This window comes from Mirounga angustirostris, unplaced genomic scaffold, assembly GCF_029215605.1.
Source record: "Mirounga angustirostris isolate CCGP_5_RB_7025 unplaced genomic scaffold, mMirAng1.0.hap1 SCAF_16, whole genome shotgun sequence".
NCBI classification, from domain to species: Eukaryota; Metazoa; Chordata; class Mammalia; order Carnivora; family Phocidae; genus Mirounga; species Mirounga angustirostris.
Window position 1 is genome coordinate 46,517,938 of NW_026991724.1, and position 69,071 is coordinate 46,587,008.

The window sequence follows — 69,071 nt, forward strand, 5'->3', positions numbered from 1 at the left end:
TTTTCTGGAAGAGCAAGGTAGCTGGGGCCCAGCGAGTGAAATCATAGGAGAGGATGTCCGGGTTTCGTTTATGGATTTCGTTATTGTTGTTTTCGGGTATTTTCCTTTTTTTTTTTTTTTATAAATTAATTACTTTTTAAAAACTTACAGAAAAGATTAAGATCAAATAGTGTCTTGGTTGCAGGTCAAGTTCCTGGACTCAGACAGACTCAAAACTCATTATCTACTTCCTGTAATTCTGAGGCAGCTAGTTCACCCCTTTGAGCCTCAGTTTCTTTGTCTGTAAAATGCGTATTAATAATACGATGAGGTTTTAGTATTTAGTGAGACAATGCAAGGAAAGCATTTGGCCAGGTGTGTGGCACGTAACCGTGATTTGGTGTAAGGTGGGACCTTTACACGAGTATAGTCCTTTCCCCTTTAAGAACCCGATTGGGCGGGGAGCCAGCTTCTCCGCACGCTTTCCAAATTTTCCAATCCCCGCTTGGCATTTTCTGCCCGAAGGTCTCCAATTGGGCAATCTGCACCAATCAGAGGCTGGAGCGGGCTCTGCCCGTGGCCCAGCTCCGCCCCTGAGCGGGCCCTGCCCCCTGCCCGGTCAGCCCCGTTGCTATGGGGACTGGTGGGCGGTGAAGGGGGAAAGCCCCGGATGTTCGTTGGGGATTTAACATGGCGGCGGCAGTGGCCGCGGTGGCGGCGGCGCAAGAGAGTTGAGGGCGGTGTGAGGGTTCAGAATTCCGGGTCGAGCAGCTAGGCCGCGAGCGACCGCAGCGCCGAGCCGGTAGGATCAGCGGTCAGGCCAGGGGATTGGGGTGGGCCGGGCGATGGCGGTGGGAGAGCTTTTACGCAAGTAGGGGGCGGGGCCGTTGGGGTCAAAGTTCACTCGAGGAGGGAAGGGTCGCCTCGGAGAGGTCGGGAGTCAGTGCTGCTGGGGAGGGTGGTGTAGAGGAGGTCAGAGGTCAAACTAGCGAAGGAGGCGTGGCGAAGGGGACCACAAAGTTCGAAATTTGAAGTGGGGGCCCGTTCGAGGGGGTCGGGGCGAGTGTCAGAAAATGGGGGTCAAAATTAATCATTTGAAGGGAGGGTGCGCTTACCAGAGTCGGAGATCACAACCATGGGGGCGGTAGTTTGGAGGTTTACGGCAGCAACCAGCGGATCAGAGGCATGAGCTTTAGGTTGGGGGGCACCTTTTTAAGGGGTCAAATGTGGGGCGGGGGCAAAGGTCAGAATCCGACAGATGATGTACCTGAGGGTCAATAGTTAAAACCTTAGTGGGAGACATTGCTGGGGAGGACGGGAGGGATGCCAGAGAGAGAGAGAGAGAGAGAGAGAGAGATCAGAGGTGCTTCCTGGCCGGGTAAAGGGGAGCCTCCTCCCACAAATAGTGAAAATAATAGCAAACACTCATAAATCACTATGTGCCAGGTCATTTAGATGCTTTCCATATATTTAATCCTCACTACAACCTTATGGGGTTGGCACTGTTATTAAGAGCCCAGGTGATCTGCCCAGGATCATCTAATGACTAAGTTGTGGGGTTGGGATTCAGACTCGAGTTCTGCGCCCAGAGATGTACTATGCTCTCTTGCCTCTCAAATAATCACAGTTTTGACTAATATTTAATGAGGGCTAACACTGTGCTCAGCGGTCTTGTTTCATTATACCATAAGTTTGTGAAGTGGGTACTGAGTAGACCCACTTTACAGACAGGAAAACTGAGGCTCGGGTAGCATCTGCTGAGTAACAGAGGCAGTTACCAAGCTGGGTCTGACTGATTCCAGAGCTCCTGCCCCCAGTTGTTACATTGTAGATTGTTGAAGATTGTTCCTGGAAGCAGGGGGCTGGGCAAGGCCAAGCCACTCCTTGGACTGGAATGGATGGTCTCTGGGCTCCCTGGAAGGGTGTGATCTGGGAAGAGAAGTTCTCATGGATCTATGGGAGTGGGGTGTTTGTGGGTGGCCCAGAGTCCAAGTGAGTCTGATGGGTTTCTGACTGGGGAGGATGTCCCTGAGTGGGATCCAGTACAAAGCCTAGTGTTCTCTTAAAACCCGGAGCTCTCATGGTGGTCCCAGATCGCTCCCACCTCATTTCCTACGGCTCTCCCGGTCCCTTCTCAAGCTCCAACCCCCCGGCCTGTTTGCTGTTCTTCAACTCTGTAGGCATATGCCACCCTCCAGGTCTTTGACCTTCCTGTTCCCTCTGCCTGGAATCCTTTCCCTGCCCCTCCCCCCCTTACTCACGGTCACCCACGTGCAGCTCTACCAGCACCACCTGCCTCTCACTGTCCCTCACACGCTCTTTATCTCCCTATCTGGTTTTCTCCCCAGGCCTTTGCTCTGTGCTTATCTTGTTTGTCAGGGCACCCTGTGTTGTCTGCCCCCCCCCCCCCCGAAGAATGTGGGCCCCACACAGCATAGAATTTCTCCATGTTGTTCCTTCCCTGAATCCTCCCTGAAGCACTGCGTGGCCGGTGGAGGGTGCTTGGTGGTTGGTGGCTGAACGTTGGACGCTGTGCTCGGTGCTGGGACTGCCCCAGCGGACAAGACGCAGAACCCCTGGGCTTCCAGGGGCTCTCGGTGTCCCTTGGTGGGAGCAGACTGGAACCAGACCCCCAGCCAGCGATACACGGCTGCATCTGGACCCCTAGGGTGCCCGGCCTGGGGGTGGGGGAGCAGTGGATCAGGGGCTGTGGAGCAGCGCTGGGGACTGGTGCAGACCCAGCTCCATCACCCACGGGCTGTGAGACCGTGGGTGAGTCGCTTAACCTCCGGGGCCTCCGCTTCTTCCTCTGCAAAACGGAAATGATAGTGACCACCTCATGGCATGGCTGGGGGGACGCAGAGCAGAAAGCGCGTGGCCCCGGCCCTGGCTCCGTGCTGTGTTGCCATTAGTCCTGCTGCCGCCGCCACCCGGGGAAGACCTCAGAGGTGGAGGAGGGCCCCTCTCCACCTGCCTCCTGGTTCTCAGGCAGCCACGCCACCCCCTTCCGGCTCTGGCAGGGTCACCAGGTGGGCACACTGCCAGCCAGTCCTGTGAGGCCGGCCCAACCTCCTGCCCCCGTGGTTCCAGCTTGCTCAGCATCCCCGGCTTGGCGCAGATAAGGAGGGTTAGGGCTTTGGCATCGGAGACCCGAATTCAGGTCCCTACCCTGTCCCCAGCTGTGGGACCTTAGGCAAGTGATTTCTTAACTCTCCAGTTTTGTTCCTTAGGATACATTTTAGATTAGGGGGAAAAGTAAAGCCTTCAATTAAGAGAACCCCCACGCCTCCAGCATCCGGCCTGGGACGGGACTCGCAGGGTGGATGGCGTTCAGTGCCCCCCCCCCCCCAGCCTCTCTGCCAGCTCCTTGCCCCAGCACCGGATCAGATGCAACCCAGCCAAAAGCTCATGCATCTGATCCGCTGGTTAGCGTCTCTCTGCAGGTCTTCCTGCTGTTATTACCCTTGAATGTATCACAGATTATAGAGCCGCAGCTCTGGATCCCGGCTCCCCGCTGCAGTCACCCGGAGAGCTTTCAAAACTGCCGAGGCCCAAGCCAGCCTGGGAGAGTCTGACTTGGATTCACTCGGTTGGGGGTGGGGCGGGCCTCAGTATGTGGTTCCAGTGGCCAGCCAGGCTGGACCACCACTGTTTTACAGTTTGACGGCTGATGTAACTGACGTCCCGGTGAACAACCTGCTCTTTTCTGCTCAACATTCGAGTGTGCGTTTCTCTCTGCAAGGACGTGTGTGTGACTCTAGGATTCATTGTCTCTGTTGTGAGTGTTTCTTCTTGTGATTGTGCCACATAGGAGTCACCTGTTCACCTGTTGGTGGACATTGGGATGGTTTCCCACTGGGACAGTGACAACGCCGAATCGAACATTCTAGAACACGTTTCCTTGTCTACTCTGGCCAGAGTCTCTCTTGAGCTTGTGGCTCACCGTGGACATGCTGGGCTTTCCAAATTGTTCTCCTAAGCAGTTGTACCAGTCTGCTTTCCCACAGGGCTTGAGGGTTCCCTTCACTCCATGTCCTGCTTTGGGGCAAGTTTGTGGCCCTTGCTGAAGTGCTTTACTCAGCCATGAGATGGTGGGTTTATGGCCCCCTGGGCTGGCTGGGAACAGCTGGGGAGATGGTTCACATGATGGGCCTAGCAGGGGCCTGACACCCACCGAGCCCCCACACCTAGCCTTTCGCCCTCTAGGACATCCAGGACAGTGACCACAGCTTTGATCCAGCTCTCCTTGGGAGGCATCTCTCAGGGCTGACGGTGGGAAAGGAGACTGTACTGACTTGAACCTCCTCAGGAAGGGGGCAGGAAGGAGGTGAAGTGTGGAAAGGGAGGGACAGAGCCTTGTTACACTCTTTGTGTGTGACCACTGGTCCCACTGGCGACCCACACAGCCCTAGCCCTGCCTGCATGGATTTTAGTATACAAAGGAAGACAGACCCATCCTGAGACAGTGACAGCCCAGAGTGTCAGCGCTGGGATGAGGAAGCACAAAGAGAAGCATCAGGGCTAGGATACGGGAGGCACAGGGATTGTAGGAATCCAAAGGAGGCCCCTGACCAGCCTGGGAAGTCAGTGAGGGCTTTCTGGAGAAGGAGACATCTGACCGATGAGAAAGAGTGAGCCAGGCCTAAGAAAGGAGGTGGAAAGAATAGAGCGGGTAGTGGGTACGGGAAGTGCAAAGGTCCTGAGGTCCGAATGAGCTTGGGATGATCAGGTACCATCAAGGAGGCCCAAGTGGCAGAGGAGGCAGCAAGATCAGGAAGGTGGGGACGATGTGGCAGATGTACCAGAGGCTGACAGGCGGAGGTAAGGAGTGTGGATTGCATTCAGTGTGTAATGGGGACTCATTGGAAGGCTTTAAGCAATATCTATTTCCCTTTATTTTTTTTATTTTTTTATTTTTAAAGATTTTATTTATTTATTTGAGACAGAGAGAATGAGAGAGAGCACATGAGAGGGGGGAGGGCCAGAGGGAGAAGCAGACTCCCTGCCGAGCGGGGAGCCCGATGCGGGACTCGATCCCAGGACTCCGGGATCATGACCTGAGCCGAAGGCAGTCGCTTAACCAACTGAGCCACCCAGGCGCCCCTCTATTTCCCTTTAATAAGGATTACTCATGTTGCCCTGTGGGGAGTGGATCCTGGGGTGCAGCAGCAGGGAGACCACAGGGAGGCTGCTGTAAGGGTCCAAGCAGGAGATGAGGGTGGATAGGATGAGGGGGCCCACGATGGAGGAGGGATCTGTGTGCTGCCAAGATTGTGAGGACTTCACCCATATACATTTTTTAAAGATTTTATTTTTATTTGAGAGAGCATGTGCGTACGTGGGGGTGAGGGCCAGAGGGAGAGGGAGAGAGAGAATCTTAAGCAGGCCCCACGCCCAATATGAGACTCAATCTCACGACCCCAAGATCTTGACCTGAGCCGAAATCGAGACTGGGACGCTTAACCGACTGCACCACCCAGGTGCCCTTACTTTACCCGTATTAACCCATTTGAGCTCCACAACAACCTACAAGGTAGGTACTGTTGTTATCCCCATTTCAGAGATGAGAAAACTGAGTCCCACAGAGGTACGTGACGTGCCTAAGGTTACACAGCAGGTGAGTGGCAGAGGTAGGACTTGAACTCCAGGCCTTCGGACTATAGAGTCACCACCTGTGGTGGCTGCCCTCCAGTGATTTGGAAGTTGTTTGAATAAGACAAGGCCACTTCCTGGCCAGTTGGTTCTTACCCAGGCTCCTCTTTAGATGGAAGCTCCTTGGAGGTCAGTTCAACCTGGGGTATTTCTGGGCACTGGGTCCCTACCTCCCTCAGGGCCCCCCACAACCCTTTCTCTTTCTTCTCCACGGCCTCACCCCTCCTTGTCCTGCTGGCCTGCAGTAAACCAGACTTCCTGGCCAGACGCCGGTCGGGGTGTCCCCAGCAGCTGTTTATCCCATCACCCGAGCCAGGCGGCCACAGTTGCTGCCAGCAGGAAGCAGCCTCCTTCCAAGTCACGGCCAGGGAAATGGGACCCTTCCCGCCCCCGCCACCCTTTCCGGGGCTGGGGCTTGTTTTCTGCCAGATGCCTGGGCCCACAGGAAGGTGTCGGGGGCGGGGGGAGCAAGGAGGGTCAGAGGGGAGCTTTCCCAGGTCCCAGGGGAGCCAGTGACAGCAGATGTGACAGAAGCTACCACTCACGGCAGCCTGTGTCCCGGGGCCCTCTGGTCCTGCCCTGCCTTTCCCCGGGTGCTGCCGCCATCCTCAGGGGCAATGGTGACTTCTCTGCGGGGGCCACGCAGTCCACACTGGTCCCTGACCCCCTAGCTGGGGCGCCTGGGGAGGAACCGGAGCCTCCATGGTCCTCACATTCCTCACCTGTTAAATGGGCTGTTGGGAGGATCGTAGATCGTGTGGTGAAGAGCTCCCCGAGTGGCTTGGCACAAAGTAAGCTTGTAACAATTTATAATTCAACAATTTTAACAATTTCCGTTTCCTTCCTCGCGCCCTGTCCCCTCTGGGCTCCAGCCTCCCCTTCGCGGGCTCCCAGCCTCTAGTGATACTGGACTCACCTGCAGCTTGCGGCCCGCCAGGCGCCAGATGTGTGCTGGATGCGCATCGGCACAGTGGCTCTGTCCAGAGACCCTGAGCAGGAGGTGCCATTAACCTCATTTCTCTTTTCCAGCATTTTCATTTCAGGAAGGCACATTTTTTGCTCCGTGCGCACGCATTACCTATTCCCCTAAATAATAATCACGCACAGCACAGAAGGGTATACGGCCACGAGGAAATCCTTTTCCCAGCCTGGCCGCCCGTCCCCTTCCCCGAGACAGCCATTGTTCCCGGCGTCTCTTCTGTCTTAGGATATGTGTCCCTGCATGTGTTCTGCCCCCTTTTGTTTCTACCCAGATGGAGCCGACGTCCCACGTTTGCGTTCTCAGCCTTGCGTTCCCACTCCCACACAACGGGACGCAGCCTTGCAGGTTTCACTCTTCAGTTCTGTGTCTGGACCCGGAAATGCTTCCTTGGGCTTTCTGTGGCCGTGTGCCATCCCTGACCCACGTGTGTTCTCGCTGATGGCTCTTCAGGCCCTTCGGGTCTGTCCCTCCTCGGAACAGGGCCGCACGCGCATGGGAGCGCAGCTCTGGGCGCAGCTCTGGACGTGGGCTCGGGGGTCTGAGATGTGCGCCCCGGTAGCTCGGCCAGTAATGTGCAGGCCTGCCCGAGAGCGTGAGCCTGTTTGCGCCCCAGCCCAGTGTCTGATGGCCCCCGGGGCTTTCTCACGTGCTGGCCCTGTGCTTGGGCTGGTAGCTGATGCCTTGGCCTTTGCCAGTCAGCTAAGGTTCTCGCCGTGGTTCTGATTTTAAAGTGAGTAAAGTGGAGCATCTTTGTGTTTGTTGAAAGCCACCTGGGCTTCCTTTCCCGGGAGCTGTCTATCTGTGGTACTTTTTACTTTCCCTGAGAAGGAGAAACCGAGACACGGGCTGGAAATCCCTCAGCAAATAAGGGGCAGCTCCAGGCCTGGAACCCAGGCCTGCGTGGCTCCAGTCTGGAGTTCCTAACTTGTGTGACACCGTGGAGGCGGAGGGCTTGGGCTCTGGAGCCGGCCTCACCACTACCTGCTGTGTGGTCCCAGAAGAGTCCCTTAACTGCTCTGTGCTTTGGTGTCTTTATCTACATAGTGGAGATGATAATGGTGCCTCCTCAGGGTTGTTCTGAGGCTATAAATTCATCATCATCAAGCAAAATGCATAGTAAATGCTCAAAGACTGTTAGCTGCTCGGGCCAATACTCTTAGCCTTGTGCTGTATCATTACTATTAACAGGCCTCGTTCTAGTGCTTCCTGTGAGCTAACTTATTGGACGCCCCCAGCACCCCAAGATGTAGGTGTTAACTATGATTCCCCTTTCATAGGGGAGGAGATTGTGAACCTGGGAGACTTGCCTGGGGTCACTCCCTCTGCCACCACCCCCAGACTAAGCCTGAGGGATTAGAAGGCCCCCCCTCCATTGTGTCTTCCTTCCGGGCTTTGGAGGGGAGCAGCCTGACAGGTGGGGGCGCCGGCGGGGTCCCCAGACAGCGCGCTCCCTCCCAGGCCCTCCCCGCTTCCACTCCCAGGTGCCCGGCCTGGCCCTGGAAACTCCCGATAAAGCAGCATTGATAAAGCAGCATTGTGCTGCGTTTGGGCCTGGCTTCCCCAGGCTGGTTCCAGCCACTCCCACACGACGGGAAGCAGCCTGCTATCCTGGGCCTCCTCCCGCCCTCCTCCTGCTCCCCTCCTGCCCTCCCCTTCCTTCCCCTCCACGGTCCATGCGAGGAATGGGGACAAAGTAGGACATGGCCAGAAGGCAGGGCTCTTCAGCATATCTCCCTCAGGTGAGGACCCCCCCAGGCACTTCTGCCTCCTCCCTCCCTGGGGACCCCTCCTCTGCTGCCCACGGGGGCCTTCCCCTAAATCTTCCACAGCAGCCTGGCCCCAGATGATCTGACTCTGAGATGCTGTGCTGTGTATATATAGTTACGTACATTTATGATTCTTCTACTTTTAAACCTTTAGTAATTGCAAAGCGTAACGTGCCTCTGGAAATGGGCCTAAGTGCACATGTCAGTTTAACATCATTATGAGATGAAAAAACACCTCTCCACACTTGGGGGAAGACCGAACTCTGCACCCTAGGAGCGCCCCCGTCACCATCACAACCCCGGTAGCGATCACTCCCCTGACCTTGGGGGTTCACTGTGTCCCTGCCTTTCTGGAGAGTCCCTGCCAGGCGTGCATCCCTGAATTACAGAATGCCACCTTGCGTGCTTTTGAACTTCACAGAAATGGGTCCCCCCGCACGTCTTGTTAGCGGCCGGCTTCTTTCATCCCTGGTCTGTGGGGTCCAGCCATGTGGTTGAGCATGTCCATAGTTCGTTCCCCCTCGTTGCTGTGTACTCTTCTAGTGTGAGAACAACCCAGAGCTGATCTCTCTGTCTCCTGCTGTCTGGGTGTCAATGCCCTTGAACACGTCTGCCCCCGGCATGCGGGCGGGCGTGCACACATTTCTCCAGGGAATTCTCCAGGGAAGCTAGCCCCGGCCCCACGGGAGGCCCTTTGTGAGCTCCGTCAGGCAGGAGACCCAGACCCTGGTCCCAGATCCACACGCAGACAGGTAAAATAAGTCGGACTCCCAAGCCCCCATCTCCCCCCCCCCCGGCCCCCCTCCATGACCCTGTCTCATTAACAGGCGCCCCATCCATCCTCTCGATCGATTGATCGATTGGGCCAGGAGTCTGGTGGCATCCTGACTCCTCTCGTCTCCTTCCTTCACAGTCACGATGGCAGGAAAGCCACCTGCTCTACCTGCAGAGCAGAACCTGGCACCTTTCACTCTTCCTCCTTGGCAGCCCCTACTTAAGCCACCCTCGTCTCCCACCTGGACTGCCTCCCCACTTCCCCGTTGCGCCCCCTGCCCCCGCAGTCTGTCCTCACATGAAGCTAGAGGGAGCTGGGGTCAGATCGCATCACCGCCCTGCTGGGGACCCTCCTGTGGCTTCATCTCTGGGGGGGGGGGGGGGCGTCATGAGATCCTGGCCCAGCTTTCCTGCGAGCTTCCACTCCTCTCCTGCCATGCTGTTCCTGGAATATTCCAGGCCGGGTCCTGCCTCAGGGCCTTTGGTTCACGCGCTTCGTCTGGGACCTGCCACTCTTTCCCTCTTCCACCTTCCCGGGCTTGAGTTTCTTTGTGGCACTCATCATTACTACTTACATTACACTATGATTTGTGGGTCAGTTGGCTTCTTGTCCTCCCTGCGTCTCATAACTTGGCTTCATGGGTTGGGGGGTGGTGGCGGGGGACCCTTACTGTGTTCCTTGCTTGTGGGGACCCCTACTGTGTCCCCAGCTTGATGTGTATGTGCCGGGGTGGCTCAGTAAACGCTGGCGGACCGAATGTGAGGGTTCTGGAAGGAATGATAAGCTCTGAGTACACCCTGCCGCAGTGCATGGTGGGGGATCTGCCCCGAGTGAGGAGGGAATGCCACTGGAAGGGTGAGCAGGAGTTGGCTGAGGGAGGGGAGGGGAGGGGAGGGGAGAGCGCGGGGACCTCTGAGGAACCAAAGGGTGGCTCACATCCCTATCGGCTCTGTGGTCGGTCTGGATTTGAACGCAGACGGCCACTCGGGGCCTCTCCACGTCTCGCTTGTTCTTCTCTAGAATTGAGGCCATTCAGGTGTTCTAGGGCATCTCTGAAGCTCTGCTCCTAACATACTTAAGGCCAGTGCCTGGGGTATAAATATGAACGTGATTATTTTTGTTTTTCTCCTACATATGCTCTGGAGTGCCTGGCCCTTTGTGGCCTCCAGGGACCCAACGGTTGGTGGATAAACAGCTCTAGTTGCTACCCATTTAGCGTCTGTCTCTTGGACTCTCAGCCTTCTGGGGCATCCCTGCTCCGAGGCAGGGCAAGGCCTGACATGACCTCGGGTCTGGGGACTGAGTATTCCTTAGGCTGATTAATAGGGAAAACTAATTGAAGGTTTGCTCTGTGCCAGGCCCAGTGCCCCGCGTAGCACTCCCCTGCGTCTGCTCAGTCCTTCCAGGGACCCCAGAAGGTGGCTATGACCATTCGGCCCATTTCACAGACGGGGAGAAGGGTGGCACTCGTGGTGAGTGCTAGCCCATCCTGCAAACTGGTGCTGAGCAGATCTGGCCTTAGCTCCTCCAGGTGCGGATTTGCATTTCCCTCGTGGCCTGTCAGGTGGAGCAGCTTTTCACCTGTCCCCTGGAATGTCTGGAGCTCCTCTCTTGTGAAGAGCCCATTCATGTCACTTGCCTGTTTCCCATCTGGCTGTCTGCATTTTTATTTGTTACTTCTTCGAGGTAAATCCTCGGTTCTGGATGAGAGCCTTTGTTTCGAAGATGCTATAATTCTCCCGGCCTGCTGTTCATCTTTTTGCTTTCTTTATGGTATCTTTTGATGAACAGAAGCACTTAATTTTAATATGGTCAAATATATCACTCATATCCTTTAGAGTTTTAGAATTCTGCTTCTCACCTTTCTTCGTCCTGGAATTTGTGTGTGTGTGTGTGTGTGTGTGTGTGTGTGGTGTGTGAGGTAGGCATCCAGTTTCATATTTTTTGCCTGGATCCCCCATCATCCAAGGACCATTTACTAAAAACAGACTGACTTTTCTCCACGGTCACTCTTACCATAAATCATGTGTCTGTGTAAGTGAGTCTGTTGCCGGATGCCCTGTCCCTTTCTCTTGCTCTTCTGGCCTGTTCCTGCATACTACCACCCAGCCCTCATTTCTGTCGTTGATAAGAAGTTTTGATCTTGGGGAGAGCAAGCACTCCTACTTGTTCTCCTTCAAGAGTGTCTTGGCTATTCTTGGCTCTTTGAATTCTATTTAAATATTAGACATGCATCTTGTCACAGACACAGACACGACATTGAGTCTCCCAGTCCATGAATGTGGTCTGTCTCTCCATTTGTCTTCTCTGATGTGTGTCAGGAGAGTGCCACACTTTTCCAGCACCGTCCTTGCCCACTTTTTGGTGGATTTATTCTGAGGTAGTTTGTGATGTCGCCGGGGGAGTCTGTGCCTGCCCTTCCCATGAGGCACCTTGCATCCTAGGTTTGGCCTTTGCTGGGTAAGGGTCACATTAGGGCCAGGAGCCCCCTACCTCCCCCAACCCTGCTTCCTCCCTGGCACCACTCCTAGTCCCTGGCAGAGGGTGGGCAGGGTGCCCGGAGAGGAGGTTGTAATTTTCCTGAATGATTTCAAGGGCTAATTAAAGGTTTTCCTTGACTAATCAGCTTACGGTTTAATTATCGGGGAACAGGCTCAGGGCTGCGGGAAGCAGCTCTGGTAGGGTCTCCTCACAGCGTGGCAGGAAGGAGCCAGGGCCCGGCCCTACCCCGCGGGGGTGGCAGGACCGGGGGATCCCCTGGCACTGTCTGGGGGCCAGCTGGTCTTCTCCATCCCCATAAAAGAAGACAGGGGGGCGGGGAACCAGCAGGTGTGGCTGAAGTCAGCACATGGGGGTAGGCGGGGCGGCGGGCAGGGGGGGTGGCGCTTCTCTGCTTGAAATCCATCCACGTCCCCTACTGCCTGAGAGAGGGCCCAACTTGGTCCCTCCCCTGCTGGACCAGGCCCTGCCCCTGTCTGCTTGCACTTTAGCCTTCCTGACCTTTGTTAAGTGCTCTCCTCTCGTGTGTTCTTTGTGTCTTGACCTAAAGGTCACCCCTTCTGGGAAGCCTTCTCAGGTCACCCCTGCCCACCCAAGCAGGTGATAAGCTCTGTGGGCTCCTTGTCGGCTGTCAGGGTCACTCACTCCACCACTGATAAGCACTCAGTGATGGGGACCCCTGGGCCGGGCCCTGTGGTCCAGCATTTGAATTGGAGGGGACCCAAGAAGAGAAGGGGTTCAGGCCTGGCACGCCAAGGAGAAGGCTGGGAGCGGGGATTCAGGGCTGGGAGATCTCGTGCTAGCTGATGCCTTCCCAGGGGAGGCTTCTGCCTGGACCAGACACAGAATGGGCTCCTGGGAGTTCTGGAAGGGGGAGGGGACCCGGAGATGGCTGTGCCAGGCCCAGCTTCATTCCTTGCATTCCTCAGCAGGCCCCAGACTCCCCGAGGCCCAAGGTGGGGGAGGGTGGGCGGGCAGAGGGGTAGAGGGGGCCTCCTGGGCACTGCCCCTGCCCCTGCCCGTGGTGGGGGCAACCATACAGTACCCCAAGCCTAGACCATTTGAATCCCAGTCTCTGGCTATGGGGTTTGAGCATTATTTGGGGTTTTTTTGGTTTTTTTCTTTAAGCTCCCAGTGTGACTAGCTGGGATGAGAGCCACTGGCCTCCAGAAATGATAGCAAATATGTTCACTTTTGCAGTGTTTGGGGTACTTTCCTAGGCTCCTGACATAGCGTGATTGAGCCACGTCATCCCCACAAGCACATAGTCGAGTTACAGACGAGGCCGCAGAGGTCCAGAGGCTTCCATGGGCGCTGCAGCCTCTGCCGCTGTCCTGCCTTCCATGCCTCGGTCCTCCAGGCTCCTGGCAGGCCGCCTTGTCTGTCTCCGTCCTCTCCTCCTCTTTCTCTCCATGTCTCTGCTTTCTGTCTCGCTCCCTCTTTCCCGCCCTTAATTTCTGCTTCCCTCCTCCGCCGGTCAAAGCTTCCCTGGCTTCCCCTGTTAGCCAGGATCCCGCTGAAGCCACGGAGGGAGATGGTTCCCACAGGCCCAGGACGGGGATGGGAAGAATGCGATGTCACCTTGCCAGCCTCCCTCGCTTCTGCTGGCACCTGGAGTGGGGGACGGGTGGGGGGGCACGCGTCCCACTGACATTCAGGGATACTGGGACCGGCTTTGCGACCTTGAGGGAGGACTGCCCAGGCAGGCGGACCCTGACATGACGGAGCCTGTGACCCAAGATCCTTCTGTGGGCCCACAGTGTCATCTGTGGCCGGTTACCATTTCGGGCTCCCGTGGGGTGGCCGAAGGTTTAATTTTGGCAGAGGCTCATGCTAAGATGTGACTGTTGCAGGAGGCTTTACTATTCGAGGGGAAGGAGGGGGAATGAGTCCTGGGCTCACTGGCCACCTCTCCCGCATCGCCTCGGGGCAAAGCTCCCCATTGGGCCTCTCCAGCTCTGACAGAGCCTCTCTGTGGCCTCAGGCCAGGCCTGGAGCCCCAGATTTCTCAGCCTTGGTTTCCACATCTGGAGCAGGAGGAGACGGGGGTCCTCCCGCCTCCCTGGTAGCTGGGAGGAGTGAGTGAGTCAGTGGCATGTGTGACGCTCAGCACAGCGCTGCCATCGTTATGTCATTATGGTCGCCTTGACCGTGACCACTGTTACAGTTATTAGAGGCAGGACACGTGTTTGGGATTCAGTAACAAAGATTCACCCAGTGAGCGATCTGTAATTCTTCGCTGTTATGATCAGTTCACATTTCCTTTTGCAGAATGTTTAAAACCTTTGTATAATGGAAGTGGTCACTCATGCTCGGGAGAATGGTCTCATGCCTTCCCCACGTCCCCTGTCCCCATCACTGTCCCCGATGTCCCGCAATTACCAATGATGACCAGGCTTTTTCATCTGTAACCCAAGCCCCACCTCCCTGGTTATTTCAAAGCAGTTCCCATACATCATATACTTGAGCCATCAATTTTTCAGATTTTTCTCCTCTAAGAGATTAAACAGTCCAAGAAAACAAACCCCACAATACTATTGTCACAGGAAAAAAAGAACTGGTGATTCCTTAAGATCCTCACATTTCCCCCCAATTGTCTTATCATCCTTTTTCAATGTGTTTGTTTGATTTGGAATCCAGACAAAGTCTGCGCTTTGCGTTTGGTTGACAGGTCCCTTAAATCTTCCATAGTCTATAGGATTTCTCGCATCGGCGCTTTTGTGTGCTTGCTGTTTGCCTTGTGTATCTGCCAAAGACCCTCATCCTTTGTCCCCTTGAGTTTTCCAGAGTCTGGATCCAGCCGATGAATCCTTGTGGTGTCATTCGACTTGTTTCTCTGTCCCCTGCGCTTCCTGTAAATTGGGACTTAGGTCTAGGGGCTTGATTATATTCGGGTTCTGTTTCTTTCACTGGTGGTGCTCTATGTGTGAACTTCAGGTCAACATTAGTGCCTGGGTCACTTTTAAAATAAATTTAGGGGGCGCCTGGCCGGCTCCATCAGTGGAGCATGCTACTCTTGCTCTTGGGGTTGTGAGTTCGAGCCCCACGTGGGGTGTCAAAATTACTGAAAAAAATAAAACTTAAAGTAAGATAAAATAAAATAAATTACATTAAGTTAAGAAAATTGAGTAGATGGGAAAAAAAAATTCTTCCCTTGCTTATGGTCAGACTGGTACCAGATCGAGCAGAGGGGCCTGAGGACCGAGGGTCAGGAACTGCGGGGGCCTGGGAGCCAGGGGCTGGGTGTTAGCCTCCAGCTTCCACAAACCGTCTTTCGTAGGCGTGCACAGCTTTGGGCTCCTGCTTTGCTGGGCTCCTGGGCTCCCGGCCGAGAGCCCTCTCTGCCCCCCAGCTGCCCCATCCTTGACTGTGCCCGCTTCAGCTGGCCTGGTGGTTATCTTGAGGCACGGAGCCACCCTCCTACCCTGGCTGTGTCCTTGGCCTCGCTTCCCCCTCTGGAACGCGATGGGGGCGACAGCTCCCCCGGAGGGCTGTGGTCAGGACTCGGGCGGACGGAGACCCTACAGAAAAGGGCGTGATGCCTGGTGCCTGCTCTACAAGCCACTCATCCTCTGCATTTAGCGCAGGCCTCTTTGACCTCAGCTTCACCACTTTTCCCTTCTGGCCACGCTGGCCTCCGTGCACATTCTGGCACGTGTCAGGCCGGCTTCGGTCCTTGGGCCTTTGCGGTGGCCCTTCCCTCTACCCTGAACATGCTTCCCTGGCTCGCCACGTGGCTTCCTCACGGCCCGGCTCCGGCGCCAGCCCCCTCGGGGCCCTTCCCTGTCCTCTCCCTCTTGTTGCATAGTTGCATACTCGTTTCTTGACTTGGGTTTTGTCTCCTCTCCCCCACGGGAATGTCAGCTCGGGGAAGGGGGGGGCTCTCTCATTTCCTGCTCTGTCCCCAGTGCCTGAAACTGTGCCTGGCACGCAGTGAGCACACAATACAGTCGTGGAGCGCATGAACGAGCGAGAGAAGAGCATGGTTTAGTGAGTGGATTGGGCCCGGGTCAGACCTACGGCGGACTCCTGGCTCTGATAGACACTGTGACCTTGGGCTGGCACCTCCCCGCTCTGAGCCTTACTCTCCTCCTCTGCAGCCTGGGGGTGTCCACAGCACCCTGCTTGCTGCCTTGTTTGGCCCTAGCGTGGTGCCCAAACAGAACGCTCTGTAGCTGCGTCTCTAGCATCTGACCCAGATGAGCCAGCCAGGGGCTGCCCCTGCCTTGGGGGTGCTTTAAATCTTAAAGAACTCCTCCCCCTCTGTGTGAACGGGCTGCTGGTGCCCCAGGGCGGGTTGGGGCAGGGACACCGTGGATAGGTATGTTCCCATGGCCAGACAGGCTCCCTGAAGAGTGTGATTCCCACAGGACACAAGAGTGCCCGGGATGTGGAGAGACGTGGAGTTGTGGCCGCCTCGGAGGGCTCCAGGGCCGGCTGCTTCCAGGCCTGTCTCCCTGGCAGGAAACAGGCCAAGAGCTGCAAGGGGCCAGGGAGGACTGCTGTTCTGATTATGGTAGCAGTTTACAGCTTTCGGGTGTGTGTGCGTGTGTATGTTGTGCATTTGTGTGTTGAGAGAGAAAGAGAGAGGGCTCAAAAGAGAGAGATTGAAGGTACACGTGCGTAGAGACTAAGCTCCCAGCTGTCAATCACTGCCCCTGGTGTTTGCTGCACGCGAGTCTCAAATAGGACATGCGTGGAGAATGTACGTAACTCCCTGTTCGGTTTCATGAATAATTATCACGATCAAACATATGCCATCTTACGACCACTCAGATCAAGAAGACAGGCATCACCAGCACCCCAAAAGCCCCCTCCTTCGTGTGCTCTTTCTAGCCTTGGCAAATAAATTCAACCCCCCTTTTCTTCCTTTTAATTGTCGCCTCTATTTTTGTGCGAGATATCCGATGCCCCCAGGGGGACACAGTCACCCGACGGACCCCCCCCCCCCTTAGACACTCCTGCCCTGGTTCGAGCCCTCAGTGCCCACATGCATGTATGCGTGCCTCGCTCCCTCTTACTGCCCCCCACCCCCCACAGTTCCCGGCTCCCACGTTGCTCTGCAGCTTTTAAAACCGAGCGTGATGGTGCCGGACCGCCAGCACTTGGCTGTCACTTGCTCTCAATATTTTGAAGTTTCTCCAGGTGGATAAACAAAGTCCCGTGCCCCTAGGAATGTTCCCCAGTGTGGGTCAGAGCTGCCCCCACCCAGTAGCCAGATGAAAGCAGCCCTGCCCTGGTGGGGTGTCAGGAGAGCACTCTGGGGGGGTCGAAACCACTGCCTCATGTGACAGTGGGCATTTTCTGTCCGTGGAGGGCACTGCTGGCTTCTCTGGTCGCCAGATGGGATTCAGTCACAGGCCCTTGACATGTACGGGGTCTTCCCCGAGCACCTGTAAGGGATAAAGGGGCCTCTGGTATCATCCTGGGTCCGCCTGTCCCTCCGTGTGGGAACGGATAGGGGCCGGGGGCCGGATGATCTCTTCTCTGGCCTGCCCCCTGGACCCCTCTGCTTCCCCTGTTAGCCAGGCTCATCCGGCCTTTTGCGGAGAGGCCCTCGGGATGGAGAGTACTAGCAAAGGCTCTGGGTGCGGAGGCCTGGGGCTGCTCCCCAGCTCTGCCACCTACTCACTGGGTGACCTTTGGCATGTGGTAGCTTCCCCCTGTGGGCCTCAGTTTCCCCATGATAAACAGGATTGTATAAAGGTTATTTCATCCATGTAGGGCACTTAAAAGGGAGTGGCACTTAGAAACCTCATCATGAGTGCTAGCTGTGGATATTACTGTCCTTATTGCCATTCACTCATTCATTCTGTAGATGCTTACTGAGTATCTTGTCTGCCTCCGGCCCTGCCCAAGAAGGGCTGGTGACCTGTCAGCCCATGGTCTTCCCTCAGGGAACTTGCGGTCCAGTGATGGAGACAGACAGACACAGCACCAGTCATGACAGCCCAGAGTGACCTCAGGGAGAGTACAGACCACTGTCACCACTGTGGTGGAAGACGCCCAGAGGACTGGGCCTAGGAAATCAGGGAAACCTTCCTGGAAGAGGAGACAGCTGAGCCGAGGGCTGAAAGAGGAGCAAGAGTTAGTGTACGGAATGGTGTTCCAGGGAGAGCGAATAGCGTGTTCAAAGGCTAAAAGGTGGGGAAGGGTCTAGTGTGTTTCATAAATTATTAATATTTTAAGTGAAACTTTCTATTTCGAGATAACCATAGATTCACTGGCAGTTTAAAAAATAACACAGAGAAAGCCCCTGTTTCTTCCGTGGTGACATCTTGCAAAACTCTAGTGAGTATGAGACCACAACTAGGATAATGACATTGATACAGTCAAGATACAGAACATTCCATCACAAGGATCCTTTCTGATGCCTTTTTATAGCCACATCCCCTCCCTGGCATGTCCCCAACTCCCAGCAACCACTCGTCTACCCGTTCTCCATTTTTATAATCCTGCATTTCAAGAATGTGATGTGTTACAGAACAATCTTCACAACCATAATGTAAAGAACTGTAACGATAAAGAGAATTTAAAATATAAAATTAAGCAAAAAAGTTTAACATTTCAAAAAAAAGAATGTTATGTAAATGGAAGCTTTTTTTCACTCAGCTTCATTCTCTGGAGATTCATCCAGGTCATTGCCCAAATCAATAGTTCATTCCTTTTTCTTGCTGAGTATATTCCATGGCATGGGCGTACCACAGTTTAACCATTCACCCGTTGAAAGACATCTGGGCTGTCTCCCTCTGGGGGGCTATGACAAATAAAGCCGCCATAAACAGTTGCATACAGGTTTTTGTGTGTGCATAACTTTTTGTTTCTCTGAGACAAATAACCAGAAATGCAGTTGCTGGCGTAGAGAAATTGGCAAACTGTTTGGCTCTACCATTTTACATTCCCCCCAGCAGCGTGTGAATGAACCAGTTTCTCTGCATCCTCACCAGCATTTGGTGTTGCCACTGTTTTTGATTTTAAGCTGTTCAACTGGGCAGGTAATGATAACTCACCGTGGCTTTAATTTGCCTGTCTCTAATGGCCGATGGTACCTCACATCCTTTCATGGGCCCATCTGCCATCTGGGCATCATCTTTGGTGAAATGTCTCCTCATGTCTTCTGCCCATTTTCTACCTGGATTTTGGGGGGTTTTTACTGTAGAATTTTGGAGTTCCTTCTCTCTTCAAGATACTACTCCTTTGTCAGATAGGTTTGCAAATATTGTTTCCCCAATCCATAGCTTTTTTTTTTCCTCTTCTCGTGGACTTCTGCAGAGCAAAAGTTTTTTTAATTTTGATGCAGTCTACTTTATTAATTTTTCCTTTTGTGGATCTTTTGGTATCAAGTCTGACAACTCTGTGCCTAGCCTTAGATCCTGAGGGTTGGTATGGTTGGTTGCTTTCTGAAAGTTTTTTAGTTTTACATTTGAGTCTGCTCCATTATAAGTTAACGTAGGTACAAATCAAGGTCCGTTTTGGGGCATGTGGATATCCAGCGGTTCCAGCACTGTGGAAAATGCTCGTTCCTCCATCCAGTTGCTTACGCCTTTTTTTTTTTTTTTTTTGCCAAAAGTAAGTTACCACAATGAGCTACCACTTCGCACCTACCAGGATGGCTATTCCCCAAAAAAGGGAAAATCACAGGTATTGCTGGAGTCCTCATGCATCGTGGGCGGAAACCTAACATGATGCAGCCGCTTTGGAAAACAGTCTGGTGGTTGTTCAAACGGTTAAATATAGAACTACCTGATCACCTAGCAATCCTCCTCCTAGGTGTACATCCAAAAGAATTGAAAGCAGAGACCTGGACAGATGCTCGTACACTGGCGTTCATGGTTGCGTTATTCACTAGCTAAAAGGTGGAAGGAACCCAAGTGTCTGTCAACAGATGAGCAATACACATGATGTGATAAATGCACACAGCAGAGTATTATTCAGCCACAGAAATGAATGGGCTTTTGAAAAAACTCTACAATATGGCTGGACCTTGAAAACGTTACGCCTGGTGAAATAAGCCAGAGGGGAAATGTTTGTAAGCCCCCACTTATATGAGATGACCTAGAATAGGCAAATTCACAGAGATGGGAGAATAGAGGTTGGGGGTGGGGCTGGGAGGCAGGAGGGAATGGGGAGCCATTGTTCAGTGTCTGCAGGGTTTTTGTTGGGGAGGATGAAAAAGTCCTGGGTGTAGATGGTGATGTTCACGAGACTGTGGCCATCTTTGATGCCGCTGAATTATGCACTTTACAAATGGTCTAAATGATAAATGTTATGTATGTTTTACCGCAAAGAAGAAAAATTAGTGTTTAAAAACCAATGCGTGTATTTGTGGGGGTCTGTCCGTGGGCCCTCTCTCCTGCTCGCTGACCCACGTGTTTATCCACACTGAGTACTGTGGCCATGTGGGTGGGCCTTCACATGGGGGGGCGCCTCCCCCTTCTTCTGTTGCTGAATTTAGCTATTCTAGGGCCCGGGGGCCTGTCATTTTTGGAGTCCCTCGCAGGCTCCCTCGTGTGGCAGGTGGCTCTGTGGTTTACCCAGTTTCAGGGTCACCCCCGGCACCTGCCTCGTCCTCAGCCCCCATATCTGATTCATTGACAGGGGTCGCTTTTTCTTGGTAGACATAGCTCCAGTCTGTCCCCGTCTCTCTCTGTGTCCCGCCATCCCGGCTGCCTTCATCGGTTGCCTGGAGCAGTGCCGCCTCTTGTCACTTGTCCCCACACCCACTCAAGCCACCGTGGTCTCGTGCTCCACAGACAGGGCGGCCAGAGTTGTACCTTCCAAGTGCGGGCCTGTCCCCAGCACCTCAGCTGGCTCCCGCCCTCTCGGGCCTGGCTCCCCCACACCCTGATCCCTGCAGCCAGCCTTTCTCAGCTGGGATTTCACAGTTCATTTGTGTGACGCTTGGCTAGAGGCCCCACCAGGCAGGGACTGTGCTGCATCCCCACCCCAGCCCTGGTGGCACACGGTGGCCGCACATCGGATTTCTGTGGACAGAATCCCTGACGGGGGAGGAGGTTGCATGCTGCGGGCACCCATGGCCCAAGGAAATGAGCCCGGAGAGGCGGGGAGAGGCTGGGGGTATCTGGGGAGGAGGTGGCTTTAGCTGTGTGGGCCCTGGTAGGGTTTCAGCAGGAGAGGGACATAAACTGGATTTTACAGAGGTCTCCCTGGCTCTGGGGGAAACTAGGCTTTGTGGAGACCCTTGGCAGGCAAGGAATTCTGATGGCTTCTAGAAGGATGAAAGGATGTGTATCCTACGAAAATGCAAATGGAAAGTAGGCTCAGAGGGGCCGGACTCCACCTGTCTGACTGGCCAGGAGCGCGGGGAGCTTGCCTGCCTACAGCCTGGGCAGGGAGGCTGAGGGGCTGGGACAGGGGGGGAGGGGGGGCGCGGGCAGCCCTCGCTTGGGCAGCTTGGTGGTCATGATCCTGGCCCACAGCCGCACTGGCCCACCCGTGAGGTGACATCTGCACCCGGGTGTCGCTGCCGCCCCGTTTGTGAGAGCAAGAGGCCCGAAAGCACCTACCTGGCCCTGTGCGGACCAACTCAAGGCACAGCCGCCCTTCCCGGCCGCTGCTAAAGCAGCATGGCCTTGCACGGGTGTGGGCTTGGAAAATCACTAAGACGTAGGTATTTTTTTCTTTGTCTTTAACATCGTAAATTTAAATTGTTCGTGCACACGGTGCCAAGCGTATGAAGCATGAATGCGTAGCATAACCAGTTACTGTAGAGAGAAAACCCATGTAGCCTCCCCCAGGTGAAGAAGGAGGGGGTGCCGCCCGCCAGAAGCCCCCCTCAGGCCCTCTCTTCCCCAGAGGCAGCCCCTCCCCCTACTCCGGAGGGGCCTGCTGCCTTGCGCTTCCCTTGGGTTTTTTTTTTTTTTTTTAAAGATTTTTTATTTATTTATTTGAGACAGAGAGAATGAGAGAGCGAGAGCACATGAGAGGGGGGAGGGTCAGAGGGAGACGCTTCCCTTGGGTTTTGCCTGCTCTGTACGTAGCCCCGAACAGCAGGTTTCATTTCGTCTAGCTTTGAGCCTTTTCTAAACAAAGTAGTAAGAGGTACTGTTTGACATTTTGCTTCTTCGTTTTTGGTATTCGTGCCCCTGTATATTCTCACTGTCGTGCACCACTCCGTGGGGCCAGGAGGTCCCAGATCATCATCTGTGTCCCTGAGGACAAGCGCTTGGGTTGGTTCCAGTCTCTAGCTGATTCAGACCGAGCTGCAAAAACCTCCCCACGCGGGTCCCTGAGGCCAGCGGGCCTAGATCTGCTCAGCTACATACCCAGGAGAGCGCATTCTAGGTCCCGAGGGAGTGTGCCTGGGAGAGCATCCGCGAGGTCCCCGGGGTGTGCCTTCCCCTCCGCTGGCGGCTGCCAGGCTCCTCCCTGTGCCACCACTGCAGGCGATCCAAGGAGTGTTTTTGAGAGAAGCAAGGTCAGAATGGTGTGCACGGTGTGGTGCGTGGTTTTTAAAAAAGGTGTGCAAGCGTGTTTGTGCACACACATCCACGCACACACGTGTGGGCTCTCTCGGAAAGGAAAGAAAGGACACTCTACTAGAGGTTGCCTCCGGGGCTGAGCTTGGGCCACTGGGGAGGGTGCTGGCCTCTCACTGTTTACCGTGTGGGGCCATTGGCTTTTGAACCATGTGCCCGGATCCTAGGATCCTATGGAGACAGACTGAAGGAAAGGAAAGAAAGGGGATGGAGCCCAGATGTGGCAGACTGTTAATAGTTGAGAACCCGAGTGACGAACTTCACATGGGTTGATTGGTTTGGTCTCTATTTGGGGGTATGTTTACGAAGTTTTTTTATAACAGTCTGTTCAGTGCAAGATGATCCTAGAGCAACCACTCCTCTCTCCGAAGCCTGGCCTGGGGAGCACTCCTTGCTTGTTTCCATTGTGACTTCTGGGGAAAGGGTACTCCCTCCTCCTCCCCACCCTTCCCCACCCCTCCCCTTGGGACCTGTTTTCCCTTGGCTGGCCAAAACTGCCCAATCCTGACTGCCTCCCCAGCCAGAGCCCAAACCTGCCTGTCCGGTCTGGGAAGGTCTGGGCGCCCACCCACTTGGCTCCTCTCTGGGTGGCCGCCTGACAGGTGCTCCACCCCATAGAGGAGGGAGTGGCCTGGGAGCTGGGACTTCTGGGGTCTCCTAGGCCTGCCCTGCTGTAGCCCCAGGCCCAGCCTAGGTCCCACTGCGAGCCCCTGGCTGGGTGGACAGGTGGTAGGCAGGAGGGGGATGTCCAGGACCTTGGAGTCCGTGCAGCCTCCCGGGTCCCAGTGACAAAGTCGTCTGGGAGTTGGCTGCAGTGGGAGCAGTCTTGATAGAGGTGCCAGAGCAGGGGGTGGAAGGACACAGGCGTCTCTATCCACCTGCCTGCCTGGGCCACTTGCTCACTGTTCTCACGGGCTCACCGTCGACTGGGCGCCGGTCCTGGGTCACCTGTGAGAACCTGAGAATCTGGTCCCTGCCGTTCACAGGACCCCCCCGGTTGGGGAACATCCCTACTCAGATATCAGCCCCTTGAAGCAGGGAGTTTCATCTAGTTCACTGCTGAATTGTCAGGGCCTCCAACAGGCCCGCCTGGCAGGTGCTAGGAGCTCAGGGAATGTGTGACCAATGAGGGGAGACGGACATCTGGAGGGGTCAGCCCTGACATGGAGTCTAGAGGAGGTACCAGACCCAGCCTGGTGCCAGGGAGGGCTTCCTGGAGGAGAAGACACCTGAGGCCCTGAAGGTGACTGGTGATGAAGCAGGCAGCCCCTCCCTGCCCCCCACGTCCCCTGTCAGGGGGAAGACAGACAGATAAGCACAAAAGAAACAAATTTCACCCAGGGAGCTCTGACCGGGGCCCTGGAACACTTTGCTGAGGAAGTAAGATCTGGAGGGGAAGGGAGGTGAGAGGCAGAGGTGGGGCGGGGTGTGCACACCCCTCCAAGAGTTCCCCTGTCTGGGCATCTTTTTCCTCTGTCTGGAATGGGGGTTCTGGGCAAGCTAGCCTCATGCTCAGAGCAGCTGCCTGGGAAGCCTGGTGCCCAGCCCCTTTGCTGGGTGCCTTGGGCAAGTCTCTCAACCTCTCTGGGCCTCAGTTTCCTCCATTGTAAAATGAACCTGAAGAAATACCTATCCCTTCAGGGCCTTGGTGGGGAAATGACTTAATGTGTGTCGATGCTAAGAGCAGGACCTGGCTCAGGGTAAGTTCTCTGCGGAGTTGGGCCCCTCACTTTTAGGTTAGTTGCATCCTGGCATGGCTGGCGAGACGAAGCCAGCAGGGTGTGCAGGGGCCCCAGCCCCCCCCCTTTCTCCCTCCCTGTTTCCACCATTCACAGCCACCAGCCCCACTTCCACACCTAGAGATGGCTATGTCTGGGGTCCACTCTGACCTGCCCCACGTCTAATGAGAGAATGGGGTGGAGCAGGAGAGGCCCCCTTTGTGCACCCTCTCGGTGTTCTTGCTAGAATCACCGGGTTGGGGGGTGGGGGGGCCAATACGGCAAGCTCTGGATCTCCAGCCACCCCACCGCATCAGAGAGCCCACCCATCACTGTCCCTCTGTCCAGCCCCCGGCCCGGGCTGTCGTTTCAAACCTGGCCGCGCTGCCAGCCACTCTCAGCCACTTAGCCCCGTGCGGTGTGGTCTCTGCTTCCCTGCCTCCTGGTGCCACGCCTGGCACGGGGGTGTGCAGGTGGTGGTGGTGGGGGCGCGGACCCTGTTGAAGCAAGGGCTGGGGCTTGCGTCCCCTGCTCCTGTGTCCCTGACCAGCCCTTCCCTCTGCTGGGGCAGTGGGTGGCCCAGTGGCCCAGGCTTTCCAGGCTCGGCCCCTCCTTCCCTCCGTTCCGCCCTCTGCCCTCCATGGGCCAGAGCCACAGGCAGCTCAACTCCTGCCAGGGCAGGGCCTCGGCACCACCCACTGCCAGGGAGGCCGGGGTGCAGAGCCAGCCAGCTCTCCTCGGTGGGCGCCGCATCCAGGGCCAGAGGAAGCCCCTCGATCCCCATGCCTGCTCTGCCCGCTGGAAGCCTGTCCGCTGCCCTCTCCCACTGAGGGTGGCCCGGGACAGAGGAAGAGGATGGTGGAGGTGAGTGGACCCTGGCCTCAGGCAGACAGGGAGGAGAGGGAAGGAGCGGGGAGGACTGCCCAGGGCGTGGGAGGGCAGTCCTGCCGCCCACACGGAGGAGCCACCGAGCCAGTGTCAGCGCGAGCCAGTGTCAGCGCGTGCTCGGGGGACCACCCCTTTCTCGGAGCCAGGGGCGAGGTCGCCGCATTTCCGTGTCTGGAGGCAGGTGTCTGCTGGCGCTTAACCACGCGCCTCCATGCAGGTCCCTGAGCGCCTCCGGGGGAGCTCAGTCCTGGGGTCTGGTCCGCAGGGGGGTAGTTCGGAGGGGCTGTGCCTCACTGGGTCACCCTGAATGACCCTGGAGTAGATGGTGGGCCTGCCTGGGTCTGTTGTGGGGTCTCATTTCCTCCTGTGTGTGGATCTAGGGTTGTGTGGGTCTTGTGGCCTAACTCCGTGTCTGGCGGAGTGTACCTGGGTATGTGTACGGGGTCCTTTCTAGGTAAGTCAGGCGGTTAGGGAGCATCTGGGATTGGGTATATGCACGCGTGTGCCCGCGTTTTGAGGTGGTGGCAGCTCTGTATTGTGTATATTGTTGGTATGTGTTGTGGGTCTCTTTCGGGAGTCCGTGCATCTCTGGGGGTGTGTGGGTCTTTATACCTTTTGTGGAGGGGGTCCTGGGCCCACGGCTTCTTCAGGGACCCAGCTGTGGGCTGCCCGATTGTTCCGGCCTTTCTGTTCCAAGAGGTTCCTCCGAGCCAGGCCCGTCTTTCTGACTGCTTCCCCTGCATTCTCCCACTGAGGCCACGAAGGCTCTCCTGGGGCTTGTATCCCACAGGCAGGGACTAGGGCTCGGGGCGGGGGGGGGGGGGTGTCCTGTCCTGTGCCAAAGCCCCTGTAGGGCGCCATGGGGCGGCTTCACATGCTTCAGCATCGAGGGCTCCTGTGTGTGTGTGTGTGTGTGTGTGTGAGAGAGAGAGAGAGCGCGCACGTGCGCGCGCGCGTGCGCGAGCAGGAAGTTGTGCGGCAGGGGACGACTGGAGTGAGGGGGGTGCCCTGGGAGGGCTCTGGAGCCTCTTTCCTGCCTGTTAGCCCGTCCCGCCTTCTTGCCCTACCTCAGGGGAAGAATGAATGAAGTCTGATCTGATTTTCCTGGTCCCTGGGGGCTCGCCCACACTCTCAGGTTTGTTGTGGCATCCATCCCCACCCTGGGCACCCCTGGGGGGTGACGGATGCCAACAGTGCCCTTTGTGTCTGTGCCCTGTTGGGCCTGGCCGGGTGGGGAGGGGGCATCTGAGCCTGGGGACTGCCAGAGGAGCCGCCTGGCCTCCCTGGGGGCTCGGAGCACCGGCCTGGCTGGGCCCAGGAAATACCTTCTCTTCATTCAGCCACACTGTCTGAGCTGCGCCCCACCTGTATTGGGCAGGGCTGGGGACACAGGGTGGCTGAGATGGCCCCGGGCGCCACCTCTCGGGGAGGAGGGGCTCCCAGTGCAGACAGCGCAGCCCGTTCTGCTCCCCGATCCGGGCCCTGGAGAAAGTAAGACAGCAGAGGCAGGGAGGCTGGACCCTTGCTCTGGCCGGGAGAGGAGTGTTCCTTCCCTCAGGCATTCAGCAGCAGCAGCAACGGCAGTGGCAATGCCAGAGGGGTGGCCTGTAGCGAGGACCCACTTGGTGGCAGGCACCGTCTCTCTGCCGAGTCCTTGCCCTGGCACGGTCTGTGCAAAGGCCCAGTGCCAGGGGATGGCGCTGCATTTGGCTGGAACATGGAGAGCAGGGCTGCTCCTCACGCCCCAGACTGCCGACACCAGCTGCTTCCCAAGGCCAGGGTGACCCGTGGATCTCTGTCATCCTGTGGGATTTCATGCATTATGGGGACCAGTGGATTCCCGGTGGCATCTCTCGCCATGGGACTTGCCTCTTGCCTGTAGCCAAAACGGGCCATCACGTCCTCACATTTCCAGCTGAGGCAGCGTGGCTGGGGTGGGCCTCCCTGGGGTGAGGTGGACCCGGGGCTAGGATCACTGGGGGCACCTCTCCTGGTGTTTGGAACATCGGCCAGCTTATTCACAAATAGCCAGATTTGGTCTCTAAAGATTCGGACCAGTTCCTGCTCGGGCATGAAGGTCCGACCTCCAGGCAGTGTGGGACAGGCACTGGGGACTCCTGTCTGCCCTCCGCCCCCACCTCCCTTGCCCCCACCTCCCCCACCTCCTCCTCAGGGTCCAGATGTCTCACTTGGCCATGCCGTCATTCATTTGTTGCACAAATACGTGCCGAGTGCCTACTGCTCTAGATGCCAAGGATATAGCAAGAATGAGCCAAGCGCCCCCGCTCTCAAGGAGCCTCTTTTGGGGGCAGGGGAGCAGAGGGGATCAATAGTCTGCATGTGGATGATGTCAGGTGGTAATAAATACCACGGAGAAGCATAAACCGGGGGTGCAGATTTTGTCAGGGATCAAGAAAGTCCTCTCTAATGAGGTTTTCTTTTTTAAAGATTTTTATTTATTTATTTGAGAGAGGGAGAGCACAGAGAGAGGAAAAGCAAGCTCCCAACCAAGCAAGGAGCCCGATGTAGGGCTCGATCCCAGGACCCTGAGATCATGACCTGAGCCAAAGGGAGACGCTTAGCCGACTGAGCCACCCAGGCGGCCCTCTAGTGAGGTTTTATTTGCACAAAGACCCGAATATCAGGAAAGGGTGAGCCACGCAGCTCTGGGCAGAGGGAAGAGTAGGTGCAAAGGCCCTGAGGCTGGAACAAGCTTGAGACTTCCAAGACAAAAATGTAGGAGGCCGGTGCAGTTGCAGTGAAGAGAGAGGAAAGGATGAGGTCCCGAGGTTGGCAGAGTCCAGCAGGGCAGGGCCTTGGTGGGTGACAGTGGGGAACTTTATCCAAGAGGGAGGCCCTGGGAGAGCTGTTTGTTTAACGTTGCTTCTGGTTCCCGCCTAAGCAAGGCAGCCTTTCTGAACTTGGTTCTGGTCATTGACAGTACCGTTGTGTTGGCCCTTGTTCTTGTCCCATAAGCTTCTGGGGTCCTTCATGTGGAGCATAGGCCTTGGCCAGAGCCAGGGCTGCCGGGAAACAGGAGGCGGAGGGGGCAGCGACAAGGCCTTCTTTGTGGGTCAGCGTGGGCACTTTGGTGACCTGGTGCTGGGCAGCCCTGGGCAGTGACTTCCCCTCTCTGGGCCTCGGTGTTTGGTTAGGGAAACAGGAAGGAAGAGGATTCTCCCCGCACCCACTCCCCCACCCCTGTTGGGAGGGCTCAGGGTGGCCTGGTCTGTGTGCCCGGCCCCTCCATCTGCTCAGGCACCAAAAAGGAACGGCCTGCCCTAGGTGCTGGGATCGAGCCGTAACCAACTGAAACATTGTTCCTGCCTGCGCCGAGCCACTGACTTCGCGGGAAACACTCATCACCGGGTAACGAGTTAGGTGATGCAAAGGGCCGGGAGAGCGCAGACCTGCCGAGCCAGGCACTGGGGATGCGGTGATGGGCAAGACCGGACCCGGTCCCCGCCCCCGTGGTGCGCTTGCTGCGGCTGGTACGGAAAATAGTGTCAGTCCTCAGCAAGTCCTGTCATCTTGGCCGTTAAAGCATGCCCAGAGCCTGCCCGCTTCTCCTGCCCACCCCTGGGCCGTCACGTCCTCTACCTCCCTGGGCTCCACGTGGCCACAGGGAGCCTGTTGACGCCTGAGTCAGGCCACGTCCCTCCCCTGCTTGGAGTCCTTGTGTGGCTCCACCTCACTCTGGGGAAAGGACAGAGTTGTCCCCGTGGCCCACAAGTCCCTACGCGATCTGCCCCCACCACCCCCGCCACTTGGCCTCCTCTGCTGTGACCACATCAAGCATGTCCCCACCTGGGGACATTTGCCCTGACTCTTCCCTGCTGCCAGGTGTCCGCGTGGTTCCCTCGCCCCTCCCCCACCCCGGGGTCCCTGCTCAAGGGTCACCTTCCCAGCCAGGCCCTCCCCGACTACTTCACTGAAACCTTCCAGCTTCCCCTGCCCCTCAGCACTCTCTTGATCCTTGCTTTGTGTATGTCCTCAGCATTTATCCTCTGACTTACTAGATATTCTTCTGATTTAGCTCATTTATCAACTGTCTCCTTTCCCCTAGAACGTGAGCTCTGTCCACAGGGCTGGGATGCTTCTGGCCATTCTGACAACCACTAGGAGTCCCAGCCCTGGCCTGGCGGAAATCAGCCCTCAGTAGCCATGGACTGTGGGCAGGTGCGGGAGTGTGAGGGGGTCCTTTGGGAGTAGAGTAGGTGCTTGCCAAGGAAGGGGCTCAGGCACGTGTCAGGCCCAAAGCTCGTGGTGGTCAAGGTCCCTGGGGATTCCTTGGAGGAATTAGGCTCAGGACAGGGGGGCTGGGAGAGAGATGTGGACTGGGGAGGGTGGGGGGCTGTACAGGTGGGCACACGAGAGCTGAGCAAAGGTGTGGAGGTGGGACGGGTGTGAGGGGTTAAGGGAGGCAGTGAGGATTCTGCTGGGGGCCGGAAAAGTAGGCTGGACTCCCCCTCCTTTTTCAGAACACAGCCGGGGGCAACTGGGTAAACTGAGGTGGGAAGGGGCTTGCCAGAGCTAGTAGGTAAAAGTCTTGGCGGGGGGCGCCTGGGTGGCTCAGTCGGTTAAGCGTCTGCCTTCGGCACAGGTCATGATCCCAGGATCCTGGGATCGAGTCCCACGAAGGGCTCCCTGCTCAGACGGGGGTCTGCTTCTCCCTCTCCCTACTGCTTGTGCGCTGTCTCACTATCTCGCTTTCTCAAATAAATAATATCTTTAAAAAATAAGTAAGTGAGTCTTGGTAGAAGGTTGAGTGGGAGGCAGCGGTGGCAGCCCCAGTGCCGGCTGGGGACACGGAGCCTTCCTTCATGGTCCTCTTACTGATGTAGGGTTTCATTTTGGAGACCATGATCGGGATCGTGGCACATCCCCTGCTCTTTCCTGGGCCCCTGGGTTCCCTCTCGGTCAGCTCCCCAAACTGCAGGGGAGCAACTTGATTCAGAGCCTGGGGGGGAGGGAAGGGGACGGGAGGGAAGGAGTTTTTCACATGCATGCACGCGTGTTTGCACACGCACGTGCACACGTACACACGCACACACACTCCCTGGATGGCTTTGTCACACAAATGGATCTTGCTCTACCACCAGAGCTGATTTCCTTGGTGGGGGGAGTTAGGGGTGGGGTGGGGTGGGATGGGTGGGTATCATTTTCTTCCCATGAAAGCTCAGAGGGTAGAACCAGCGAATGCAGGGGTGACTAGAAACTTGGAAGCTTTGGCAAGGACAGGCTGGAAACTGCCTGTCCCACATGTCGAATAATTCAAAAGCCTTTTTTTCATTGCAATGAACATTTGAGAGTAGGATGCAAAATGTGCCTGCGTTCGTGGGATCAGATGCTGGACTTCAGAGGCATCTGTGGCCTGGCTGGTGGCCGGTGGCCACCGTTCCCTCTGTCTGAGGTTGCTGCTTCACCCTCTCCTGGAGTTTCCCAAGGACCGCCTCGGCAGAATCAGAGGTGTCTGAGCAGGGGTGTAGCGTAGTGGGTAGAGCTGAGTCAGTTCATTCACCAGAGGTTCCTTGGGTGCCTAGTGGGGGCTGGGCTGTGTTGTAGACAGTGGGGTACAGCGGGGAGCAAGGCGAATGACAGATGCAAAGGGAAAGGCGTAGAGGGGGACAGGACAGGAGCAGGGCTATTTGAGGACAGACGTGCATAGAGGGAAGGGGGGAGGGAGCCATATGCAGATCAGTGAGAATGAAGTTCCAGCAGGTGGGGTGACAACCGGTGCAAAGGCCCTGAGGTGGGGGACATGTCTAGGGTTTGAAGAGCAGCAAGGAGGCCCATGTGGCTGGGGCAGAACGAGCAAGGGGGCAGAGGTGATAGGCAGATAGTATGGGCTACAGGGACAGGTCTCAGGGGCCAGCAGAAGGTTTAAGGAGTTCGATGTTGTAGTGGATCCACCTGTTTTCTGCTTGGTAGCCTGAGCAAGAGATTTCACCTTTGTGGTCCTCAGTTTCCACATCTGTAAGATGGGAATGAGAAACATGCTCCCCCCAGGTCGTCACGGGAGTCCGTGAGCTGAGCATCTGCATCTGGGCAGGGTTGTGGGGGCCAGGGTGGTGGTGGTGATGTCAGTACCAGGGCTGAGCCTCAGAAGGGCACGTTCGGTGGTGGGGACTGGCGTGTGGCCGTCTTTGCCCTGCAGATTGTCTTGCCAAAGGGGGACAGGAACCCCCACTCTGTGCTGCCTCCCACTACCCCTGGGGGGCTGGGACAGGTCAGATAGGAGGTGGGGACCGTCAGCCCCAGGAGAGGTTGGGGCAGGACCAGAAGGGCAGGATGTGACTCCGCTCAGAACCCCAGGAAGCACGTTCTGCCATTATCCTCTTTAACAGAGGAGGAAACTGAGGCACAGGGTGGCCGAGCCGCGGGCCCCCGGCCGCACGGTGAGCTGCCAAGGTGGCTTGGCTCCCAAGTACAGAAGGTGAGGTGGCCTAGGGCACAGCAGCCAGACTCCTAGGTTCCAAGCTCGCTGGGGAGCCCCCGCAGCCCCCCTCGCCCACCGCCGCGCTCCTGGCACTGGCCCGTAGCTTTGTTGCAGCAACTCCTCCGCCTTCCCTTCTGTGGCCCCCGTAAGGTCAGGAGCCTGGGGACTTGGGGGGGCTGGGAGCTGCCCCAGGGTGGAGCTGAGGCCTGCTCACTATAAACGTGGTCAGTTCCTCTGTTTGTCCCTCCCTCCGTGCGGTGCCCAGAGGGAAGGGGTGGCCCCAGGCAAATATCCGGAGGTGTGTCCCTCCATCCCCTTCCCCTGCAGGGTCACACGCACGTGGGGCAGGACTCACGGGGCGCTGGGTGCAGTGTGCAGAGGCAGCTTGGGGTTTACAGGGGTGAGGGCTTTGAGGAGGCAGTCTGCCTCCCGCCCACCCCTTCTTGGTGCTGAGCTCCTCCCACCACAGGGCCTGCCCCGCCCCTCCCTCTCCTGGGTTTAGTGAGGGGTCACGTGGCTCATCCTGCTCTCGGGAGTGACTTGGTGCCTCGGGCTGTGGGCTGCTGGGTGGAGGATGGGTAGGGCCGAGTGAGAGAGGCCAAGGTGAGGGGTGAGGCCGGGCCTGGGGCCAGGTGGGGGCACCTCTGGGAACACAGCGAGGAGGTGGAGGCGAAGCTCTGGGGTGACAGTGGGGAGGATGGGGGAAGGTCCGGCTGTGGGGACAAGGCGAGGACTGGTGCTAGAAAGGCAGACGACTGAGGGCAGAGAGGCTGGGGAGCCAGAACGGGGTGGGTGGGGGCCGGGGTGGGTGGGGGCCGGGGATGGAAGTCGAGGTGGGAGGGATGGGCAGCATTCAGCAGGCTGGAATGGGGGAAGACATTAAAGGGGGCAGAGAAGGGGCAGGGGTAAAGGGGCCTCCATCCTGGCCAAGGCTGTCACACCCCACATCCGGGCAGCCAGGGGCCCCGGAGCAATAGGGAGACTGAACCTGCTGGGGGGCAGCCCTGGCCAGACCTGGCTCTGGCCAACTGCTGCCCAGGAGGCCCCGACCAGTTGAAACAGGTTGTCTGCTGGGTCCCCTCCCCCTCCCAACTGGGCTCTGCTGCCAAACCGGTTCTCCTAGATGGCTGCCCACTGATGGTCCTACCTCTGGGCTAGGGGTGTCTGCCTCTTCGCCTGACCTCACAGAGCTGCTCCCGCTGGAAAGGAACAGGGAGGGAGGAGAGCCCGGGGCTGGAGGGCAGCATCCCAGACATGCTGGAGAGCGTCCTCAGTAGGTCACAAGACTTCACTTTGCTTGGGGCCCGACCCTGTGCTGGGCACCGTGCCAGGCTCTGGGGAGCCAGCGTGAAGCAGACAAAGATCCCAGCCCGGTGCCTTTCCCCTCATCCTCTGGGTCTCAGCTCACACAGCCTGTCTTCTGGGAAGCCTCCCCTGACCCCCACCCTACCATCCCTCAGACTGGGTCTGGTCCTCCCTGAGCCCAGCCCCGACCACCCTGGGCTGTCGGCAGTCTCGGTCACCACTGTGTCCCGAGCATCAGCCAGCACAGGGCTGGGCACAGAGGAGTGAGTTATTAGCAAATGAACGCATGTGTGAATATTTTCTTCCCATTTTCCAGATGAGTCACTCGAGGCCCCAAGAGGAGACGTCACCTGCCCGAGGGCACTTCTAGCACAGCCAGCATCAAACCAGGTCTGTGGGACTCCGGGGCCCAGCTGTGGGGCGGACTCGGGGCCCCTGCTCCCTCAGACACTGCTGGGAGGACTCCTGATCATCAGAGTCACAGACGTGGACAAGGGCCCTCACTCCCTGCCCTGCTCTGCTCCTGTTAACTCAGTTAATCCTCAGAGCAGCCCTGTGAGGGCGAGAGAGGTTACGTCACTCGTCCCCGGTCCCACAGAGTAAGTGGCAGAGAGAGATTTGTGCTCTGGCCATTTGACTTCCCTTCCCCTCAGCGCCCTGGTCTCCCTGTGGGACACCCCACAGCGCAGCTCCCCTGCGGCCCTTTTGGTTTTAAAACTGGCTTTCATTAAGCATTTACATGGTGCCTGGTACCGTCTGGAGTATCCACCTGGAGACCACAGACCCTAAAGATGGGGGATGTTTTGTCTGTTAGTATCTGCTACGCAGTGGAACTTTCCCCACTCTGTGAGCTTGGTGAGGAACTCCCTTCTCGGAGCCTCAGTCTCTTCATCTATAAAGTGGGAGTGTTGCAGTGAGGCTCCCAGGGGCCATGCATAGGACAGGGACTATGGAAGCAATTGTTGAACAATTGCTCGGTCACTGAGCCCGGGCTACAGGCCAGGCACTGTGCTGGGGCTGGGGTAGGACACGGGCACACTGGGCAGATGAGACCTGGCCTTTGGTGCTGATAATCTAGGGGTGGGGGTGTGGGGGGGGTATAGACACCCAACTGGTAAATACAAGAATGAACAGCAGAATTTCCAGAAGTTAAATGTGCCGTGAAGCTTTGTGACAGAAGGCTAGTGGTGCACCTCCTTCACTTGGGGTGGTCAGGAAAAGGATTCACCAACAACTCGGAGACCCGAAGGAAGGGAAGGAGGGAGCCATGTGTGGATGCTGGGGAAGAGTGTTCTATGAGGAGGGGCCACAGGGAGGACTCGGCTGAGGGTTCTGAGCTGGGGACAGTGATCACGGGGTCCCTCGGGCTGCCTGTGGAGGACGGGAGACCAAGGAGGAGACGAGGAGGGACAGGACCAGGGCAGGGCCCGAGGAGCCGAGAGAAATGGGCAGGTTCTAGCGAGCGGCCCCCTCCCGCAGGCCTGCTGCTAGGAGCCCAAGTCTGCGCCCTCGTGGTGCTGAGAGCCTCAGCACCATGTTTGGGAAGAAGAAGAAGCGGGTCGAGATCTCCGCGCCCTCCAACTTCGAGCACCGCGTGCACACGGGCTTCGACCAGCACGAGCAGAAGTTCACGGGGCTGCCTCGCCAGTGGCAGAGCCTGATCGAGGAGTCGGCTCGCCGGCCCAAGCCCCTCGTGGACCCCGCCTGCATCACCTCCATCCAGCCCGGGGCCCCCAAGGTATGCCGGCGCCTACCATTCCCTCTCCAGCACCACACTGACCCCACACAGCGCCCCCAGCGCTTAACCCAACGCTTGACCCTGGGGCCAATGCCTCCTTGCTGACTGCCAGACGGACACCCCAACCCTCTACCCTAATCTTCGCCCCCCAGTGCTGACCTTTCACTCCTCCACCCACCAATCCCTCCCCATACCTCTCAATACTGATTCCGACCTTGGCCCCTGCAGCAGCCCTCCACCCCAGCCTCCAAGTCGTCCTCCTCTCCTTGGGCTCCGTGTCCCCGTCCCCAGTACCAAAAACTTGTACTTGAGCAAGGGGACAGACCCCCATGGTCAGGGCAGGGCTGGGGGCACCCAGAGGAGCTGCTGACCAGGTCCCTGGAGTCTGGGCCAGCTTTGTGGAGGAGGGGACACCTGAGCTGAGCCCCGAGGACTGAGGAGGAGTCCCTGTGGCAGATGGAGAGGAGGCGGGGCTTATAGCTGAGGAAACAGTCCATGGGAAGCCTTGGAGGCTTTTTGGTTTGGGGGTGGTTTTCCTGCCATCTCGAGCAAAAGGGTGGCGTTGGGATTTGACCCATGGTCTGTTTCCACGGCCCAGGCTCTTAACCCCTTGGCCATCTGCACGGTCCCGGCGCCCAGGCGGGGCGCAGTGAGGCTGGCCCGGTGGCAGGGCGTGAGCCCGCCCAGCCTGGAAAGCCAGCCTCGGAGGCTGGACTTCACCCCAAGAGCAGCGGGAACCAGGAAGGGCCGGGGGCCAGGGGCACGCAGCCAGGGTTGTTCCGGGGCTGGCGATGGGTGTGCCGGTCAGCAGGCCCCGCGCCTGGGGGCAGGCCCATGGCTGGCTCGTCCTCTCCCGAGGCCGTCCTCCGGGATCAGCACGGTGGGCGCCGGCTCACCGGGTCGGCCTCCATCCGCGGCCCGTCGAGGTGTCCGTGTGTCTCACGCAGGCCTTTTGAGTACTTTGAATTCTGCCACCGCTTGAAACCGCAGAGACTTCACATCCAAACTGTATTTCTGGCTTCTGCTGACTAATCCGCAGGGGCTGAGGGGGTGGCGGCCTCCGCGGGACGGGGCGCTGGCTCCTCTGGGCCCCCACCCCGCCCGCCTCGGTCCCATCCCCCGGCTGGCCCCGGGACTGCTATGGCCTCACTAGGGGACCGGGGACCCCCGAAAATCTAGCCCCTGCTCGGCTTGCCAGCTGTAAGCCCTGCTTGGGGCTGTGTCTGCCAGGAGGGGGCACCTTGTCCTGATTCACACGAAGGTGCCACAGGGGCTAGTGCTGTCTTGGGGCCCCTATGGGGGGCCCCTGTGTTTGCCACCCTTGGCCGGGACTCTCCCCTTAGCCGGGTCTTCCCAGGCGCTCCCCCAGACTTCTCGGCCTCTTATTCCCGCACGAGGGTCTGAGCAGGTGGTTCCCTTGCTTCACTGGGCACCTGGGCAAGGAGGCAGCCAGGCCCAAGAGAGGCAGGGGGGTGGGGGGGAGACCGGGGCAGGCCCACAGGGGCACTGCAGCCTGGAGGTGGGTTTTGTGCACAGTAGAGGCAGTTCTGGCTTGAGGATGTGTGGCAGCCCTGGGCCCACGTCCCTGCAGGCCAGTGAGTGAGAGCAGAGGGACAGGGCTGCATATTCTGCTCCCCGCAGCCTCCTCCCGGCCCGCCTCCCTCCCTCACGGGCTCAGCCAGTGTTTCTTGAGCACTCTCTGCATACGTACCAGACACTGTCCTAGGTGCTGAGATGTAGCAAGAGCAGAAGAACAGGCAAATACAATAGCTGCCTTCGTGAACATTGCACGGGGCGCAGGCAATGGTCAGCTTACGCGTGCTTCACGGCAGCTGGTTTCCAGTGCTCCAGAGAAAGAGAAGACAGAGAAGGGGACTAGGGAGTGTTAGGGGCTGGCATTTAGACTCTGGGGGGTCAACGAGAGCTTCCCTCTGAGAAGCTGAGGTCGGGCAAAGGCCTGAAAGAGGAAAGGCGGGACGGAGCTGTGGGCATACTTGGGGAAGATGTTCTAGGAAGGGCGAACAGCCAGTGCAAAGGTCCTGAGGTGGGCATGTGCCTGGTATGTTGGAGGAGCAGTGAGGAAGCCTGTGTAGGAGCCTGGAGCTGAGTAGGGGGCCGGGGGATCCCTGGGGGCCTTGACTCAGTACTCGAGGGAGGAGGTGGCTGTGACTTGGATCAGGGTGGTAGACTTGGCAGGTGAAGCTTGGGTGGACTCAGGACACATGTTACATCCACCAGGCCCCGTGGGAATTCACATTTGCCACCGCTGCTCCTGGACTTCGGGCCCCGCCCTTTCTAACTCTCCCCGTACTTCACCCTCGGCTTCCCAGGAAAACAGAGCTTGGGTTTGGGGTTAACCGCCCCGGCGGGGTGCAGGGAAAGAAGTCCAAGCCGTACCCGGGCCCCAGCATCCTGTCCATTTGCAGCTCTCCAGGGCTGATTATGGGGTGGCGTGGGCTCTGTGCTCCTTCCCCTCCTGCCCACAGTGTGGAGAGCTGCGCCCAGCCTGGAGAATAGGAGAAAGACGGGGTGCTCCTCAGGGAGGGGCCAGCCAGCCCAGGGGCCACAGCCTGACCCGTGGGGGGTTACTCCTTTGGCTTTCTTCCTGCGCCAGACCTCTCGGGGGTGTGGGAGGGGCTGCAGGGGCCCCCCCTGGTGCCGCCCCCACCTGCCCAGCCCCATCATCACCTCATGGCATTGCTTCATTCCGTCTCTGTCTTGTCTCTTTGTGTGTGTTGTGTTGTCCTGTCCTTGTGTGTCGGATACGCGTCCCGTGTCCTCCTCTTCCTTTCCCGGCCCCCATCCCGCCATTGCCCTGGACCCCAGACCATCGTGCGGGGCAGCAAAGGTGCCAAGGATGGGGCCCTCACGCTGCTGCTCGACGAGTTCGAGAACATGTCGGTGACACGCTCCAACTCCCTGCGGAGAGACAGCCCACCGCCACCTGCCCGTGCCCGCCAGGAAAATGGGATGCCCGCAGAGCCGGCCAGCTCGGCCAGAGGGGCCCCCGAGAAAGCGGGCAGCCAAGGCCGGGGCGCCAGTCGCAGCGAGGCGCGTGGCAGCAGTGGAGACAGGCGGCGGGGGGGGCCAGAGAAGAGGCCCAAGTCTTCCAGGGAGGGCTCAGGGGGACCCCAGGAGTCCTCCCGGGACAAACGCCCCCTCTCTGGGCCTGACGTCGGCACCCCCCAGCCCGCCGGTCTGGCCGGTGGGGCCAAAGCGGCAGCTGGTCGGCCCTTTAACACATACCCGAGGGCCGATACGGACCACCCGGCCCGGGGTGCCCAGGTAACCAATCCCCCTGCCCCAGGACCTTCCACCGCCCTTTTGTCCAGAACGTCCCCCCACCCTGTTCCCTGCCCACCAGCACCAGCCTCTGCCCAGCCCACTGTCCATCTCCATCCTGACCACCATGTGTCTGTCCCACGGCCAGGGCCCCTGTCCCGCGCAGGGAGCAGAGCTGGGCACCCCCCCCGCCCCTCCACTGACAGCTGCCTCTCTTTTCTATTGCAGGGGGAGTCTCACAGCCTGGCCCCCAACGGGCCATCGGCAGGGGGCCTGGCGGTCCCCCAGTCCTCCTCCTCCCGGCCTCCTGCCCGAGCCCGCGAACCCCCCAGCCCGGGAGTGCTGGGCCCCCATGCCTCTGAGCCCCAGCTGGCTCCTCCAGCCCGCCCCGTCGCTGCCCCCCGCCCCCGCCGGGCACCCGGCCCCCGGGCCCCCCGGGCCCCGCTCGCCACAGCGGGAGCCGCAGCGCGTGTCACACGAGCAGTTCCGGGCTGCCTTGCAGCTGGTGGTGGACCCCGGGGACCCTCGCTCCTATCTGGACAACTTCATCAAGATCGGCGAGGGCTCCACGGGCATCGTGTGCATTGCCACGGTGCGCAGCTCGGGCAGGCTGGTGGCCGTCAAGAAGATGGACCTGCGCAAGCAGCAGAGGCGTGAGCTGCTCTTCAACGAGGTGGGCCGTGGGCCCCTCCCGTGCCCTCCCGTGCCCACCTTCACCCTCACCCTCATGCCCTCCAGCAGCTGGTTTTGAGGCCCATGCTGGTCCAGGGCCTGTAGGGGTGAGGAAGGGAGAAGGCCATTCAGCGCTGGGGTCCCCAGGGCTGGGTTTGGGCCTGTCTTCTCTCCTTACTCCTCACACCTCCCTGGGGAGTCACCCCCCACCCCCCGCCCCGGTACCCACCACTGCCTCCCCAAAGCCCCGGCTTCAGGCCCCCTCAGCTCCACCCTCGCGTGACTTCTGGGCCCATCACACTCACCGAGTCCCAAACTGGTCCCCAGAGTCTCTCCCCAAGCCCTGCCCCTCCCCTGCTTCCTTTTACCCCACCCCAGCCCGGTAGCCGCTGTGCAGCCCCATCCTCTCCCGCTCGGCTCCACCCTGGCTTCCCCTCTTGGGCACCCCCTGGGCATTCCCCACACAGCAGCTAAAGGGCTCTTTGGGACATGCAGGCCTGCCACGCTGCCCCCCGCTTTACTGACCCTTGCAGTTCCCCTACCCCACCCTTCTGTGTCCTCAGGATAAAGGCCTGGCCTCTGCCAGGCATTTGAGGTCTGGCTCCCATCTAGGTTCTTGGTTGCGTCCAGCCTCTGTTTGGGGTTCTTGGTGGCGTCTGCTAGGGAGTTTGTTACAAAGGCAGACTCCTGGCTCTTTCCCCGGAGGAATCCATGCTGGGAGCAGCCCCCAGACTCTGATGCAGGAGTCCTGGGATGTCAGGCCTGGAGGTGGTCTAAACTGTGCCTCCTCCTCCCGGTCTCTCAGCTGTCCCCATAACCCATCCTCCGGCCCCCCAATCTCACCATGCTCCAGCTGCACCATGAGCCCTTCAGCGGAACCCCTGCAAGTATCCTGTTCCCAGCTCCCCCAGGCTTTACCCTGCCAGGCCTTCTTGTCCCTGAATCCATCCCCCCAGCCTGTTATTCTGCCCCTGGCTGGTACCTGCTTGTCCCGCAGCCTCAACCCCGTGATTAGACATTCTCTTCCGCGCCCCTCTCCCCACATCAGCCCGGTCAGCAGGGCCACTCGGAGACCAGTTCAGGATAGGGACGGGGGGGAACGCACCCCCCACAATGCAGGCATCAGGCCTCAAGCTGCCTTTGGGGTCTCCTGGCTTTGGCACAGGGGAGGGCCGTCCAGGACGAGCCCAGTGAGCGGGAGTGACAGGTGGGCCGGGGCCTGTGGCGCGGCAGGGCCCAGACCTGGGCAGGAGGAGAGGCAGGAGGCTGGCTGGTGGCCGGGTTCGATGCAGGGGCTGGCGGCGCTGACCCAGCCCGGTGCCCAGGTGGTGATCATGCGGGACTACCAGCACGAGAACGTGGTGGAGATGTACAACAGCTACCTGGTCGGGGATGAGCTCTGGGTGGTCATGGAGTTCTTGGAGGGTGGCGCCCTCACTGACATCGTCACTCACACCAGGTACCGGCGGGCCCCCGGCGGGCCCCCAGCCCACTGCCTCCCCAGGCTCTCCGGGGCCACCACGCGTCCCCTCAGACCTCTCCCATGGCAGGGTGGAGTCCCCTCAGACCCTTTGTGGTGGGGGCCGCGTCCCAGGGCCGGGAGGGCAGCATCCCCCTTGAACCCCTGGGCGGGGCCGCGTCTGCCCGGTTGCTGACCCCCAGCCTGCGCAGGATGAACGAGGAGCAGATTGCCGCCGTGTGCCTGGCTGTGCTGCAGGCCCTGTCCGTGCTCCATGCGCAGGGCGTCATCCACCGCGACATCAAGAGCGACTCCATTCTGCTGACCCACGATGGCAGGGTGAGGAGCGGGCTGGCTTGGGCTCCCCCTGCCTCTCCCCAGCTCCCCTCTATCCCTGACCCCCCTCCCCCCCTGCCCGGTCGGCGGCTTGCTCCTCAGGCAACAGCCCAGAGTCGGGCCCAGTCAGTGGGGGGCTCTGTGCATGCGGTCACAGGGGCCCCTGGCTGATGGAGGCTCCGCCTTTGGCACAGGATGCCAGGAGCTGTAGTCCAGCACTGGGCTCAGGGAGGCCCGGAGGCATCTGGGTGGCCGGCCTCGGCTCTTCCTCCACTGAAACGCTTTTGCTAGCCGAGCACACGGCGGTGGGCCGTGGACCCTGCTCTTATGTCTCACCCTCCAGACTGAGGCTCTCTGAAGCCCATGGATGAGCCTCCCAGTGCCCAGAACATGCATTTATATTCCAAGAGTGGACGCGATTTTCAGCGGGAGGGGGTCCTTAACTGTCCCCAAACTCTCGTTGGTGATTTGCCTGCCCTCCGCCAGGGAAGTTAAGCCATTCAGTAGAGAGAGGGGTCGGGGTGGGCTCTCTTTCACTGGGAGTCTCAGTTGGAGTCCGTGAACACCTAAAGCTGCCCACAGATGTGTTTGGGGGACACCTGTGAGCCTGAAATTGTGTGCATGCCATGTGCATATGTTTCCTAGGGGTGAGAAGATCCGTAAGTATCCTCAGGAATCGGAAAGGGGCCCATGGCTCCCCAGCAGGTGGAAATGCGTGGTTCTGGGCACGTGGTTGCTGGCAGAGTAGGCCACACCTCTCGTACCCTCGGGGACGCAAGGGCCCAGGGCACAGGCTTTGGGAGCCAGCTGGGGTCTCACCCACCCCCACCCCCAGCGCAGCATTTGGAACCTGTAGGACTCAGGCCACTTCCCCCCAGAGACCCCAGGGCAGATCTCTGGGAGGTGACGCACCGGAGGGCCCCCTGCTGGGAGGAGATGGAGCGACCCTGTGGTCAGGCTCTGACCTCTAGGTGGCCTCGTGGAGCCCCAGCACGTCCGAGGCCAGGGAATTGAGTACCTGGACACCTCTGCTCCCCCTCCTACCTGCAGCACCTCTGACCCCCACTGCCCGTGCCCCGCTGCAGGTGAAGCTGTCGGACTTCGGGTTCTGCGCCCAGGTGAGCAAGGAGGTACCACGGAGGAAGTCACTGGTCGGCACGCCCTACTGGATGGCCCCTGAGCTCATCTCTCGCCTCCCCTATGGGCCAGAGGTAAGCCAGCGGTGGCCTGCTTGTCCCACTTTGGGCACCGGTTTACACTGTGACTGCTGGAACAGCGGGAGTGCGGGGGGTGGAGTGGGGCTCAGCGTGGGAGATGGGTCACCGGGGATGGTTTTGTGGGAGAGGGGGTAGGCACGCATGCAAGTGTCCATCCCTGATGAGCCCGGCCGGGTGCTGTGATGAAACCCGCCAAAACGGCTTCAGCGAAACACGAAAGCTTTAGGTCCCAAGAACTATGGTGTTAGGGGTGGGTGACAGGCTTCAGGCCCAGCTGTCCCTGTGCTCGGTCCCTCCTCAGCCCTGACTTTGTCCGTGTAGGTCTTCACCCAGGCAGGCGCTCCCCTCGTCGGGGCAGAGCTGGCCGGGTGACTCTGGGACGTCCCCCTGCCTATGAGTGCCTGGGGTTTTCCTCGGTATTTCCTTAAAGTCTTCGGGTTGGCTCTGATTGGCTCAGCTCAGGTCACGTGCCTGCTCATGAACCAATTACTGTGTCCCAGCGATGCAGATTAGACAACTGGTCACCGAGCCCTCGGGGCTCCCTAGAGCGAGGGAGGGAGGGTGCTGTGTGGGCAGAACCCTTCAGAGGGCTCCCTGGGGGAGGAGCGTGTGGGTCTAGCAAGCTGGGTGTCAGAGGGGGTGTTCGGGGCCCGAGGACTCCAGGAGCAAGGACGCAAAGGCAGAACCAGGGGCCACCGCTCCGTGGCTTCCCCCAGCACTGGCCCGTCTGGGCACAGCTCAGCCCTCCTGGCCCTTCCCCCCTGCAGGTGGACATCTGGTCTCTGGGGGTGATGGTGATTGAGATGGTGGACGGGGAGCCCCCCTACTTCAACGAGCCACCCCTCAAAGCCATGAAGATGATTCGGGACAACCTGCCACCCCGACTGAAAAACCTGCATAAGGTGGGCCCCGGCCGGCAGGCAGGGGGTGTGAGGGAGGTGACACTTCCTCTGCGTTGGGCTCCCTGGCCCCTCCGCCGCGGGTCCCCTGAGCCCAGTGGTTGTGCTTAGGCCGGCTGGCTGAACACACACAGCAGAGCCAGGCCTAGGAGAGGAGCCTTCCTGGTAGATGAATCACCCGGTGAGAGAAGGGTGCCTCCAGGGCCCAGCCCCTGTTGCCTCCTTGCAAAGCTTTAAAATGGAGAAGAAATGAGCCCTTGGGGTCCTTGGATGTGTTGCTACCCTTGGGGCCAAACTCTAGACACCTGGGCCCTCCTGGCCCCCTCCCTGGGCAGTGAGTGTTGTCAGCCCATTTAACAGAGGAGAAAACTGAGGCCCAATGGCCAGTGAGCATTGGAGTTGGCACTCAGACCTCCCTGTCTCTCTCCCCCACCTCCTGACAGGTGTCACCCTCCCTGAAGGGCTTCCTGGACCGCCTGCTGGTGCGTGACCCGACCCAGCGGGCCACGGCGGCTGAGCTGCTGAAGCACCCGTTCCTGGCCAAAGCGGGCCCGCCCGCCAGCATCGTACCCCTCATGCGCCAGAACCGCACTAGATGAGGCCCAGTGCCCTGTCCCTGAACCAAAGAAAGAGCCCCTTGGGTCACCCCTGCCCGCCACGGGCCAGTCGGGGGCCGGCCCCCACTCCTCCCTGCCTGGGAGACACTCCATGTGGCGCCACCCTCCTTGCGGGGGGTGGGGGAGCGTGCAGGACCCTACTACTGAACTCCAGGTTTGATTTTGTGACTTGTAAAAAAAAAACACAGGGACTTGTGGGAGCAAGTGAGGGTCCCCAGCCTCCCCACCCTCCGGGACAGTCCCTTCCTGTGTCTTCCTGTCTTCCAGGAAGGACAGGCGGCCCCCCAGTCACTGGAAATCATCTGCAGCGGGGGCTGCTGTGGGTGGAGAGAACACTACAAAAGGCGTGTGTGTGTGTGTGTTGTGTGTGTGCACGCGCCCGTGCAGAAGGTCCAGCTGCTCTGTCCTCCAGCCTGCAAGAGGGTGTCTCTGAGGCCTGCCTGACATACAGCGCAGCCCCCTGGCCCCCCTGAGCCATTGCGGGGGTCGATCATGAATGTCTGAAGAGTGGCCTTTTCCCCAAGTCCTGCATCCCCTTTCTGTGGCTGGCTGGGGAGACGGGGGTCGGGGCTTCCCGCCCATCCCCAGCCTCTGCAGATGACTACTGCACCTGGACAGCCTCCTCTTTTCTAGAAGTCTATTTATATTGTCATTTTATAACACTCTAGCCCCTGTCCTGACCCGGGGACAGATGGGTCTCTGCCCCGTGGGGCGGCACCAGGGACAGAACCACCGCTCGAAGAATCAGGTTCCCAGCCCCTTGGTGCGGCCCCACCCCCCTCCCCTCCCTTCCCTCAAGTTAGTTTTACAATTAAAACGTTTTCTTGTTTTGTGTGTGTGTGTGTATGTGTGTGTGTGGTGTGTAGAAGCCCCTCTCCAGGCCATCTTGGTGTGGGATTGGGGGGAGGGACCTGACGGAGAGAGGGTGGCCTGGTGAACCCCAGGATTCCAGCCCATCTTAGGGCAAGGGCCATGTCTGTGGGGGATGGGGAGGCCCCAGGTCGAAACAGCCAGTAAGGCCCCCCTGACGTGGTATCCAGACTCGCCCACCCCCTGGCCTGCAAACATCAGTCCACCAGAGTCCGTGTGCTGCGATGCCCAGTTTGCCAAATCTGAGATTTGCCGGAATCTTGTTTTAAAGGTTGTTTGTCTTGAGCGTGTTGGGTGGGTAGGAATGATCCTTGATGAGCTGATGTTAGTAAATGGGCCGTTCAGAAAATCGGTCTGTGGGCAGGTGGGCTTTTGAGGACTCGGCTAAGGCGGATGGATCTGGAACAGCCAGCTTTAGGGATACTCCACTGGCCAGAACCCTCCCTCTAAATCAGGGTCCCGGGGTGCCGAGCCTGGGTCTCCATGAGCGGAGAAAGGAATTGGCTGGCATCCATTGGGCAGCGCTGTGTTCTGGCCACTGACCACCCCAGGCTGGTGTGAGCTTGGACTATGTGCGTCTTCCCCAGTACCCGAGAGGTGGGGGGGGGGAGCAGGCCCCTGGGGAGAGCTGCAGCGTGAGCAGTGAACCCCACCGCCACTGGCCCCAGGAACCTCAGCCTGGCTTGTGGGCAGGAAAAGTGTGGAGATTCTGGCTTGGGCTGTACCTCCTGCCCCCGCCCCAGAGCACGCCTCTCCACAGGCCCTGAGCTCCCCAAGGCTGGAGTGCCATGTCTGTGCCCGGGGCTGGCCACGAACAGGCACCCTGTAGATGGGGACTCAGAGGTTTAAACATCCCCAGGGAAGCAGCTGTTGCCATGTTGAATGTGTTGGATGCCTGGGTGGAGTTGTTACATCTCTGGGAAGAACTCTGCCAAAATGGGTATAAGGAGAAACAGAAAACAAGAAAAGACCAAAGTAACATCCCCCCACACACACACCAAAGAAAAAGCTTTGGGCTTGAATGCTTTTACAAATGAGTTCTACCAGACTTTGAAGGATCACGTAATTCCTACCTTGTACAAATTGTTCCAGAAAATAGAGAAACATTAGCAGCCCGGCTCGTTTTCGGAGGCCGGTACGCCCATGATTCCACAGCCAGCTAAGGACGGTGAAGAACAGGGTGGCACAAAGCCACCTCGCTCCCAGCCCGAGTGCCTCGGCTCCCTGGGCCCCCCCCCGGGGGGGGGGGGGCTCCAGGACGTGCCACTGCGGGTGAAGGACCTCTCTGGGACAGGAGGTCCCTTACCAGGTCATTACATGGTGGAGGAGCCAACATTCGGCCCCACGGCAACTCTGCCATGATTGTCACCTTCTGCCACCATCACTACAGTTTATTTTGGGGGGCCTTGAGAGCGCTTCCGGAGACCCCGTGCCCCTTCCTGCTGCCCCTGCCCATCTGGAAGGGATTCCCACGGCATCCGTGAAACCCCTCCAGTTGTTTCAAACAGCAGATTGAATACGGGGGTTGGTCCCAAAAGTATCGGGAAGGCTGGGGCAGCCAACAGGGCCAGTAACCTGGCCGCCCAGGGGGCTAGAGGCACAAAAGGCCTCAGGGGCACCACCAAGTTCCCGGAAGTCGGCCCGTGCCTCTGCAGCAGCGGGAGCAGAAACGTTCTTCCAGCTTCCCACCCACTCCAGCTCTAGGGCCTCCTCCAGGCAGGACCCCACTGATCCCAGCCAGTGAGGGAGTCCGTGCCGGGCATCGGCGGGACAAGGGAGCACTCAGAAGGGCAAGTGTGGCATAGCAAGAGCAGACACCTGCCCCAGCGGCGATGTGGCCCTGGGGACTGGCTTTGTCCAGATGGTACGGACCAGACGAGACGTGGTCCCACACAAAGTAGTGAGTGTTGCCTCAGCGGCAGCAGGGGGCGCTGTACTCTAAACTGCGAAGGCCCAGGAGGGCATGTATTAGCCCGCAGGTCAGACGCGTGTTTACAGACACCAAGAATGAGTGAGTGAAACAGGTCAGACCAGTGGTTTCTCCAAGTGTGGTTCCCGGACCAGCAGCAACCCTGGGAACTTGCTGGAAATGCAGATTCCCAGGCCACACCCCAGGCTGAATTGGTGGTCCAAAGAGGCCGGCACGGCCCTTTAAGGACATGACCCAGAGGTTGTGCCATTGCCTCATTGGCCAGAGCTTCGTCACGTGGCTACACCCGGCAGCAAGGGAGGTTGGGAAACGTAGTCTTTATTCTGGGTGGTTGTGTGTCTGGCCAAAAATTCTATTACTGTAGAATTGTGATTCTCCGCCTCTGCTAGACTCTCCACCTTCACTAGACTCCCCGGGCTTCTCCGGAGAACCCAGAGGCAGACCCAAGTGTACTCAGGATGAGCTTAATATATAAGGATGGCCCCACAAAACAATGAGGGAAAAATAGATTGTTTAATAATAGTGTTGGGGAAATTGGTTCATTTTCTGGAGAAAAGAAAACGGGATCCCTACCTAACACCACAACAAAAGAACCCTAGATCTGTGCTTCCCGGGACAGTAGCCACCGATCACATGTGGCTATTTAATTTTAAATTAATGAGATAAAATGAAGCATTTCAGTCCCTTGGTGGCCCTAGTCACATTTCACATCCTCCACTGTCACTTTTAACCAGCGGCTATTAACTAGACGGTTTAGATAGGAGACCTTAACGTTATCTGAGTTTCCCTGGACAAGGTTTCTCTGATGGATTAAGCATCCTCTGAAAGACAAACTATAAAGGCGACAGAGGAAAATACTTGATGACCAGCAGTAGAGAAGGGCTTCTTAAAACTCCAATGGAACAAAATGTCGAAAAAAAAATTAAATATGTTAAAATGTAAAGTTTTGTTCAAGGAAAGACATCATGGGCAAATGTAATAGGCTTCAGAAAGAGAAAAAATATTTGCAGAGTCTAACATGGATCAGGTTTTTGTTTTTTGTTTTATTTTTAACAAGAAAAAGAGCAACCCAAATAGAAAAATGGGCAAAGGGTATAAACAGGCAACTTACAGAAGAAAAAAACTCAAAAGACCAACCAGGGTGTGCACAAGGGCTCAAACTCATTGGTAATTGGAGGAAGGCACATTTCAACAAGCTGTCATTCTACCACAAGTCTGGTAAAAATTCGAGTCTGGTTTAGTCGAATGGGGTATCGCACATATGCATCTCACAATAATTCTGCTCCTGGGTGCCTTCCCAAGGAAATCATGGGACCCTGTGGGCGCCCGCACAAGGATGTTCACTGCAGCGGTGTTTATGGGGTGGGAGCTGGAGGTGGCCTGGGTGTCCACTCTAGGGCAGCGAATGGGAGGCACAGGGACCACACGTCAAGGACTCCCATGCAGTCCTCAGGAGCCAGGGACCAAGTGTGCCCATGGGGAGGGAGAGCCAGACCAGTGATGGAGAAAGTAAAATCAAGATCTATGAGACCAGGCGACGTGTGTTGATTACAAATTAGAGACATAAAACAGAAATACCCGTTTTTCAAGATTAAAAAAAGGAGACTCATTTACATAATAGAACGGCTCCTGGTGGGGAAGAAGGGGTAGAGAAAGGGAATAAAGAGAAAGAATAAATGAACATGAGAGGGGTCTCGGGAGGAATAAAGGCCTTGAAGGTCATGCTGAAGGTCTGTCATACAAACAAAGGGCAACCCTCTTCGGTGTGGACTAGGGCCTGGTCACAGGTATTTAAATGAAAATTATCCAGGTGATTCTAACGTGCAGCCAGAATTGAGAACAGGAGCATGGCTGTGGGGGCCACCCCACACTTTGTCACTGTGTCACTGCTGGACTCAAACCTCCTGCCCACCTCCTGCCAATGCCCCAGAACTTACAAAGAGGGGCCCAGGAGAGCATCTCATGCCTTCCCCCATTTCAGAGATGCAAAAACAGGTCCACAGAGGGGAAGGACCTGCCCAGGGTCCTATGGCCTGGGAGGGCCAGGCCTAAAGTCTCAGGTCCCCCGGTAGTGTCTGTGGCGGGCCTTGAGCTGGGCTGCCGGGCTGCAACATTGAATAGGACGGACACGGTCCAAGGAGGCTCAGACCCCGATGCCCTAGGGCCAGGCGGGTAACATCAGGGAGCAGGAAAGTGGTGCCCCATGCGCCCCTCTGAAGCGCAGTCACTTCTCAGGTCACTGTGGCCTTGTGGAAGTTTGGCCCCCTGATGCCAAATGTCTGGATTTTTCTTTTTTGTTGTTTTTTTCATAAGAAATACCCATTTTCATGTGACAGCTCTTGAATCTGAAAGATAGGCAACCAACTCAGCACACTGAACCATATCACGTGGGCCCTGCAAAATCAAGGGAATAGCTAACCAACCTGAGGTCACACAGCCAGAAGGTGGAAGAGGCGGTATTTGAACCCAAGCACACGGGGCCCACGAGTCTCTGCACATCCCCACCAGGCTACAGCCTCCAGGACTGGGCAGGCCTCCCTTGCTAAGGCACCTGTGGGGACATAGGACCCAATAGGAAAGTGTCAACTCGACCAGGGCCATGCCCCAGAAAGGAAGCTCAGAGGAGGGACAGCACACGGGGTCCTGGCCTGTGCTTTGGGGAGGTGGGGACAGCTCACGGCCTTTCCCCGAGAAGACCAGAAGCATCTACAGAAGTTTGGGGCCCTGCTGGGTTAAACAAAGGTAAACTCTCTCCCTTTCTTCCTCCCTCCCTCTCTTCCCTGTTCCTTTATCTCTGAATTTCTGTCTTTCTCCCTTATTCTATCGCTTAATCACACTTAGTACTTGAGCCGGTAACCCAAACCCATGGTGCAAAATGCAAAAGATTCCAAAGGGGGTAAGTTGCAAAATCAACCTCCCTCCCTCCTACCCCCATTCCCAGCCTCTCAGTCCCCCTCCCCAGAGGCGGCCCCTGGTAGAAGTTTCTGGCTTCTCCTTCCAGAAATGTATGCAAGGACCAGGAAAGACCTACATGCATATGTAGATTGTGTCCCACTTTGCACAAATGTTCGCATAATGTCCACATCCTTCTACATCTTGCTTTTTCCTTCCTAACACTGTGTCTTGGTGGTGGTTCCTTGTTGGTAGGCCAACAGCCACCTCACTCCTGTTGGCGGCTATAGTATTCTTCCATGGAGCATGTGAGCCATGAGTTATGGAAACAGTCCCAGTCGATGGACCGCCAGGAAACTTGCAGCTGCTCACTGTTTTGAACAATGCCACAGTAGAGATCTTGCATATATTTTATATTTGGCACTTGGGCAAATTTATCTGGTGTACATACGCCTTGCCTCCTCCCCCGCCTGCCCCTGGACTCCACCCTGCCCTCTACCCTAGGTAATGCCCTCTCGGTATCTCTAACCTTCTAGATCCTTCCCCGCCTCTGGTCAACCTTGTCCCAGTCTCTGTCTTTCTCTTTCTTTGCTTTCCTCCCCACCATCCTCCTCTCCTCCTCTTCCTCTTTCCCTCTAACGCCCTCCCATTTCCCTCCTTCTCCCCTACCTCATCCCTGCCTCTCTGTCGCCCCCTGTAGGATGAAGCTGGCTCACCGCATCCTCCACCAGAACTTTGGGGTTTATATTTGGGGAAGGCAGCACCCAGCCCAGCTTATCTTTCTCCCATCCCCTACCCCCCTCCTGACCGGCTGGGCTTCCTCACCCCTGCAGCACTGGTGGAAAACCTACTATCTGCTTCCCAAAGCCCTCAGGTGCCTGCCCTCCAGAACCCCACCATTCTCTTTTTACCAGTAGGACTGGGTGCTGGGGCTGATACTGGTTTTTCAGTGGAAGCCATGGGAGCTACACTTGGGCAGCCTGGACGTGCTTCTTCAACCAGACAGAGCCTCCCCTCCTGCCTGAGGTTGGCCTTCTTGTCCTCCCTGCTCAGCAAACAGAGCAACCAGTCTTTGGTCAGACCTGATCTGGGGACAGACCAACAAACAAAAAAAAAACCCCAGACCCACCCAAGGCCCTGCCCTGGCAAGGCTGACATTCTCATGGGGTGACACAGTTCATGACAAGTGAACAGATCCACATACTCATAGGTATTTATAAATCATACTGAGCTCAAGACAGAAAGAACGGGGTGTGACAGTAGAGAATAGCAAGGGAAGGGGTAGGAAATTGCCCTTGGCTGGGGATTTATATTTATGTATAGCCAACAATCACAAGGTTATATTGTTGGGTAGAATAAAGCCAGAAGGGTGTGTGTTATGAAGAGGTGACATTTGAATGGAGATGAAGGCAGCCACGGAAGCACGGAGTGGAAGGCGGGGTAGGCAGCAGGGGCAGCATGTGCAAAGGCCCTGAGATACAAAGGAAGTTGGAAGATCAAGGACCCGCAAAAATACGGGACACCACGAATGAGGGGAGAGTGTGGGCCACTGCGGGTAGCCCTGTGGGGAGGAGTTAGCCCCAGCTTATATATGGGAAACTAAGGTTTGGAGAAGGAAAGCCCTTCACCCAAGGACACACGGGGACAGGGTGGGGACTGTTGAGCTCGGGCAGCCTAACTTACGCTCTGAACCACCAGGACAGTGGTTCTCAGTGTGGGATCCCAGAGCAGCATCACCTCTCGGCCCACCCCAGAACTACTGAATCAGAAACTCGGGAAACTCGGGGTGGGAACACGGTTTGGAGCTCAGCAGTCTGCGATTAACAAGCCTTCTAGAGGATTCTGACACACAGTCAAATTTGAGAACCACTGAGCCAGGCTCTCCCAAACGTTGTTCCTGTCCTCTGAGGGATCCCTGTCCACCGTGGGTTGAATGGTGGTCCCCAAAAAGATATGCCCACATCCTAATCCCCAGAACCTGTGAGTGCGACCTTACTTGGAAGGGTTTTAAGGAGAGCAGAGCCATGGCCAGACAGCTGAAAAGAGGGATCACCCCAGGAGTCAGATACTAGTATGAGGAGCCTGGACCCCAACCTGAGCCATCCTGCCCAGGGATGCAGACTCTGGGGGCCAGGCTGCCAGGATTCAAACCTCAGTTCTGCCACTTCCGGGCTGTGTGACCTTGGGCAAGTCATTTTACCTCTCTGTGCCCCAGTTCCCTCACACTAAAGTGGGCTTAATAATAACAATACCTACCATAGTGAGTGTGTTCGATTAATACACATGGAGCACAGGCACCCGGCTGGCTCAGTCAAGGGAGCAGGTGACTCTTGGTCCCGGGGTTGTGAGTTCGAGACCCATGTTGGGGGTAGAGATTACTTAAAAATATAATCTTAAAAAATAAAATACATGGAATAAATAGAGCAGTGCTTGGCCCAGAGTGAGCGCTTCATGATTGCTATTATTATTGTTACTGTTAGAGCTCATTGATTTCTTCACCTGGCGACACGGTGATGCCTCCCAGATCTGTGTCTGCACTCTGACCTCTCTCTGAACTCCCACCGTGTACATCCAGTCACCGCCTGGCACTGTCCCTTTGGATGTCCTGCGCTTAACACATCCTCGATGGAATGCTCCATTTCCCGCCCCCCCCAATGTGTTCTGCCCTCCGTCTTCCCCTCTCGCATAATGGGGCCACCTTCTGTCCACTGCTCAAGGCCAGTCACGAGGAGATCCTGGATCTGCCCTCTGCCAGGCACTCCATGACCCCACCCTGGTCCTGTCCACCCTCCTCTCCCTCCTCGCTGTTCCCCGGACCCCTCTCAGCCAGAGATCAGTTATGTTTCCTCCTTTCCCACCTTCCCTGAGATATCACTTAGAATGCATTATACCTACCTACCTACAAGATAAACCTATGCACTGCCCCATTGTCTTACTGATCGCATCTCCCCTACATTCCCTCTGCTCCGGCCTCCCTGCTGTTCCCCAAACACACTAAGCTTGGTCCCACCCCAGGGCCTTTGCACTTGCTGTTCCTGCTGCCTGGACGCTCAACTCTTTCCCCTTCTTCAGGTCTCCACTCAAACGTCACCTCCTCCGAGAAGCCCTCCCTAACTACCTTAGTTAAAACAGGCTTCCAGCTCCTTTTCTCTGTCCCCACAGCCTGTTCTTCACCTCCAAAGCAGTTGATACTGTTTGTCAATTAACCAGCTACCCCTTGACTTGTTGAAGTTGTCAATTAACCACTCCCTTCCTGCACAAGGCCAGAAGCCCCGAGGGGACAGGAAGCTGTCTGTTCTTTCACCATCATATCCCTGATGCACAGGGCTTGGTGATGTAAGTAATAGTATTACTTAATAAGTATTATTACTTATTATTCCTTAGTACTTAAGTATTTGTTTAAAGAATAAGAGGTAGAAAGACAATGGAAAACTAGGAATCCTTGTTTCCTGTCTCTATTTTTTCTTCACATGAATAGCAGCATATGAGGCCCACTGTTGGACATCTTGCTCTTTTCACTTAACAGGCTTGTATATATTTTCTTATTAGTATGGAGACAGAGTTGCTGTATTCTTTTTGTTTTGTTCCTTATTGAGGTATAACTTACATACAATAAAACACACCCATTTCAAATGGATAGCTTGGTGGGTTTTGACAAACGTATTATCCCATATAACCACCACCACCATGAACACAGAACTTCTGGGGCGCCTGGGTGGCTCAGTCGGTTAAGCATCTGACTTTGGCTCAGGTCATGGTCTTAGGGTCCTGGGATCGAGTCCCGTGTCTGTGCCCCATGTCTGCGCTCAGCATGGAGCGGAGTCCGCTTGTCGCACTGCAGCTCCCTCTACCCCTCCCCCTGTGCTCCTGCTGTCTCTCTCTCTCTCTCTCTGCGCATGGGAGAGAGACAGAGAGAGAGAGAGCACAAGCCAGGGGGAGGAGCAGAAGGAGAGGAAGAAGCAGACTCCCCATAGAGCAGGGAGCCCGATGTGGGGCTCGATCCCAGGACTCCAAGATTATGACCTGAGCGGAAGGCAGATGCTTAACCGACTGAGCCACCCAGATGCCCCCTTAATAAATAAAATCTTAAAAAAAAAAAAAAAGAATGAATGAACTTCCTCATCTCCCCAGAAAGCCCACCTCCCACCCCGTGCCTCTTTGCAGTTGACACCTTCCCCCGGCCTGCACCTCCCCGAGTCCAGGGAACCACTGACCTCCTTTCTTGGATTCTAGATGTCCGCTGCCTTTTCCAGCATTCTCCCTGAATGGAAGCACAGAGCCCATGCACTTTTTGGCTTGGCTTTTGTCACTGCACGACGGTGTTTGGTTTCAGGCAAGGGCTTGTATGTTTGAATACCTGGTTCCTTTGTCTTACTGAAAGATAGTGTGGACGCGGCACGACTTCATCATCTTGTTGATGGACCCTCGTGTTGGTTCTTGGTCTGGCACCGGTAGGAAAAAGTGTTACGTGCGCGCCTTTGTGTGGACATGTGCTTCCATTTCTCGCTAAATCCTGGGAGCGGTGGAACGGCCACCGTGCAAGATGGGAGGGCATCTGGTTTTTTGTTTTTGTCTGTTTTTTTAACTACTCTCTACACCCAACACTGAGCTTGATCAAGATCAAGAGTCACCCACTCCCCGGACTGAACCAGCCAGGTGCCCCGGATATCTGGTTTTGTAAGAAATTGTCAAATTGTTTTCCCAACTGGTCCCACGATTGCTCATGCTCTGAATGCTTCGTGACCCATGAGAGGTGGCTTTGGGGAGTGGTGCTACGTCGGTCACCCAGGCCTCAGCCTGTTCAGAAAACAGGTCCCCACACCAGGACCTTCACCACTTGAAGGTGAAAGGAGGGGATGTTTGAGATCCACTTGGCTTTGTGCCCCCAATTCCTCAGATTTAAGTAACAATGTTTCCCATAGTATGGCAGGCGCAGGAGAGATGCTTCTGAAATTTTCCATTCTGGGGCCCATAGGGACCGAGGCTGACTCCTGGCAGTGGGACTGGGGAAGACACATTTTGAGTGAGCATCCTGGGTGAGTCTGACATGCTGTAAAGCTTGGGACCACTGAGTCTGGGTTAGGGGTGGCGGGGGGTAGGTGAGAGGAAAAGTCATTCCAGGTAGAAAGAACTTTGGGTGCAAAATGCCTGAGATGGGAGAGAACAGGTCAGGGAAGCAGGGACCAGAAATCCAGGCCTCGAATGGCAGCCAAAGAGAAGGGATTAGTCTCCTGAGGGTACTGGGGAGCCATGGTGGGTTTAAGTGGGGGAGTGACTGCTTGGGTTTGGGCTCTTGTAAGGCCCCTGTGACTGCCATCTGTGCGTGTGTGTGTGTGTGTGTGTGTGATATAGAAGGGGGTGAGGACCCCAGGAAGATGATGGGAAATGTGGTGTGGAAACCGTGGCAAGCCGGGGGGGAGGGGACAGGCAGAGGAGGGGTGTGGACCCCATTCTGCACACTCCTTGCTCCAGGCCACTCCCTGCCTTGGATTCTGACCTGGGGACAACCAACTCCCCTCAGCAGACACCCCTGCTCTGGCTCTGCCCCCTTCTTCCTCCTCCTCCCTCGCCCCTCTTCCTGCTGCTCAGGCTCCTGCGAGGACAGGTGGGCTGGCGGCCAGATATGGGTGTGTGCTTGTGTGCTTGTGTGCTTGCAGCAGCCAGGGGAGTGTCTCCAGCTCTACGTGTGCTCTGAGCTCGCTGAGTGTTTGTCTGGGAGTCTCCTGGGACTTCCTGGTGCATCTGGGCTGCACTGGGTGAGTTACTAAACCTCTCTGTGCCGGTTTCCTCATTGGCAAAATGGGTATAGCAATAGTATCTATTTCCTTTTTTTTTTTTTTTAAAGATTTTATTTATTTATTTGAAAGAGAGAGAGAATGAGAGACAGAGAGCACGAGCGGGAAGAGGGTCAGAGGGAGAAGCAGACCCCCCCGCTGAGCAGGGAGCCCGATGCGGGACTCGATCCTGGGACTCCAGGATCATGACCTGAGCCGAAGGCAGTCGCTTAACCAACTGAGCCACCCAGGCGCCCCTCATTGTGGGTTTTTTTTTTTTTTAAGATTTTATTCATTTATTTGAGACAGAGAGAATGAGAGAGACAGAGAGCACATGAGAGGGGGGAGGGTCAGAGGCAGAAGCAGGCTCCCCGCCGAGCAGGGAGCCCGATGCGGGACTCGATCACGGGACTCCAGGATCATGACCTGAGCCGAAGGCAGTCGCTTAACCGACTGAGCCACCCAGGCGCCCAAGAGTATCTATTTCCTAGGGAGGATGTGGAGATGGAGTTAATTACTCAGAGCCATGCCTGCACACAGGCAGCCCTCAATTATATGAGCAGCATCATTGGGCTGTGAGCTCAACTCAGTGTCCCGGGCATGTGTCTGTCGTTGGCATCTTGCAGGAATCTGGGGCAGGAAGTGCCCCTGGAAGCATCGACGGTTATCTGGGGCAGCATGGGAGCAGGCCTGCGAGGGCGGCCTCTCTTTCCTTCTCTGTGCAATGGGAATAACTACAGCACCCCACACACGGGCGGTTGGTCCGCGGGCGAGCCGGGCGCTGGAGGGCGTGTTTGCGTGCGCGGCTGCTATTACCTTTCCTTTGTCGATGAAGTGCAGCAGATAGTGGGGCCCACCCCCGTCGTCTCTGTTGCTGGAGGATGACACGAGCTGGTAAGCACCTAGAACAGCACCCAGTACCCAGAAAGCACTCCCTGTGGAGGCTGCCATTGGAACTCGGCGCCTGCGCTTGCCTGGGCCGGGTGTGGGGTGTGGGATGTGGGGTGTGGGATGTGGCCCAGTTAGGAGGCGGCCGTGGGCATCTGGCCCTACAGGTTCCTCGTCACCCCACTTCCTCCACACCCCGACCTCTTGCCCCACCATTGCCCCATCCCTCACCCCCAAATCCCCAGGACCTCTGAGGGCAGAGGCTTTGGCAGCTGTGCCCTCTGCCCCAGCCCCGGGAAGGGGTACAGACACCCCCCAAAACCCAGGTGGGGTTACTGTTCCCCTCTCTGCTGCTATCTCAGTGCCTCCCTGGGGTCCCCCATCTCTGTGCCTCTGAGTGTCTCTCTGCCCTCCACTTTGGTTTCCAGAACAGGAAATGTCAGGGTCCCAAGGGGGTGTCCCACGTGAGGAAGCAGGAGGCAGGACCTCCCCCCTCCTCCTAGATGAGAGTGGGGGTGGGGGAAAGAGGGGGTCTTCCTTAATGAACCTCTTAATCCTGCCATGCCGGATCTTAATGAGGGGGAGGGACCTCATTAGAGGGCAGGGAGCCCTGACATTAGCTCCTCGTCATAGACCCCTCTCCCAGGGCCAATGCCTGGGCCCTCAGCTGGCCCTGGGGAAAATGGGGCAGGAGGCTTGGGAAACCGAAGGGGGGGCTGGGGGCCCGGACTCCTGGGTCCTGGAGGAGGGGACAACCTGCACTCCTGGGTCTGACGGAGCAGGGAGCTGGGGACCCGGACTGCTAAGTCTGAGGGTGGAGGGCCCGGGGGCCCGGAGCCTTCCCCTAACACACCCCCCTCTCCAACGCCCCGCCCCTCCCGCCTCCAGTTAACCCCAAGCCTGCGTAGGAGCCAGGGACAGTCGCCTGGAGCCCACGGATGGAGGAGGAGGGCGACCGACACGCGCTCGGCGGCGGGATGGAGGCCGACGAGCCCGCCAGCCCCCGGGAGCCGCCGTCGCCCCCCCCGCCGCCGTCGCCGCCGTCCCCCGCGGCCCCCGATACCCCCGGGCCCCCCCAGCCCGAGCAGCCGTCGGAGGCCTACGCGCGGCAGCTGCTGCTGGAGGAGTGGAGGCCCCCCGGCGGGACCCTCGAGCTGCCCCCGCGCCTCACCTGGAAGCTGCTCTTCCTGCGGCGGCCGCTCTACCGCAACCTGCTCCGCTCGCCCAACCCCGAAGGTGCGGGAAGGTGCGGGACGCGGCGCGGCACCCCGACAGACCGCCGCCCGGTCTCCGCCTTCCGCCGCGCGCGGTTCACTCGGACCGTCTGTCTCCTCATCTTTCTGTCTGCTCCCTCTACATCCTTCCCTGTCTCTTCTGTCATTGTACCCCTCTCCGGCTCCTTGCGGCTCTCTCTTCCCACCCCGCATTGCCCTCTCTCTCTTTCTGTGTCATATGTCCCTGTCTGTTTCTCCCGGTGTCTCTCTGCCTTACCCTGTATGTCTACCTCTCTCTCCCTGCCTCCCTCCCTGCCTGCATTTCTGTCTCTTTCTGTAGGTGCCGCTTGCTTTGTCCCTCTGTCTCTGTCTCACCAGGACGCCCTCCTCCTCCTTCCCTCCTTCTTCACTGCACCATCCCTTCCGCCCCAGGACATTCTCAGGACTCTCCCAGGGCCCTGACTCACACATCCCTGCCAGGCAGGTCTGGCCTGGTGCAGATTCCTACCCGTCAGCAGAGCCCTGGGGGGAGGGAGGCAGGCGGAGGCTGAAGGGCTGGAGGCGGTTTCAGCCACTGAGGCTCCATTCACCCGTGCATTTCAGGCATCAACATTTATGAGCCAGCACCCCCTACTGGTCCCACCCAGCAGCCCCTGGAGACCCTGGGTAAGTGCTTGCTGGCTGGGCCCAAGGGGACGGAGTGGTCCTGGGGAATGGGCATGTTCTAACCCTCTGCTCCTCCACCTGCCAGGCAACTTCCGCGGGTGGTACATTAGGACTGAGAAGCTCCAGAATGACCGCAGGTATGTGGTCAGGACCCCTGGGGCCCTGCTCCAGCTTCTCACTGCAGAGCCTAGAGACACTGACTGTGTGCCCCTCTGGGCCTCAGTTTCCTGCTCCGTACCAGGGTTTGTCATAAAAGAGAACGCTTGTAAAACACAGCACAGGCTCTGGCTGGGTCCAGCTTGCATATAGTAGGTGCTCAATAAATAGCAGCTATCGCGGTTACTATTCTCCACCTCTTTCCCTGGGAGGGGGAGTCACCCAGGCCACCATCTATCCTCCATTAAACCGAGCCCTGCTTCTGCACGTTGGGTGAGACGGTGTAATTCAAGGGCTGGGCTGGGAGCCCAGCTCTGCCACTTCTTCGCTGCTGGACCTTAGGCAAGCGACTTCCCTTCTTGAGCCTCTGTTGCTCATCTGCATCATGGCGTTCAGACAGTCTGGCCCTCAGAGGGGAATGGAGGGAGCTGAGGCTATAAGGTGGGGAGTAAATGCTCAGCACCCATACATGGTGCTTGATGTCCCTACGAGGGCACCATGATCGAGGTTTCCTGCTCCCAAGAATCCCAGCCGGTCCCAGACCTCACCTCCCCGTGCCCTCTCCCGCAGCTGGACGGTGAAGCAGCAGTGCGTGGATCTTCTGGCCGAGGGCCTGTGGGAGGAGCTCCTTGATGATGAGCAGCCAGACATCACGATCATGGACTGGTACGCGCCTCTGCCCGGTCAGCCTGCCCCGCCGGGTCACGCACAGGGCTCCCCAAAGCGCGAGCCTCACCTGTCCTCCCTCCCCTGGTGTGAGCTGGTCACCAAGACCCTCCTGCCACGGCAGGATCCAGCCCTGCCTACCGTTCTAGCCCCTTCCCTCTGAGACTTCCGGCTTCTGAGATGTGCCGGGCTGGACACTCGTCCCTTCGTTCTTGGATGCTTGTCACCCTCTGTTCTCGAAACAAATTCCTCCTTATCCTCTGGGATTCTGCTACACGTGGCTCCACCAGGAAGCCTTGCCTGACCACCCCCATGCTGGGTCAGATGCAGCATGCTCCAGTGCCCTGGACTTCCCCCATCGCAGCCCTTAGTATTCCGGATGGTCACTGTCTGGTGACAGGTGGGCCTCAGACTATGTGACTCCCATGAGGGCTCCGCGGGGGGCCATAGTGGTCACTTGGTCAGTGCCGGGTGCACAGAGCGGGAGCCAGCGAGTGTGCCTTGTATGGCACTTAGGGCCAGGGGCCATGGGCACTTCGGTGGCAGCTGATGGCCTGGACCCCACCCCTAGGTACGAGGACAGCCGGCTGGACGCATGTGTCTACGAGCTGCACGTCTGGCTGCTGGCGGCTGACCGACACACGGTCATCGCGCAACACCACGTGGCCCCCCACACCTCTGGGCGGGGCCCCCCCGGCTGCTGGCTGCAGGTGAGGCTCTGGCCACGAAGCCACCACGTGTTCATGACCCAAGACCTCAGAGAGGGCGGAGGTAGGAGATGAGGGTTCCCGGGTCCCTGATGGCACTTCTCCCTCACCCCGGCTGCCGCCGCAGGTGTCCCACGTCTTCCGCCAGTATGGCCCCGGCGTGCGCTTCGTCCACTTCCTGCACAAGACCAAGAACCGGAGGGAGCCCGGCGGGCTGCGGCGGACAAGGGTGACCAATTCCTCCGTGTCTGTGCAGTTCAGGGAGTGACTGGCTCTTCAACTTCTCCCCGAGCTAGTGCTCGACAGACACTCCTCCCATTTCCCCTCCCCCTCCAACCCCAAATTCTCACCCCGCCTAGAGCTGTCCCCATACCTCTCCTCCCTACAATACCCTCATTTCTCCTCCCTCATTCCTCCAGAGTCCCCAAAGCCATCAGGGTACCCATCAAGGGCCATCATCACTGAGGATGGTGACGGGACAGATGGCAAATTTGAGCTAAAAGTTTTTTCGTGTGTTGGGGAAAGAAAGATTGAAAGTCTTTAATAACCCGTAAGTTCCGGGCCAGATCAAGCAAGAGACCCTGGTCTTAGCCTGGGGCAGGGTCCTAGAAGGCCTCTTGCTGTTCCAGGCCTGACTCCTCAGGGAGGCTGGAGGTCCCTGGCAGGCCAGAACAGCTGGCATTGGGGGGCATTCGTGGGGAAGGGCTATCTACCAAAAAGTGCGGGAAGCATTTTAATGTTTAAACAATCAGCCAGTGGTATTACTGCATGTCACAAACGTGTCCTGTGGATGTGTGTCTTTTTGTGCCCACCTAAATCCATGGCCAAATCTCTGAGTACGGCCCCACCTCCAGCATTGTCCCAGGTATGGGCTGATGCAGGCCGGACCAACCTGCTCTCTCCCCAACCCCACCCTGTCCTATGTGGACTTAGGTCCCAAGCACGAGTAGATGGCAGATGGATAACTTCAAAAGGGCTATATTGCAGGGAAGGTGCGGGGCGGGGTGGGGGGGGTGGGTTGGGGCAGGCAGAAAGTTCTCTCCTCCTGGGAGTTGGGGCCTTCAGCAGACCCCAGTGATAAGGCCAGGTGAGGGGCTCTGCACCCTGTGGGGGTTGAAGATGAAGTATCTTTATGGCATCAGTAACACCTGCAACAGAATAAAAATTATCACCAGGGGGTTGCCAGGGGCTCAGAGATCCAGGGTGTGGGGGAGGGGGGTTCTAAAAGGCTGACATGGGGTGGAGGGCTGGGGCTGGGCTGCAAGTTCAGGAACTAGGCATCCTGGGGGCTCTTGGAGCTCTTGTGGAGGGAGAGGGACGGGTGAGGTGGTTTTGGAGAGTGCTAGGACTAGATTTAGGGTCCCACGGTCTGTGAGCTCCCACAGGTGAGTGCACAGTGGGCTGGAGGGGCAAAGTTGGATCTGGGGGGCTCCAGAACCTTAACAGGGACTTTGGGACTGGTTTCCAGGGCTACCTCTGATCTAGAGGGTCTACGTGGGTGGGGGGCATGAGGGTAGATAGGGTGTTCCTAGAACTGGGTCTGGAGTCTTGTGGTGGGTCAGCTTAGAGTCTGGGAGTCCCAGAGCTGGCTCTGGTGGCTCCGGGAACTGGGACGACTGGCTTTGGTTCTGGGGGCTCCAGGGTGAGAGGACTGATGGCTCCCCATCCCCAAGCTAGGCCTAGGACTGCAGCTCTGGGTAGATCGGCAGGTGGAGGATTCAGGAAGGTGGGAGGCAGGTGCTCCCAGAATGGAGGCTAGGGGGCTAGGGGGTGAGGTCAGCTTCTGAGTCTGGGAATCCCAGAGTTGGGTTCCAGAGATCCGAGGGCCATGGGCTTGGGGGAGGGGGTGCGGGGAGGAGGAGGGTCCGGGACCTCCAGGATTGATTCTAGGGACTCCCAGTGCGGGGTCAGGGGCCGAGGGGCCTGGGGGCCCGGGTTCGCGCCGCGGACGCGGAGGCGGGGCTGCGGGCGGAGGCGGGGCCGGGCGGGCACCTGCAGTAGAGCGACGCGATGGTGTTGGACCAGTCGCCGAAGATGCCCTTGCGGAACTCTTCGAGGCGCGGGTAGACGCCGGTGGAGAACTTGCGCGACTTGCCGGCCTTGCCGCGTTTGGACCACACGGTGATCTCGCAGCGCGGGGCCACCACGAGCGAGGAGATGATGTTCGTCCAGTCCGAGGGCAGGAAGGGCAGGTCGGTGCCCGGCTCCAGCGACAGCTCGGCGCCCCCGCAGCAGTTGTTGTAGTAGGGGTCGCTCTTGTCGTAGAGCCTGGCGCACATGCGCGTCCCGTCGGGCTTCTTGAGGTCCGCGGGCTGCGGGCAGGCCGCTCGGACGCCGGGGACGGCCGCCAGGACCAGGGCCAGCAGCAGGGGGCACAGCGGGGACATGGCGACACTGCGGGGCCGCGTCCCGGCGCGCTTTTATGCACCTGACCCGTGGGAAGGGAGAAGCTGCGAGATAAGGACGCGCTCCCCACCCTACCCCCACCTCACCCCCGCCCCCCCACCCCTCCCGGGGCGGGAAACCTTTCTAACCTAGGTCAGAGACCCACAGCCAATGAACACAAGACCGATATACTTGTGTACAAACTTAGCAGCTTAAGATTTCACGTGGCAAACAACATTATAAAAAAAAGTCAACAGGACTTGAGAACGAGTCTCTTGCAGTACAGAAGGCAGATAGGGTTAATAGTATACTTACCAAGAGCTCTCAAAAACTGACAGGGATTGGAACAACCCCCTTTCCAAATAAAGAGAGGCCAACGGAGGAGGAGGGGGAGGGGGCTGGGTCTCCAGGCTTGGCAAGTCCCCTCGTCCCACGCAGAACCTTGGGAAAGGAGAAGCTGGAGATAAGGAGGGAGAGGCCCAGGAGGGGAAGGCAGAGGAGGGGAGGAGATGAGAGAGATCCCGCTCCCCTCAGGAGCAGGAGAGAGCTTCCCAACCAAGGTTGGAAACCCAGAATCTGTGAAATAGACATATTTGCACAACACTCAAAAACCATTGTAAGGGGCGCCTGGGTGGCTCAGTTGGTTAAGCGACTGCCTTCGGCTCAGGTCATGATCCTGGAGTCCCGGGATCGAGTCCCACATCGGGCTACCTGCTCGGCAGGGAGTCTGCTTCTCCCTCTCCCGCTCCCCCCTCTTGTGCTCTTTCTCTCTCTCACTCTCTCTCTCAAATAAATAAATAAAATCTTTAAAAAACAAAAACCAAAAAACCATTGTAAGGCAATGTCCAAAAGGCTTGGGGAAAAACTTGCAATACTTGAGACAGGATATAATTAATAGCTATAATATATAAAGAGTGCTTATAAATCGTGGAGAAGAGATCAAACAATCCCCCACCCTGCCACCCCCAAGAAAGACAAGCCTTGGAGGGGGAGAGGGAAGGAAGAGGAGGCTGCCATCCCCCTACTCCCACTTCTCAGGAGCCAGGAGATTTTCTTAACGAAGATTGGAAATCTTGAATTTATAACATAAACAGAGGACCTATCGAGCTGTAGAAAATGTAAACCTGGGCGCCTGGGTGGCTCAGTTGGTTAAGCGACTGCCTTCAGCTCAGGTCATGATCCCAGGGTCCTGGGATCGAGCCCCACATCGGGCTCCCTGCTCTGTGGGGAGCCTGCTTCTCCCTCTCCCACTCCCCCTGCTTGTGTTCCCTCTCTCGCTGTGTCTCTCTCTGTCAAATAAATAAATAAAATCTTTAAAAAAAAAAAAAAGAAAGAAAATGTAAACCTTTTGTACAGCAACAAACACAGACTAAACAAAAACCTAACCTGGGGAAAAATAGACAATTCTTTTTTTTTTTTTTTAAGATTTTATTTATTTATTTGACAGAGAGAGAGACAGCGAGAGAGGGAACATAAGCAGGGGAGGTGGGAGAGGGAGAAGCAGGCTTCCCACCGAGCAGGGAGCCCGATGCGGGGCTCGATCCCAGGACCCTGGGATCATGACCTGAGCCGAAGGCAGACGCTTAACGACTGAGCACCCAGGCGCCCCAAAAATAGACAATTCTTGTAACATACAATAAGCAGTTACCAATCAGCAAGCAAAAATGACACAAGCCAAAGGAAAAATTGAGGAGCAGCCCAGGACGGATAAAGAGGCTGGGACCTCAGAGTAGGACAGGAAGCTGGGCATCTTGGGAGCCCGGCCAAGGCCCTTTGGAGACTCTTCGGAGTTCCTAGCCTCCTTCCAGATGAGCACCGAGTCAGGCATGGATGAACCAATCAGACAAACAGTGGTTCAAGTCTGTGGCTCTGTGGGTAAGGCCAAATCTGGGCCTCAGTTTCCTCATCTGTAAAATGGATGATATTTTCTTCCTATACTATAGGATTGTTATGAAGATTACCGGGGATAATGGAAAGTACACGGGGAATGGGGCAAAGGAACGGCCTCTGGAGCCAGGCTGTCTGGGGCCAAATCCCAACTCCTCCTTGAGCTGTCTGCACCTGATTCCACCCCCGGGCTTTAGGGAGACAATGATGGTATCCATCTCAGGATGCTGGTATAAGGGGTGAGTTAAGCCACATGTCAGCACAATAGTAGGGCCCTTGCCAAGTGCCATGTGAGCATTTGCCAACACTGTTGTTATGCGGGCCCTTGGCGTGGTGCTCAGTAAACACAAAGCAGCACAACACAGCATCAGCAACAATCTGCTGTTACCCCCTCCTCCTACCCCGGATGCTGCCTCCCGCCTTGGCCAGAGTAATGCAGTAGTGAAGAGCCAAAGGCTGGAAACATTTGGAAGTAGGTTCACATTTTGACTCTGTCACCTTGCTGAGTGACATCAGGCAAGTGAATTCACCTCTCCGAGAGCTTCGGTCTCCTCCTACCTTCAGTGGGATAACAGAAAATGATAACAGAAAATTAAAGAAAAAAAAGAAAAAAAATTAAAAAAAAAAAGAAAAGAAAAAGAAAATGATAACAGAAAATTATTATATAACTAAATCTAGAACTGGGAGGCCTGGGTGGCTCTGTTGGGTAGGCATCTGACTTTGGCTCAGGTCACAATCCCAGGGTCCTGGGATCGAGCCCCCACGTTGGGCCCCCCAGTCAGCAGGGAGTCTGCTTGAAGATTTCTCTCCCTCTCCTCTGCCCCTCCCCCTGCTCGTGCTGTCTCTCTCTCTCTCAAACAAATAAAATCCTTAAAAAAAGAAATCTATAACTGACAGACTAAAATATGATTCATAAACATTAGGAACAATCCACATCATTGCTATTTATAAATATAAATACTTAATATTTCATACTGAATGAAAACAGTATCCATATAAATATATAAAGCACCAAGTACAGTGCCTGGTACATGGAAGATGCTCCATAAACAGGAGCTGCTATGACTGTTCTATGATTCTGAGACCCTGGATCCTGGCCTGGCCCTGTCGCAAACCAGACCTGGATCCTTCTCCCTCCTTCCACGAAATCTAATCTCCAGCCGCTAACTTCCCAGCCAGCCTCCTTGACCTCAGGGGCACAGAGCTCTCACCCTTCTAGCTCTGCCAGCCCTGGACTCAGGGACGGAGACAGGTAAGTGTAATGTGGGTGGAAAGGGCCATGAGCATCAGACACTGTAGCAACACGGGGCAGCAAGGAGACTCTGATAGGGAGAAGATTCAGCGACAGAACACAGGACCCAGGGGGCCACAGCACGTAGCCAGCATCAGAGAGAACCCATGGAGACCCAGGGCGAGCGCACAGCATCCCCAATCGAGGGACACATACATGGGCAGGTGGGTAGGGACATCCCTGTACCACAGTCAACCACTGAGGGTCACTGAGTCTCACTCGTGGGTCCTAGAGAACAGCACGCACTGAGTGTAGACACATGCTCGGTACACACAGTCCAAGAGAAACACGGTCCCAAATAATGCGCCCCCCCCCACAGAAACACACCCACCATCACCAACGAGCCCCTAGCCCTCAACTACTCCCACCCTACACCCCATGAAATCTCAAAAGCACAAAAACCCATACACACATCTGTCACGCCAGAGGGAGCACCCACAAGGCATCTTCGTCCAGAAGCAATTCCTTTACTGTTCATTAACACAAACTGGGCAAATAGTAGAAACATAAACATCTCCTTTTTTTTTTTCATTTTTTTCTTCAAAAAATGTTAGAATGTCCTGCCCTTGAGGAACCCGTGAGCCTTTGAGAAAGTCAGACGATAAATCAATAATTCAAACACAATGTGAAAAAGAGTTAAAATAGGGGCATGGCAAAGGACTCTGGGAATATAGTGGGAAGAATAGCAGGGTTTCTTTAATATCTGCTGATATATTTTGATTCATATAATAAGGAAAAAAATCTTCAGATCGCACAGCCTTAATTCCACATTTTCCACAAGACCATAAAAAAGATTGATATGCCAATGAAATTGCCACTAGTAGAAAAATAAAATATTCGTCTCAATTAGGGCAGTACCTGAACATAAACAACATTATAGGTGGCACATAGTTTAAATGAAAATGCACTCTGTTGCATAAATACAGGAAAATATTCACATCAGTCCTTAAGTTCACACCGGATCATGGGAACTCACTACACTTCTGCATCGATATGGCACTGAATGGGATTATTTCTAAATAATCCTTAAGGGCTAATATGACCCTCCAAAGCAGCCATAACTGTGTGGTTTGGAAATAGTGATTCTAGAAGTGTGGTCTCTAGATCAATGGCATTGGCATCCCCTGGGGACTTGTTAGAGATGCAAATTCTGCGCGCCTGGGTGGCTCAGTTGGTTAAGCATCTGCCTTTGGCTCAGGTCATGATCCCAGGGTCCTGGGATCCAGCGCGCCCCCCCCCCCCGCCCCCGCATTGCCCAGTGGGGAGTCTGCTTCCCACTCTGCCCCTCCCTCCGCTTGTGTGCTCTCTCTCAAAAATAAATAAATTTAAAAAAATGCAAATTCTCTGCCTCACCCAAGTTGTTTGAAGTAGAAACTCTAAGGGTGGGGCTCAACAATTTGTGTTTTAAATGCCCTCCTGGGGATTCGATACCTGCTGGAGTTTGAGAACCACTGGGTTAAGGCATTGGTCTTCTAAGGTTTCCTATGTCACTGATTGCTTATTGCATCTAGAATTTTCTGTATTGACACCTCAATTTGCTCAGCTCCTATAAAATGGTGTTTCAAATAACTTTCCTTTGGGGCGCCTGGGTGGCTCAGTCGGTTAAGCGACTGCCTTCGGCTCAGGTCATGATCCTGGAGTCCCGGGATCGAGTCCCGGGATCGAGTCCCGCATCGGGCTCCCTGCTCGGCGGGGAGTCTGCTTCTCCATCTGACCCTCCTCCCTCTCATGCTCTCTGTCTCTCATTGTCTCTCTCGCAAATAAATAAATAAAATCTTTAAAAAAAAATTAAATCAAATAATTTTCCTGATTAAAACTAATTCCATTAGCAATGGAAAAAGGGACAGGTCTTGGAAGTCCCAGGTGGAGCCTCGTAAGATAATGCCTGGAACGCAAATGCTTCAATTGAACTTGAATCTTCTCCAACACAGACAAAAGGTCAGTCATCACCTAACTTCAGGACGCGGCTGAAGACCGTTTACTCAGATACACCTGCCCCAGATGAGGCGCCTTGTTTCCAGGTCTCCCCGGGTCCCATGGCCCCCTAGTGGTCTAGGCCAGAGCTACTCCCCCTTCACTGCGCCGCAAATCCCTTGGGGCGGGGAGGGTCTTGTAAGATACAGATGCCCATTCAGCAGGTCTGGGTTAAGGATCTAGGTTCTGCATTTCCTGCGAGCTCCCAGGTGCTGTCAGGCTGCTGGGGGCCACTGAGTAAGTGGCTAAGTGGCTCTCCCAGCTGAGACGGATATAGCAAGGATACAGCTGCAAATCAGGCACCTGCCACCAGGAGGGCGAGGCAGGAATTCAGAGGTGGGCAAGGCCAAGGAGACGCCAGAGAGCGGTTGTGATTGAGAGAAAACTCCACTGACATTTCTGGAGGAAGCCTGTGGAGGAAGCGAAGTCTGAAACTGCTCGGGGCTGGAACAGCTTTGGCCCACGAGTCCCTGCGGGTGCAGGTGCAGGTCCAGGTGCGGATGCGGGTGCGGGTGCGGAGGCCAGGGCGCTGTGAAACCCTCCGCGGAGCCCGAAGCCTGGCGGGGCTTCGCCGGCCTCCCTCCGGGTTAGGGGAGGCTGGGAGCCCTCGCGAGGTGGCGCCAGAGCACGGAGATTCCTCCGGCGGGCTGGGCGTGCTGGAGCCTAGGTTCAAATCCCGCCTTTGCCATTTACGTGCCCCGTGAACTTGGGCACGTTGAACAACCTTTGTAAGCTTCAGCTTCCTCGTGTGTGAAGTGGGGCTAATACACACTAGTTATAGCTACGTGTCCCTTTTTATTGCTTGTATTAGTCATTGGAACATTTTTTTTTCTTGATCAGTTTTAAGATATAACTGCAACCGTTTTACTAGTCTTTTCAAGTTACCGACGATAATCAATGTTTAGTTGTGTAGATTCCTCTCTATTGCATATGTGGTTTTTTGTTTAATTTGATCTGCGTTAATAAGAATAGCATTAGTTTCTATTGTGCATTTGGATTCTTTTCTTTCTTTCATTCTACTTTGAATTTTTGTGTGTGTGTGCCATTCTCGTCCTAGCATTTGAGATAGATGTTTAGGTTGCTTATATTCAGCCTTTTTTCTTTTCCCACGTTTGTACTCAAGGCTTTCCACTTCCTTTGTAGGAGTGTTTTTGGCTTACATAAGATAATAAGTGTAGCATGCTGAGATTGTGTCAGGCACACGGAAACTGCTCGGTATGTTAACTGTTAGTGTTGGTGTTGGTTTTGATTATTATTATTAATCAGAGGTCTTAAAGACAGAGAAAGATTCAGGGGAAGAAGCCTGAATCAATTATGCATTGGTTTTCTATTGCTGCCATAACAAATTATTTTAAACTTGGTGGTTTATAAACACAGACTTATTATCTGACAGGTCTGGAGGTCAGGAATCCAAAATGGGTTTCACAGGGCTAAAATCAAGGTGTCCGCATGACTGCATTCCTCTGTAGAGGACAATCCATCTTGCATTTTCCAGTTTCTAAAGGCTATTTGCATTCTTTACTTGTGGCCCCTTCCTCCTTCAAAGCCAGCAACATAGCATTCTCAAATCTTTCTCTGATTCGGACTCCCTCTTCTGCCCCCTCTCCCACTTTAGAGGATTTTTGTGATTACATTGGACTCACTCAGAGAACCTAGGATAATTTCTTTATTTTAAAGTCAGCTGATTAGCAGCTTTTTTTTTTTAAATGAGAGAGAGAACATGCATGCATAGTGGGAGTGGAGGGCAGAGGGAGAGGCAGAGAATCTTAAGCAGGCTCCATGCCCAGTGTGGAGTTCGATGCCAGGGCTGGATCTCTCGATCCTGAGATCATGACCTGAACAGAAATCAAGAGGTAGATGCCTAACTGACTGAGCCACCCAGGCACCCTGATTAGCAACTTTTGTTCTATCTGCAGCCTTAACCCCGCTCGCCATGTAATATAACATATTCATGGGGACTGGAGATTAGGACATGGACATCTTTGGAGGGGGCAGTTATTCTGTCTAGCACAGATTAGCATTGAGGATTACTATGAGGAGTATTCTCTCTTGTAGGAAGAGAGGTAACCACCCAAACTCTCTGGGGCTCCAGTGTCAGGGCCCAACCTCCTTCTATACTGTTGCTCTATCATCAACATGTGGCTTCCTCTTCATGGTCCAAGATGATTGCTTGAGCTCCAACATCCACATCCCAGACAACAGGTGGAGAATGGGAGGGAGGGAGGAAGAAGGAATGCCTCACCCAGAAGTACCACATGATCCTGCTATCTATATCCTGCTGTCAGAACTTAGCTGCAGGTGGGCACATGATGACACAGGAAGCTGTCTTGACTCAGGTTAGCCATTTACGGGATGGCAGGTCAAGTTTCCTGTTACTAAAGAAAGAACAGGCATTGAGGTATGGTCACAAAGCTTGGGTAAGAGGCAGGTCGAGGGATTACAGAGAGTCAGATAGGACACAGATCTGCAGGAGAATTAAAAAGGGAGTCCAGCCTATCCACAACCTGGGTATGGTAGAGAGAGGGCAGGATGCAGTAGGCTGATTAATGGCATCCAACGATGTTCAGGTACTAATCCTGGAAGCTGTGAATGTGAACTTATTTGGCACAAGGGACTTAGCAGATGTGATTGTGTTAAGGATCTTCAGGTCGGGGAGATTGTCCTGGATTAGCTGAGTGGACCCTAATTGGAAACACATGTCCTTGTAAGAGGGATGCTGAGGGAGACTTGACTCCAGAGAAGAGGTGATGACCGGAGCAGAGACTGGGGTGATGTGCTTTGAAGATGAGGAAGGGGCCACAAGCCCAGGAACACAGGCAGCCACCAAAAGTTGAAAAAGCCAAGGAAATGAATTCTTCCCTGGATCCTCCCTGAGGAATCAGTCCTGGTGACACCTTGACGTTAGCCTTTGAAACCTCATTTTCATCTTCTGGCCTCCAGAACTATAGGAGAGCACATTGTGTTGTTGCAAGTCACTGAATTTGTGGCAATTAGTTATACCAGCCATAGGAAATGAATATAGTGACCTTGCCCTAAACAGCTCATGTAC

At 56.6% G+C, this 69,071-nt stretch overlaps 3 protein-coding genes across 3 annotated transcripts; 2 read left to right on the plus strand and 1 right to left on the minus strand.

Annotated features, from left to right (window-relative positions):
• Nucleotides 1-622: 622 nt before the first annotated feature.
• On the plus strand, nt 623-45,858 carry PAK4 (p21 (RAC1) activated kinase 4). Its single transcript, XM_045891482.3, is given in 11 exon segments — nt 623-781; nt 32,819-32,892; nt 33,982-34,240; nt 37,067-37,525; nt 37,751-37,906; nt 37,908-38,195; nt 39,520-39,653; nt 39,866-39,992; nt 41,075-41,200; nt 41,974-42,108; nt 42,549-45,858. Coding segments are annotated over 9 exon segments (1,785 nt in total). The 5' UTR covers nt 623-781; nt 32,819-32,892; nt 33,982-34,036; the 3' UTR covers nt 42,705-45,858.
• An 8,655-nt stretch (nt 45,859-54,513) lies between these two features.
• Nucleotides 54,514-59,381, plus strand: NCCRP1 (NCCRP1, F-box associated domain containing). Its single transcript, XM_045890369.2, has 7 exons — nt 54,514-55,082; nt 55,965-56,312; nt 56,894-56,956; nt 57,042-57,093; nt 57,683-57,778; nt 58,350-58,488; nt 58,613-59,381. The coding sequence occupies exons 2-7, from the start codon at nt 56,015-56,017 to the stop codon at nt 58,751-58,753; spliced, it is 789 nt and encodes a 262-aa protein (XP_045746325.1). The 5' UTR covers nt 54,514-55,082; nt 55,965-56,014; the 3' UTR covers nt 58,754-59,381.
• A 1,011-nt stretch (nt 59,382-60,392) lies between these two features.
• On the minus strand, nt 60,393-62,113 carry SYCN (syncollin). The gene has a single exon (XM_045890370.3). It carries the CDS (start codon nt 60,870-60,872, stop codon nt 60,393-60,395), a length of 480 nt encoding a protein of 159 aa, XP_045746326.2. The 5' UTR covers nt 60,873-62,113.
• Nucleotides 62,114-69,071: the final 6,958 nt, after the last annotated feature.

What these genes read in the sequence shown, in the direction of transcription:
- SYCN (XM_045890370.3), bottom strand. Translation starts at nt 60,872, where the DNA reads ATGTCCCCGCTGTGCCCCCTGCTGCTGGCCCTGGTCCTGGCGGCCGTC.
- NCCRP1 (XM_045890369.2), top strand. Translation starts at nt 56,015, where the DNA reads ATGGAGGAGGAGGGCGACCGACACGCGCTCGGCGGCGGGATGGAGGCC. An exon ending in CCGCTCGCCCAACCCCGAAG is followed by an intron (nt 56,313 to 56,893) that starts GTGCGGGAAGGT and finishes CGTGCATTTCAG; the next exon opens with GCATCAACATTTATGAGCCA. An exon ending in GCAGCCCCTGGAGACCCTGG is followed by an intron (nt 56,957 to 57,041) that starts GTAAGTGCTTGC and finishes TCCACCTGCCAG; the next exon opens with GCAACTTCCGCGGGTGGTAC.